Below are 70,358 nucleotides of genomic sequence, written 5' to 3'. Positions count from 1 at the left end.
ACGGTTTGCGAAAGGCTCTTGTTCAGCATGCAGTGCCAACTACGTGAAAACTAGCTGTTGCTAAAGCCTACAAACCATTCGATTATCGACTATTTGCATGAACCTCTGTTGTTTAAATGCTGTTAAAACGGCAGAGCACGCGTTGTTCCCTTGGTTATCAGCTGAGAAGCAGACTGCCGAGGCTTGTTTCACATCTCCATGATCACGTGACACCTGAAAAGGTGACGGACTTCATTGTAACGAGAAGTGAAATGCTCGTTTCCTGCCTGCTTCAAGGTGACACGATGGACAGTGACTCTCAGAATGAAGTATTGCTTTGGTGTTAAAGCCAGAATCAACTAGACGTCAATCATCACTAGAGTACCCTCGTGTTTTGACCACTAGATGTCACGAGGCTGTGAAGCAGGAAAAAGCCTCAAACGCTCAAAACACAAGGCTTCATCTCTAGTCATCAGTCAAAAAGAGAGCAGACGATGCCATTTTGCATCTTAAGGGTTCCGAAAATCATGTGAAAATTACATTTAATGATTTTCGTCAGTCCTCCAGTTGAAAAGACCAGTTTGTAGATCGTTCCCTAGATGATGGACCGATGTTGTGGTAGCTGGATTTCTTATGTAATAGGATTCATAAGTTCATTGCCTGATAAACAACTGACGATTGTTGGTTCTAAACAAGGCTGTGTCCTTCCACATATACTGCTGATTTAGTATAGTGTTTGTACAAGGCTTTAAGTGCAGTGCTGCAGACTCTAAAGCTCCTGTCTGAGTGTGGGCAGGGTCTGATGAGGAGAGAGGGGCAGGTTGTAGATATTTCTGCACTTTTTTTTTCCGTTTACATATTTTAAGCAGTTTTAGGAGCAGATGAAGCTATGAAGCTTATCCTACTGTTCCTACAGCGGTGTGAGATTGATTGATTGAAAGCGGAGGAATGAAGTGCAGTCAGATTTATGTTATGAATGAATGATGCACTTAATCTAATAACAGCCTAGGGATTACAGTGAGGCTACATTCACACATTTGAGTTTTTCCTTTTTAGTTTTTTTATGTAATGTATTAAAATACAAACACACACACACACACACACACACACACACACACACACACACACACACACACACACACACACTCTTTGGCCTTTACTTTCTGCCGTTTTAAATATTCAAAATAAAAACAAATTAATTCTGCATAATTTTTAAGTTTGTTTCCTCATGGGGACCTAAAAAGATGGCCCTATAACGTGATAAATATCAGGTACATACAGAGAGAGAGAGAGAGAGAGAGAGAGAGAGAGGATCCATATTTAGGAAACGTCGAAACATTATGGACTCTGACGTCACGTCACGTCACGGCATCTCAGGGAGCGCGCACAGACACAGATAAATATATGTATGTCATCGTGCAGTTATTATTCGTATGAAGCCTCGCATCATTTAGAAGAATAAAGCGGCACGCAGCGTGTGTATGTGGAGCGCAGTGCCCTAGGCAGCACAGGATGAACTCACCTAGTTAGGGTGCACAGACGATCAGCTGTCAACTCCTGCCGAGAGCCCAGCGCAGATGGTGACGCAGCCGGAAGTGCAACATCCTCACATAATAAAAGCATGGCGCAGCGTTTAACCTCCGGGAAAGATGTGGCATGAAATGTACATTTTAGCCTCAACTATGCTCTAATTGTTTGCAATGGATTGTGAACAATTCATCTGTGTATAATTAATTTTTTGCTTCTTTTTTTAAGTTGTATCATGTTCTGGTGAATCTTCTCTCTGCTGAAATGCTTAATCTAATATATGCCCACGCATTGGCTCAACTCTGCCACGCCCACATCCCAACATCCAATCAGCAGCCGAAACAGAACCAGAATCTTAATGATGTCCCGTTTGGTTTGTAAACAATGTAGATAAGTAAATAATAAGTTCCTACACTCCTTAGTCTTGTATCAAATGTTCTACTTAAAATTCGTCATTATTTGTTCCTGTCAACAGTAGAGGATCCGTTTGATAATACCTGGTAAGGCTTTAACTAAATTAAACAGCTTTCTAATTGTAATTGTACTAATTCAGTTACACTGAGTACACTGTAAAAATGTGTGAAAACAATTCACTGTAATAGTTCACAGTAAATAACAGTATTATCACTTTACAGGCTTGTACTGTGATATTCACAATATAATGCTGTGTTCGGGGATTTTACTGTGAAAATAATGTAGGCGAAGTCGTTATAGGAAACTACTGTTTCCCGCCTCCTTGTGCTGAATCATCTAACTGAGCTCTAAGTGTTGAAATGTCAAATTAAATGCCCTTTTTATATGATAGTGCAGGGTTCCTCAGATCTTACCCTGGAGGTCCAATGCACTGCAGAGTTTAGCTCCAACCCTGATTAAACTCCCCTACCTGTGATTTTCTAATGATCCTGAAGACACTGATTAGCACGCTCAGATGTATTTGATTAGGGTTAAAGCTAAACTCTGCAGGAAAGTGGATCTCGAGGTCAAGATTTGAGGATCACTGTGACAGTGTATGTCATTTAAAAGTATAAACCATGTAGATTTAGTTGTAGGTTTGGTTGTCACGTTGTTAGCGATTAGCTTACTCGTGTAAGCTTGTGTAGGTCTCAGCGCACCAGTTTTTTAAACCATTAAAAACCGTTGGTTGTAATAATTGTTTTGTATTATGTTATAGCTAACTGTGAGGCATTAGCTGTTTTTCTAGCCTCATTTTAAAAAAAAGGGTTAAATTGATCACCCTTTCCAGCTGATTTAGTTCACAAACAACTGACAGTTTTGACCTGAACATGATTTTCTGTTGCAAGAATTAATCCTGTAAGACGTCTGCCAGACGTTTGTAGACAGCAGATGCTTTCCAGATCAAGAGATCTTTAACAGACAGAAACCTTGTCAACTCCATTTGGGCTTGATTTTCATTTAATGCCAAATGCAACAGTCTACCAACGACACAAAGTTGTTTAATTACAACTTAATTAGATGTTTATTTTCATTATTCATTGCATTAGAAGAAAGTGCAATTAAAGACTTGGTGGCTAATGAAGTATTCTACTAGTTAAAATATAATTTAAGATATCAATAATTCTATTTTCTATTATTTGCAAGGGCAATTTCAGATATGAACAATTTAAGACTGGATATCAAGAATGTAAAAGTCATATCTTGAGAAGCAATAAAAGTGAAAACGGCAGAGTACAGGCTGGAATGATGAGCGACATGCTCAATCATCTCATCAGTGAAGAACATTCTGAAGTACTGGAAAGGGGGTTAACATGCTCTCAATGTCTTCATGCTCCAGATTCTTCTTGTGCCATTGTGTGGGCCTTCAACCAAGAATGTATTTTCCTTTTCTTCTTTTCTTACGTGATACTTTTGTTTGGATCTTCAACCAGGGACTCAAAAACGATAATCAGGATCCTCTGTTGCCAGGGTCATCAAACTTGATCCTGGTGGGAAGGTGTTCTGCAGAGTTTAACTCCTACTTGCCTGGAAGTTTAAGCATACCTAGTAAATCTAGTAATTACCTTCTGATTCTCAGCTTGTACAGATTTGTGAATATTCATATTGAATTTTCAGAGACACTCTCAGAGTCCAAAGTAATGATTTTTAAGCACATACTGATGAAAACAAACGACGATCACACTGATTTCTGCAGCTCTTCTGTTATTTTCACAGCTTATGTTGCTGTTGAGCCGAATGTGGTGTGTTTGCTCTCCTTGTGTGAAGGTAAATTAAACTTGTCCTACAGGTGCCATCTTGTGGCAAGAATATGTAATGAAGTGTATTTTTGTAATTGCTGGACCTAACTCTACATAACATGCAGGATTTGATCTCATCTTTTTCTCTTTGTTTGTGTTCTGCACATTTTTGGTTGTGTTCCAGCAATTCTCAGTGATTCCTGAGGAGAAATATCTTCTTCACCACCTTGACTTGTTCTACTGCCTGTGGTTGAGATTTGTGTTCTGCTCGGTTTCACAATTTGTGTGTGTGCGTCTTTGTGAGGGTCATTTTAAGTATTAGATCATCGGAGTGAGGACAATTTTGGCAGGTCATCATTTTCTGAAAGCTCTTTAAATGCCTGTTTGAGAGTCAAGAATTGATATTTAATATTTAATATTTTAAACCAGAAGGGCTGCTAAAAATGCAAATTCATTCGGAGTTTGAAATAAGCAGAGCTTGTACGATATTTATAACCTTATTTATTTTGACAGTTTATACACAATAAAAACTAAAGAGAGTGTAGTTTAGTTTTGAGCTCATATAGGTAGTGAAAAATCGTCAAGCAGACATATGCAACTTTTGCACAGTTTGGAAGCTGTTGAAATAAAAATCAAGTCAAGTAAATAATTTGTAGAGATCTACCCAAAGCAGCAGTCATGATGAACCATCTAATTACCAAACTAATCAGAATTTGCAAATGGAAAAATCAAGTAAGCCTGATTTGTGTTCACACTGCACGTTTTTAGTGAACCCTCAGCCGAAAGCGAATCGAACTCAGACCACCTCCTGAGATGGTCTTGACTTGGTTCACTTCTGAGGCGTCCGAGATCATTTGAAGTGTTCACACATGAGGTAAAAATCATGTAAACCGTGCTCAAACCCATGAAAAGGATCAAGTTTAAAAAACACACTTAGTGCCCATTTATGTCAAAACTAGGCGAAACTGTCATTTACATACAGCTGGTACAACCAGTCCCAGATTATAATTGGGTAAAGAGTAGGTTTAGGGTAAGGAGATTGCATTATGTCAGTGTATGTCGTCACAAGGATAGCTATACAGAGTTTTGTGTGTGTGAGTGTGAACTCAGACTGAGTGTGGCACATGTTGTAAATGTCATCCCAGCTAACAGGGAATGTTGGGAAGGAACGTCCAATCTGATCAGAGGTTGCCGTGCGAGTTGGTGACTTTCAGTTCCGGCTGAGCGAACGGCACGGGGTAGCCTACCACTTAGGTCTCAGCAGAGATGGACTGCATTTAACTTTGCTTTGATATATATGTTCAAGTTGTGTGTTAATGACCACGCGTGAGTTTAGTTATGATTAACCCTCTCCAAATGTGCCATTGAGTGCATAACTAGTAAGATATTTCCTAATTGTTTGTAAAGAGAAATGACGATGCCGAACCCAGCGTTTTGCCCAAGCCGTTTATCCCACCTATATTCACTATACTTGGATTCGCCTGACTCGCTGGAAGCAAGGAGCCTACATCCAGAGCCTTGGTATCTCATCAAAGGTCAGTGGAGTGAGAGAGAGGAGAATTCTTCACATTCTTTAATATTTTTTTTTCAGTCATTTTTATTTATATAGCACTTTTAATAACACAGGTTGTCTCAAAGCACTGAACAGTATAAAGTAGAAGAATACAATGATAGGGATGTTATAATGATGAGATTGAACAATTTGTTATTAAATGCAGAGATGGTCTCTGTAATCAATTTTACGGTAATTGCTAGAAGTTAAATGTACCCAACAAAGCAAGCCAGAATGGAAAAAAAAACCTTGGGAAAAACCAGACTCAGTTGGGGCCAGTTTTCCTCTGACCGGACGCCCAACACTTAACTTCCAGTTTAATTTTAAACACAGCTGTGTCAGATAGTGTAAATGACTTTTTTTTTTTTTTTTTGTGTGTGTGTGCATCAGGATCTGGTGATCTGTCCACGGGGGTCATCTAGGTGTTCTGGTGTCTGAACATAATCTCTGTGTGCTGATCCACCATCTAGTCTGGATACAAACTGAGAAACAGAATAAGAAAGAAAAGAGACTAATATTAGCGTAGATGCCATTCTTTTTACGATGTCACAAGTACACCGTGTTTTAGGAGTAGTGTTCCCAGTTCCAGCTGATCTAATTAATGCAGCCTAAAAATCATTTAACGGATTTGAATAATAAAAGGTGTGTTGGTGTGTTATGTGTAGGCTAGATTAAAAGATGTGTCTTTAATCTAGATTTAAACTGACAGAGTGTGTCTGCTTCCCGAACAGAGTTAGGGAGATTGTTCCAGAGTTTAGGTGCTAGATAGGAAAATGATCTGCCGCCCGCAGTTGATTTTGATATTCTAGGTATTATCAAATGGCCAGAGTTTTGAGAACGCAGCGGACGTGCAGGACTATAATGTGATAAGAGCTCGCTCAAGTATTGAGGAGCTAAACCATTCAGGGCTTTATAGGTAATTAATAAGATTTTAAAATCTATCTGATGTTTGATAGGGAGCCAGTGCAGTGTTGACAGAACCGGGTTAATATGATCATACTTCCTAGTTCTAGCTGCTGTGTTTTGGACTAGCTGAAGTTTGTTTATCAAGCGTGCAGAACAACCACCCAATAAAGCATTGCAATAATCTAACCTCGAGGTCATAAACACATGAATTAATATTTCTGCATTAGAAGTTGAAAGCATAGATCATAATTTGGATATATTTTCAAGATGGAAAAACGCAGTTTTACAGATGCTAGAAACATGATTTTTGAAAGAAAGATTGCTATCAAGCAGCACACCTAGGTTCCTAACTGATGATGAAGAATTAACAGAGCAGCCATCAAGTGATAGGCTGTGTTCTAGGTTAATACATGTGAGGTTTTTAGGTCCAATTATTGGCATCTCAGTTTTTTCAGAATTTAGTATTAAAAAGTTTCTCATCATCCAGTTTTTTATATCGACTATGCATTCTGTTAGATTCTCAATTTGGTGTGTATCACCAGGCTGCGCTGAAATATAGAGCTGAGTATCATCAGCATAGCAGTGAAAGCTAACACCATGTCTCCTGATAATATCTATAGGTTGATAACATGTATAGGTTGAAAAGTAACGGTCCTAGCACTGAGCCTTGAGGAACTCCATATTTCACTTTTGATCGATATGATACCTCCTCATTTAATGCTACAAACTGATAGCGGTCAGATGTATATGATTTGAACCATGCTAAGGCACTTCCACTAATGCCAACATAGATTTCTAGTCTCTTCAAGAAAATGTTGTGATCGATAGTATCAAATGCTGCGCTAAAATCTAATAGCACTAATAACGAGATAAAACCACAATCTGATGATAGAAGCAGGTCATTAGTAACTCTAATGAGAGCAGTCTCAGTACTATAGTACAGGCTAAATCTTGATTGGAAATCCTCGCAGATACCATTTTTCTCAAAGAATGAATACAGTTGTGAGTTGTAAGTCTTTGGGGTCAAGATGTAGTTAAGAGGCTTAACTACAGCCAGTTTGAAGGTTTTGGGAACATATCCTAATGACAATGAGGAATTAATAATGGTCAAAATAGGATCTGTGACTTCTGGAAGCCAATGTTTTAATTGTTTAGATGCAATAGGGTCTAACATACATGTTGCTGGTTTAGATGATTTAACAAGTTTGTAAAATTCTTCCTCTCCTATAATAGAGAATGAGTGTATTTTTTCCTCAGGGGATCTATAGCTCACTAACTGATGTGAAACTGTAGTTGACGGCTGCATAGTTAAAATTTTATCTCTGATAGTATCAATCTTAGAAGTAAATTAATTCATGAAGTCATTAATGCTGTACTCTTGGGGAATGTTAGCACCTGTTGACGTTTTATTTTTTTTATTAATTTAGTCATTGTATTACCCCTGTATTTACCTCGGGAATCCAGGGAAAGATTGCAAAACCTTGAAAGAGAGAGCAGACAGCTTCGAGAGTCACAGCAATCAATGAAGGATGACATTAGGCAACTGTTAAAATCCAGAAAGATATGCAAGAGATGCTGTTGGGAGACCGGCCCAGTCCAGTTCATCCATGCCCTGAGCCACCACCTATAGTGCCATTACCTCCACTACCCTCACCTGGAACTATAAACAGGCAGAGAGACCCGTTCCTCAACCAGCCCATCAAGTACATCCAGTACCAGCCCCACGTAAACTTTCTACCCCGCATAGTAGAGAACACGTTAATACTGCATATAGTGAAGCTTGCCTTATTCAGCCGCCCTACCCAGAGTCATTACCCTGAAAGTTTTGCAGCTCATGTTCCTTCATCAACACCTTTGAAACCTACTGTTTCCTCCCGTTCCTAACCTAACAGACAAGTGTAACCAGGCAAGAGATAACCTACAGAGGTCCTCAGCCAACCATACCATATATCTCACCCATTGAGATCCAGGTGAATTTACCCGCCTACAATTAGCATTGTGCAACTTGCAAGAAGATGCAGCTGAACTGTTCAAATACCAGGTGCTAATTGATCATCTAAAATTAATGGAAGCACGCCTCATAGCGGACTCATTCCTGAGCTCACCCACCCCATATACAGACACTATGGAGGTGTTAACCTTAAAGATATGGCTGCCCTCATCAACTGACACTGAACAAGATAGCTGCCGTAATGGATTCCCCAGATATCCAGCATGGGGATACAAGGAGCTTTGAGTCCTCTGCACTCCAAGTCCAAACACTGGTAGGTCTACTTAAGACTTTGGGCACAGAGGGAGAAGTGAAATTACGTTGTGGATCCCATGTAGCACGACCTCTTACTAAATTACCTTCTGAGCTACGTGCAGCCTTTAGGAGGAGTGTAAGTAGTGCACTGGGTGCTGTGTACTCATTGAATGATTTAGCAAACCCTTAAGCCTTGCAGAGAACCTGTAACAACTTTGCAGCAGAAATACTACCAATTGAAGTGCCTCCCACTCCAGCCGATCCATAAAGCATGTCTATTGCTCTTAATTGGAGTGGACCGTCCACACCTTATTACTCCTATAGAGCCAGTCTATCTTGGCCAGCCAGGGGGCCCAGCAGTGGTTAAGACATGATTGGGATGGGCCTGTAAGGCCCAGCACGACTGCTGGAGGTAACACTTCAAAATCAACAATGCCTACATATCAACTTTAGTAACTTACAGAGAGAGCTGTTCCGAAATGTTGAGAGGCTTTGGCAGATGTCATTCCTGTGAAATCAGAAAGAGAGACCACACGCTCAAAGCAAGACCAAGAGGCAATGGATGTTCTCCGATCTCAAATTACAAGAGTACTAGTGGACGGAGTGAGTCAATACGCCACCCCATTACTGCGCAAGAAGGACATGCCACTTCTACAAGCCCCTAAAGAGGCAGTTCTGTGGAATATAAGAAACACAAAGAGGAGTCTTGAAAGAGATCCCACCAAAGCTGCTGCCTACCAGGAAGAAATAAATAAGCTGGAAGTAACTGGGTATGCTGTGAAACTTTCTTCAGCAGAAATCAACAAAGAGGATGAGTCATGGTTCCTACCTCATCACCTTGTCCAGCATAATGACAAGAACTGAGTAGTCTTTAACTGTTCTTTCTAGTTTCATGGCCAAGTTCTGAACTTGGTGTTACTTGGTGTTACTTCTCATCATTACTTGGTGTTGCTTCCGCAAGCATATGGTTGCAGTGAGTGGTGATGTCAAAGGGATGTTTCTCCAGGTACGTCTACTACCTAAAGATAAACATTTCCATCATTTTCTGTGGCATAACCTGGACAGAAACCAGCCTCCAGACATATTCAAATGGCAGGTATTGCCCTTAAGAACAACATGTAGTTAGTGTTGTGCCATTTATGTGATACAGCGACATGTTATTGACCACACAGAACCTGAGGTTGAGATGAGATCCAAAACAGAGAGTAATTTATATCTGGATAACTGCCTGCTCAGTTTCCCTTCGCCTTAGGAAGCCAAACAGTTAGTAGACAAACTCTGTGAACTTCTTGCCACTGAAATAGGCTAGCAATGTGCCCATTGTGAATGAACACTTGCCATCTGAAGCATGTTCTGGCAGTACTGAGTTATGGTTGTCCCAAGAACGGAATGATCCCCAGGAATCCACTCTAGGATTGAGATGGCACTGTCAATTAGATACATTCAGTTACAATCCCTGCAAACTAAAGTCAGAACAATGTACTCTGCAATAAATTTATAGAGTACTGGCAACCCATGATCCCCTCCACTCAAGCTAAAATGTTAGTCCACAGACTATGGAATAAACAACAGGAATGGGATGATCCCAATTTTCCAGAGGACCTCCTGGAATTCTGGAGACAGTGGGAAGAGGAACTTCCTAACTTGGCCACCATCACCCTGCCTCGCAATCTTGTAACTTCAGTAACAGACCAGAATAACGTCACCAGACACATCCACATATTCTGTGACACTTCTCAGTTGGCGTATAGTATAGTTCTGTTGCCTATTTGTGCACAGAAGAGCATCAAGGCCAAACCCAGCTTACCTTTATCATTGCGAAGTCCAGAGTCACTCCTAAGTAATGACAGACTATTCCCAGACTGGAGTTGTGTGCCACTCTGAATGGCGCTCAGCTGGCCAAACTGCTTGAAAAAGAACAATCAGTCAATACAAAGTGTTTGTCAGAACAAGGATATTGGAGATCCATGAACTGACTGCTGGAGTGACTGATGGTGGTATGTGGATTCTTGCCGCAACCCAGTGGATGACCTTACTCAGGGTAAAACGCTCAAGAAGCTATCAGTACCCAATAAATGGAACCCATCATTTTTACTCAGACCAGAAATGGAATGGCCAGTTACTCCCCCTTTACAAGTCCCTATGAATAAAGATGAACAATGAAAAGGAATTTTCTGTGGCATTGTGACAGAAGATACCACTCCTAATATTCCTGAACCTACTAACTATCTGTGGAGGTATTCAAATACTTTTATTTTGAAATGTATTTTTGAGAAACGGAGACGGAAGTGAAGGGCGTGGCGGAAGCACGAAGAAGAAATCCGGAGGACTAGGTGCGCGAGTACGATCGACAGACAGAAGAAACCGAAACTAAAAGAAATAAAGCCCAACTCTCGCAGTTTTCGTTTATAAGTGGACAGCAGTGTGCGAGTTTCGAGGTGAGCTGACGAGGAGCTGGACCGAGCTTGTGCTGCTGCTGTGGACGTTGTTGAAGCTGAACTGTGAGTGTGATGCAATAGGGCGTCGACCATTACACTGCGGAGAAAGTGTACGTGAGTGTTTTTGACTTCGTCTGGAAAGAGCTTTATTTTCGTTTATCTTCAGTTTGCTTCCGGAAGAATCGACGGACAGTATTTTTGTGGTTTTTAAGTGAAGCTATTTTTTGAACGAGTAACTTCTTTTTTTCCTGGAAAGTTCTCCATTAGCCGTTTTGACACGTTACTGCGCTGCGTGGGACGCCGAATGGCATTGTAGATTTTTGTAATATAGTTTTTGGACTTTCTACAGTTTTGTTTCAGTACTTTTGGGAATAAGTTTTTGTTGGACATTTGAACTTGTCAACAGAACTGTATTCGTTCGTTTTTAAATCAACAGGAGATTTTTCTGCTTACTGGAAGCGTACATGGACAGTGATTTTTGCTAATTTTAGCTGAACTGTTCTTTCTTGTTTTTGAGAAGAAAAGACTTAAACAGGTTTTCAGTAATTGCAAAGATTACCCTGCCATATCTGGACACTCCAGTACCAGCCCAGTTCTGTGGTGAGGTAAAAGGTTGACGTTGAGTTGTGATTTATATATATTTTTCTTTTTTATATCTATTTGAATCTGAACGTACTGCTGTTAATTGTCACCACAAGTACGTTTATCATTGTGCATTCTTTATTGTTTTTTGGTATCTTCAAAACACTGAGAATAAATTTAACATTTTCGTTATCTTGGAGTAGGGGCATTCCTCCTGTCTTGTGGGCTGATAGAGGGAAAGAAAGGTTAGTATTTCTATATTAAGAGAGCCATCGTGTACATTAAACTTCAATCCTCGTCAGTCGTGGCCACAAAGGACATCTAACAAGGCAGGTAAAAGCATACTTACAAATTTAAGTACAGGAATTAAATGTACTAGTAGTTAAAGACCTAGATCTTGAAGCTCTAGTCGTCCAAGATACAGTTAACATCTTTGTACCCCCTACACTGTAGTGAAATTTCCCGCTACATATCCCTCCTGGAGCGAACTGATAGAGGCAACAGTTCAAATGCACAAATGTGGTGAACAACAGACAGCAGCATATTACAAGGCTGCAGAAATGCTCATCTTCCAGAAATCACAAATTGACAGTTTCCCATAGGACTACAAACTTCTCAAAACAAAAGGACCCATACCCTCAAACAGTTGGTTGTTAACCTTGGCACCAGAATATGATGAATCCTGTCAGTTTATACGGGTTGGTGGTCGACTGCGTTGTGCAGAAGGATTGGAGACATCAACCATCCACCCTATAGTGCTAGATCCTCATCACCCAGTCACTAAGCTATTAATAAAGGACCACGACAGCAAGCTCTGCCACCCAGTACCAGAAAGAGTATTTGCAGAAATGAAAAGACACTTCTGAGTACTGAGAGGTCGGGAAGCATTAATAGGCAGCAACACTTATGCAAAGAATGTAGGAAGTGGAAGGCCAAAGCAGTAAACCCAAAAATGGCAGATCTGCTACCTGCCAGACTGAGACATCAGAAACCACCATTATATAGCACTTGTATGGACTGTTTTGGGCCATTTCAAATAAAAATTGGCAGACAGCACGAGTAGAGTTTGGGGATAATCTTTAAGTGCCTTACCACAAGATGCGTTCACCTTGACCTACTCGCCTCCATGGACACTGACTGCTTGTATTACTGCACTTATATTATGGAAAAGATTAAGAACTTGGTAGAACTGTGTTCTGTGGAAAAGGGGGTGTGTCTTCCTTTTGGGTCTCTGAAAGTGTTCCAGCCAGGTGTGACGTTGTTAACATTCTTAGAACATCATTCTTGGAACATCTTTAGGATGTTATTTATACTTGATGAATGTTCTCATGATGTTGAGAGAAAACATTTTTAGAACAACATTCTTAGAACATTATTGTATTGTTATTAATATAATTTTTTAAATAAGAATTGTGAAATGTTTTTATGATGTTATCATAAAACATTCTGAGAATGGTATCCATGTGTAGGCTTTATAAAACATGAAAATAGAAAAATAAAATAAACACATATATATATATATATATATATATATATATATATATATATATATATATATATATATATATATATATATATATACATACATACATACATACACATAGACAGGGATTGGACACTGAAATTGAAACACTGGCCAATTTTGTGTTTCATGGATAAATTTGACCAGTCTGGTGGCCAATCTTCATTGAGGCACATTCCACCAGTAAGAGCAGAGTATGAAGGTTTATTGGCAGTGTAATAGCACAGTTTTGCTTAAAGTAGTGCAATGCACACAACATTATGGGGAGATATCAGAGTTTATAAGATTGTTGGTGCACTTCTTGCTAACGCATCTGTGACCCAGAAAGAAAATCTTCAGGTATCCAAGGTAATGTCAGCATACCACCAAGAAAGACAAACAACATTCAACAGGAGTAACTGTGGACACAAGAGAAAGCTGTCTGAAAGAGATGTCCAGTGCTAACCCAGATTGTATTCAAAAACATAAAACCACAGCTGCCCAACTTGCCCAACACCGCTGTGGACAATATGAAACATGTATTGTTCTCTGATGAGTCCTTTGGTGGAGAAGCCCCAAAGAATCATACCACCCAGACTGTTGCATGCCCAGAGTGAAGCATGGGGGTGGATCAGTGATTTGTGCTAGATGGGCGAGTCACTGCCAAGGACTACTGAACCATTCTGGACCATGTGCACCCCGTGGTTCAAACATTGTATCATACAGGCGGCGCGGCGTATCAGGATCATAATTCACCAATACACACAGCAAGACTGGTGACAGAGGGGTTTGATGAACATGAAAGTGAAGTTGAACATCTCCCATGACATGCACAGTCACCACATCTAAATATTATTGAGCCACTTTGGGGTGTTTTGGAGGAACGAGTCAGGAAATGCTTTCCTCCTCCAGCATCACGTAGTGACCTGACCACTATTCTACAAGAAGAATGGCTCAAAATTCCTCTGGCCACGGTGCAGGACTTGTATCTGTCATTCCTAAGATGAAGTGATGCTGTATTGGCTGCAAAAGGAGGCCCTACACCATACTAATGGATTATTGTGGTCTCAAACCAGGCGTTTCAGTTTCATTGTCCAACCCCAGAGAACATTATTGGACATTATGTTTTATTTAATGGGATTTTAATTATTTATTTATTTTACTTTAGTATCATATTGGACATTGTGATTTTTATGTGATTCCTAGATTCTGATTGGTCAGCAGCTGTGTTTTATTCACTATACAGTGTCTATGATTGCTTCACCCAACAGTTCCGTGGATCACTGAGCAACACCCTTAGCAACATAAACAATCAAAAAACAATATTCAGATTGTGCTGTGTATTATGTATTTCGGCAAAATGAAGCATGACTCAAGGCAGTGCTGTATCGCAAATAAATCACGACTGAAGGGGTTGCAGTGACTTTATGAAAACAGTATTTTGGAATGTTTTGTAAAATCCTCATAACATTGTCATGGGAACTTTTAATAAACAAATATCAAGTCAAACAATAACATTTGTTAAAACATGAATAGTAGAAACAGCAATTAGTCTAGGACTAGGCTTAAGTGTGTTCTGTGTGTTTTCTTCTCCAGAAGTCTCTGCTTCAGGCTGAAGTGGCACCTTAGAAAAAAAATGAAAGCTAAAATATTTACAAATCACATGAGCCAATATTCATTCAGAACATAGGGAACATACTGAAACGTTATAATTTAATCCAGCGAATGAGCTCATTTCAAATTTGATGCCAGGTGCATGACTCCATCTGGATGTGAATCACTGTCAAAGAGAGAAATATAGAGAATACTAACACACAGCGGATTCGTTTTCGAATTAAACTTGCAACTAACAGTCACAGAAAAGTATCGCGTTAAAATACCTGATTTTATTACATTGAAAGATGATGAAATTTACAGTCAAACGTCTGTAAGACATTAATGGTCTTCATATTTCAAAAGAACAAACAGGGAAAAAATGTTGACAGTTTAAAAACACTTTCAAAATAATGGCATTAAATTCACAAGACTGATATAAGATGATTAGTAATAATGTTAATGGTAATGATGTCAGAGCAACAAAGAGAACTCAGAAAAGTCAAAGGCTAGCAATAAGACGCCTTTAGCAGCAGATGAATCCATTTCTGGCAGAATCTCCACCGGAAGTAACTGTACACTCTCTGGTGTCTGCCAGTGACTTTTCGACTGGAAATTCATTTTTTGTTTGTCTGATGTTATAACAGTGTCAAACTCAAACCAGGCGAAGCCCCACAAGTGACACAAATAGTAGTTAACATAGGTCTACCAATTTATAAGTAAATCAATCAATCATTTTTATTTCTATAGCGCTTTTAACAACACAGGTTGTATCAAAGCTCTGAACAGAATAAAGCAGAAGAATACACTGACAGGGATGTGTAATGATGAGATTGAACAGTTTGTTATTAAAGCCAGAGACGGTCTCAATTCAATGATAATCGCTAGAAGTTAAGTGTCCCACGTCTTAACAAGTAGCTTATAACTGTCTCCAGTCATACAGATTTTTGCAAATATAATATAGTTGACTCACCTGCTAGAATGTCTATCGCTCTATTCTCTTATTAGATGCCGTTGAGTGCTTTAACAGAGAGCTCTTTCTGTCAGGACCACTATCCTCAAAGATGACTGACGATTAGCATACCGTTTGTTTTGGCGGTATGGTTCTGTTCTGGGCACGGTGTTCAAGAGTAACAGAACACAACCAACAAATGTATTGCAGATATTGTTAAAATTCATTATTTTTGTACGCGTTTGATTCCCAGAGAAGCAGAAGGCTGGTTCCTGACTGACCGAGGAGGTGGAGTTGGGGATGGAGGAGGGTAATTAGCTACTAAGCAATGCTAAAACTTCTCATAATACTGACGGACCTTACATATGGATGATTAAATAGGTATATTCCAATAGATAGAACCTGCCAAAACTTAAGCTATGCAAGAGATTGATTGATTTGGCCTCAGAATTCCTCTTTCCTCTTCTTTTTGTTCAATGTCTGTTCACTCATCTTGACGTTACAAGGGTGTTGTTATGAGAACAAGATTGTACGAACATCAGACAAGTAAAAAGTGCATCATAAAGAGGTTATAAGAAGGTTATGACAATGTTTTCTATCAATATAAGAACATTCATTAAGTACAAATGACATCCTAAAGTTGTCCGAGAACATTTTTTCTTAGAACGTTTTCTATTAACGTTACAAGAACATTAACAACCTTATAAGAACGTTCCAAAAACATTATTTTAATAAATAGGCAGAAACGCTGTCAGTTTAAATCTAGATTAAAGACACATCTTTTTAACCTAGCCTAGATGACCTAGAATTAAGACTTTAAAACTAAAAATATAATATAGCTATCATAAAATACATACACCACACAATACTATTATTGTTTGATTTTGCAACAATAGAAAAATACAACTGTAATAAATGTATACATTTAAATTAAAACATGATATACAACATATACAAAGCATGAAAAAACATATGCAACAGAAATATATTAAATTAATTCAACTATAAAAACTATATATATAAATTATAATAAACACACATTTTAAATGAATCATGATAATAATTGAATCAATGAATTCAAATGCCACGTCGGGACAGGACCACAGGAATCAAGCTTTTTTCTCCTTTAGGTCACAGATAGAGTTTCGGTTCCTTGGCTCTGGCTTGCAGGGATACTGTTTACTGAGGTGGACGATGACCTCTCTGAATTCAATGATGGAATCCTTCTAACTGAAAACTAGACTGTTTAATCCTGTCATCCATCACTGACTCTCTATTCGCCCGTTTGATACTTGTTCAGTGCTTTGACACGATCTGTACTGTTAAAATATAAATACAGGTGTGTTTGGTCATAGCCATGCTGTATTGTAAATAAACACACATCTATTGACCAATCAGCATCAAGGACTGCAAAATTATATGTGCGTAATAATTAATTTTTTTGTACACACACACACACACTGTATGTATTTCGATGTATTATTGTAGGCGTGTGTTCCTGTAGGCTACGACGCACGTCTCCAGCCGAGTCCGTGTCACGCTTTGTGTTTCCGCGGATGGTCCTCCCTCGTCCCTCCCCTCGGCTGTCTCTGCCCACTCCTCCGCCATGCACTGACCCAGACTCCGCTGCGCTTCATCATCACCGCCATCATCCTCATCGTCATCGCGAACAATAGAGCGAGCGCTGCAGGCCCGATCACACGCGCGGATATAACGATGATCAGCGGCGTCTGAAGCGCACGGAATAAACGCGGCATCGCTTCAGACTCGAGCAATCGGCGAAGATGGCGAACGACTCTCCGGCGAAGAGCCTGGTGGACATCGACCTCGCCTCTCTGCGGGTGAGCGGCTCTCTCCGTGCGTCTCCGCGGAGCTCGGGGCTCGCTGCGGCGGGCTGGGTCCGGCTCCCCTCCGCTGCCCCGCGCTCATGTTCGCGGGGATCGCGTCTCTTATTAACCAGTGCGATGCTCTTTGTGTGATTGCAGGACCCTGCTGGTATTTTTGAGCTGGTGGAAGTGGTCGGCAATGGCACCTACGGACAAGTGTACAAGGTCGGTGTCGATGGACTCTCACTACATTCACAGTCAGCTTTAACTGCGTCTTCCGCACTACTCCCTTATAGTTTTACAGCAGAATAGTCTTTTCTATTGAAGTCGAGCGGTTTATCAGACATTGAGCTCTGCTGATGGGTGTGATCTGCCGCGCATGCGCAGATACACTCAATGCGACAAAAAAACCACATTGATTTTAAACCGGCTCTGAAGCAGCGTTTCACACAGATATAAACGAGTTCAGCTCTGGATCCGTACATTACTACAGTGACATTCGGCCTCGACTCTTAACAGCTCCTTTTTTTGCTCAGACTGCCTGAGATTTCGTTTTCTTAATAATACTGAATAAAAAAAAGCCAGATAGCTGTTCTGGTGTAGAACAGACCGGCACGGGCCTGCTCTGAAGAAGGCAGAGATCTTCCTCACAGTCTGAGGTCATGCTTCTGTTTCTGAATCGTTCACTTCTTTCCTTAAATCAGTGTCTTAGATGAGCCAGAAACGATCCGTTTCCACAGTGGGGCCAGAAGCGGGCGGGCGGGCTAGTGCTAGGGCTAGTGTGCTAGGCTGCACGATAACAATCGTGATGATATAAACACTTTATATCTGCGATTATAACCACGTGTTGGTTTCATCTTTGTTCTGTCTGATCAGTGTGTCTTTGTTAATACCAGACCTCTGCACCTGCATATGTCATGAATTGCGTGTGTTTTCAGTCGGTGAGCTCCCTCTGCTGCTCTGGCTGACAGGATAACAGTACGCCAAACTACAAGTTCTTTCGAAGGAATAGCTAACTTTTTTTGCAATGTAGGTTTCGACAGTTTTCCCCTCACTGCTGAAATGCTGGGGTTGTGTGATGTTTTCTTCAGAGAGGTGTGTTAGGGGCGTGTTTTACATCAGTAGCTTTTCTTGGCCTGTAGAGATTGATCGTCTCTCACACACACACACACACACACACTCATCAGATCCTCTGGAGCAGGGCTCTCACTGAAGCCAGTGTCTTTAGTAATTAGCTGATTCGCTCGCTCTACTGTACTGTAAACGTACACTACTGTATGTTTTTACGGTAGCCTAGTGTGCAGTAATACACGTTTTAAGCTGTAGTATGTAGCGACGTCGTCCCAGGATTTCATCGGGTTGCGTGTTTCATTCGGCACCAACGACTGCGGCTGTCAAAAAGCAATATATCACTTTGCATTAAAAACATACGCGTGCGTTACAGCAGTGTGTTCACTCTCAGCCATCGAGGAAGAGATGGCAGTAATTGTGCTTCACCGACGTCTCAGCAGAAAGACACATGACGGCCCACAATGCACCACGCTCACTACAGAGGCACACACACACACACACACACACACACACACTGAGCTGCAGAAGCGGATACACTGGTGTGATGATGGTGTTCTGGTGAAGTAGAAATGACTGACTCTAGAACGCGGTTTACAGGCTTTATGTGACACACAGCAGTCACTGCAGAAGACGGCCGTATGGAGCGGAGCACAAATGAGGCCACGTCAAACTTTAAATCACACATTATCAAAAAATTCACTTTGGGTGCAGTCTAGAGGCCTGTTTCAGAATTGAGGAAAGTGACTGAATGGGTTACTGAGTCATTGAATTTTAAAAAATCGTTCCTGTACTCTGTACTGGTATCACTCTGATACTGGCCTCTTCTGCTGGACCAGGTTGGGGTCAGCCGAGGCCGATCCTGAAATCCACTCTGTTTTCATGGTTGTGAAGCTGTCCTATTTTTCAATGTGAGGTAGAGATAGCTTTAGGACTGGCTGATATATGCTCATGCTCATCAGGAACGCCGGTTCTTTGATTAGCGGTAAACCTCTATCCCCTGTTTTCGAATGAAGCTGCAGTTAATACACAGATACACACATATGAGGTATGCAATATCATTTTATGTATGGTAAAAGGATCGCCTATGAAACTGAACGTGATACAGTGCAGCTTGCCAGCGATCTACGGCTCTGTGTAGTAACCGGTGCTCTTTTTGAACAGCCGATGGAGATTTACCTCTAATCAAATGAACATGAATATATCGCCCAGCCGTAGATGGGTTCACATAAACCATTCTCTCTGCTGCTCTGACCGTCGTGCTCCATTCGTGTTTGTTACGTCGAAACTCTCTTCAGGAGCACTCAAGAACCGTTGAAAGAAAAGGCTCAAACTATCACACAGATATAACGCACTACTCACGAACCTCTCTGAACTCTTCTGTGTGGAGCTCAGAAGTGCTTTGTGCCTCTCTGTAATGAGCTATTCATGTTCTTATACTTTTGCTCAATTAAAGATCATTACTCCATCCTAAAGAAAATCATTAATTACTTACCCCAGTGCCAGATGTTTAAGATATTTTGGAGGCTTGTGACTGTCCCATCGACTGTCAACTTTGCTGCAGAAGAGCATGAAAGTGCTTCAGCTCCCATCAGAGTGTTATGAAGCTACAGGAATACTTTTTGAAAAAAGACCCTAGCAACATTTTGAAGAGTATCCTCTTCTGGGCGATCATTGAATAATGTTGTTATTTTAGTTTTAGCTTTCTCTTCATGACATTCAGGTTGAATCACTGATGGACTGTTTTGATTTTGGACAATTGAAAATATTCCTGGTTGTCATCAAAAATATCTTAAACCCTTGGAGCTAAGTGATTCTTGCTGGGATGGAGTAATCGTCTCTAATGGAATACCATTTTATCTGATTCAGTCCTCGTTTATTAACTTCTATTTGTTCCCCACTAAATAATGTTATTTCACTGAATACCTAACATTACTAATAGTTCTAACGTTGTAAATCTTTAAAAATGTAAAAAAAAAGCAGCCTGTGAGCATGTGTTTAGGCGACTGGAGTGTTAGCATGGTTAGTTGAATGAGCTGTAGATCTGAGCGTGACCGTCACATGCAGCAGCCGTCTCAAATGTGGATGTCAGAGTGATGACTGTGTGTCCTCCAGCACGGATGCGGTTGTGTTTGGACAGATGAGGAGCTCAGAGCAGTGTTTAGGACTCTTTCAGCGATGGCTGCTCTTCCTCTGTGTGTCCATTGTTTTCTTTGTTCCGGCCAATGAGGCGTGAGCTTCAGGTCACATGTCCAGAGCCGTCGGAGCCCTAGGTGGCGCTGAAACACTGTGCAGCACACACACACACACACACACACACACACACACGTTGACTGACTGCCTTTATCTCTTTATCAGTTCTCCGTGTTACTGGACTGCTGTATCTGAGCCACACTAATCATCACACACACAGTGCATTTGTGACGTCTCGTACGAACATATCACATACAAACAGATATGAGCTCATTCCTGTATGATCATGTGATTCACAGCCCCAGAGAGCTGGTGGTCATGTGACCTGAGAGAGAGGCTGTGATTGGCTGAGAGTGTGTAACCAGGCAGACTCACACAGCTCTCTCAGACTCTCTGTGATTAGCTCTGATCTTCAGTGATGCTCAGTCCTGATGAAGTACTGTGTGTGTTCAGAAATACAGACGTGGAACCACAGAGGAATAATGTTTATCTCGCTCCTATAAGGAGTGACAGACGACATTAAAACCGTACTTGATTACCGCTATTTGAAAAGCTGAGGATAAATAAATACTGTTCAGTTTTGATCTAAGGTGCACACAGCAGCATCTGAGTTAGGAACACGGTGGAAAAGCTGCGGAGTTTGCACATAAATATATGAATGAATGAAAATTCCGACTGTCTTTGGAAAAGACTCTAATAAAGTAGCGTTGTTTTGTAGAAACAGCTATAATTCTGCTGTCAGAGAGTGGATCTACAGAGAATTACACTCACTTCCTTTTCTTTATTTAAAGGCCTAAATATTATGTTTGCTTTTTTATGAAGCTTTTCAGTTTTATTTGAAGATTTTGTACATGTTATAGATAAACTGTGGTCAGTCGTGTTGTCATTTAAAATCCGGGTATCCCTGGTAATGTTGCATAGTGTTTATGCAAAAAAAAGTACATTTGTTTGTTGATTTTGGTGAAACGATTCATGCATCAGTACATTTTGAGCATTTCCAGCACATTTGAACAATAATACTGGTAACCAGGTTAATTTGGTCACTGGTCATTTGGTAATCATGGTAAGAACATTTCATACCATTACATTCTATAGCAGTGAATGGGAGACCACATCAAATATTTATTCTGCGTTCCATCAAATAGCAAAAGAAGACAAATGATCGTAACAGTGTGTGAAAAAGCCCTGTATTTGTGCTAGCAGAGCTCTTGTTCATGAACACTCTCAGGAGAAATAGACGTCATGGTTAGCTGAGCAGATGCGCTAACTGTCATGTACACGCTGTAATTGGTTTACCATTCACAATGCACTGGACCAACTAACAAATCACATTTCGAGGAGGGGCTTCATCCAAACAGGAAGTAACCCTAACGTTCGAGACAAACTGAGAAGGAGATGCTGCACTAATGTAAATTCTTAAGTCTAATGTAAAACATGCGAAAAACTATTAAACAATAAAACCTTTTCTTGTACACACCAAAAACCAAACCAAGAGCCTAATCTAAATGGCGTATAAAAATAATTTAGGCATTCTTTGAGCAGCACAAACAGTGCTCAACCATGACCCGTGAGAACCTGTGAGGATTATTCTTTCAGTGTATGATGATCCATTTCAGGTTTGTGTGAAATGAATATTTAAGACACTAGGAAACACTAGGAAAGGGTGGCTTTCTCCAGAAAGGCTGAGAAAGAAAGAGTAAACAGTGTTTTGTCGTGTTCTGTTTTAATTGTAAAGGTTTGATAGAACTGTCTGGAAGACCTGTCAAGAGAGCATTACAATAGTCCAGACTGGACAGAACAAGAGCTTGAACAAAGAGCTGTGAATCATGTTCTGAAAGAAAGGGCCTGATCTTCTTAATGTTGAATAAAGCAAACGGGCAGGAGCAGACAACTTTATCAATGCTCAGATAAAGTCAGCTGATCATCAATCATAACATATGGTTGGTTATGGTTCATGTGCCTGTCTGGAAGATGAAATTGTGATGAAACAGTGGACAACCACAAGCAGTTCTGTCTTGGTAAGGTGAGTTGAAGGTGAAGAAATGTCTTTTGGTCAAGAAGAGAAGCAAGCAGCTAGTGCAGGATGATAACGATGGAATCAGAGGTAGTGTTGAGTGTCTATCAGCATAGCAGTGAAATGAAAAGCCATGTTTCTGAATGACAGAACCTAGTGATGTCATGTAGACAGAGAAGAGAAGTTTCTCTTGAGACAAGACTCAAATCACTGGAGTGTGGTTCCTGAGATATGTGACTGACAAAAAGTTGACAAAGAGTCAACAAGACTGACAAATAGTTATGCAAAATTGAAATAAGACAATTTGTTTCTGGCCAGCAGTAAGGCTGAAGTTATGTGTTAAAATGCAGCCGGTGTATTTGTTGTGGCAGAGGATAATAAGTCGACTTGATTTTGTCTATAGTTTGTCGAGCAGAGCAGAGTCTTCTGAAGAAATCGGCATGTTTTGAGTCCATGCTAGTTTAGCAGTTAACACACCCCATCATTTTCAGGACAAGTCATATACATTTCTAGAGTACAGACCCTTTTTAAAGCACCAAAGAGAAAAATAGGATGCTGGGTTGTTGAGTTGTTGGTAGCGTCCTGTAAATTTGTGATTGTCCTTCCATTAGCATCTGTGAGTTGTTTTGTGCCACTGCTGTTTGTCTTCCTCCGTCTCATGGACTCAGATGTGAGAGATTCTTATCACTGCTGGCTGAAGCTGCTGATTTGGTGTAAGCAGAGCTGTGTTGCCAGATTGGGCAGTTTTGAATTTGATTTTGTGGGTATTGTCTTGGGTGGGTCGTCAAAATTTGGGCTGGTTTTGGGTCAGTTTGGCCGTTTACAAACGTAATTGTTAAAAATGTTATTAACTGGTTATACAAACCCAAGTGTGCGTCTACTGCATTCAATCAGTCATCTAAACACACACTGAAAAGAGGTACTGATGTTGGTACTGCCAGTATGGATCAGCAGACAGACGCCATGATGAGTGATGGTTTTTTAGCACGATAATTTATGTGATTTGCTTGTATAACTCTATAAGTAAGAATTGGAAGTGTTTTAACTCTCAAAAAGTGAATTACACCTGTTGAAGGAGAGATGACACGACGTCTCTATAACTGCAACTCCAACATCAAAGCACAGTAAAATTATTTGATATCTGAATCTATTAATATCTACACAGTCCTTTCTATTATCTTTTAAACAGTCCATATTGTTATATCTTTGAAGCTGTCTGGTTTGTTAGTTTTGACTTTCTATATTATGTTCAATATGAACTTCACGAAAGACTTCCTCTAGTTCTGCGTGAAATGATAGAGTGACCTGAAGGCAAGAGAATTTTTGTTGTTATTTTATTATTGTTGGATTATTATACATTATGCATCAATGAATGACAGTTTTTTTATGGTGTTTGCATGAACGAGTGTAAAATAGTCTACAGTTTCTGATCAATTTTTTCGAGGGTATTGGTTCATTTCTTGATGGTCGTTTTGACTGCATATTTGAATCATATTTGGTAATTCAATTTAATGTGTTTTCCATTATTTGATATGGGAAATAGAGGCCTGTCTATAATTATATTTCTAGTATTTTGTTGACTTTTTATTTTAAGGAGATTAAAAAATATTTTTAATCGACATTGTTTTACTTTGTAAAATGTTAATTAGACAGTTAAAGTTTTGGGTGGGTTTTTGTGAACTTTTGGGCTGGAAAATTGTCCATCCTGAGCCAGCCGTTAAACTATAACCCACCGAAGCGGACTGGTGTTTGAGTTTCTCTGGGTCTGAAGCATGGAGATGCTCCCTCAGCTGTCAGGATCAGTGCTGCTCATCCAGCCTCGTGAACCCTCACGTAGCAGCACACATATCGTGGGCTTCCCTCTGACTGATGTGCTCTGTGTTTCTGATCAGGGTCGACATGTCAAAACCGGGCAGCTGGCGGCCATCAAAGTCATGGACGTGACTGAAGTAAGTGACACGCTTCTCCAGGCAGGCAAACAGTGTTTTGAAACGCTGAAAAATGGGAGCATGTGAATCCATAAACGACTGCACATGTGTACTCAGACAAACTACTGCTCTGTGTGTGTGTTCAGGATGAAGAAGAGGAGATTAAGCTGGAGATTAACATGCTGAAGAAATACTCTCATCACAGAAACATCGCCACGTATTACGGCGCCTTCATCAAGAAGAGTCCTCCAGGACACGACGACCAGCTGTGGGTCAGTCTCACACACACACACACACACACACACACTCACATCTGTGTGTGTGTGTGTGTGTGTGTTAGTGTTGTCAAAAGACTGGTACTTTGGTATTAAGTCAGTACAAAAAATTAAAACATCACGGTACTAGTGTTTTTTAAGTACCGGTGGTACCAAGTACCCGGTTCTTGACGCATACATCCTCATGATTTCTTCGATGAGGAAATGTGGACAGAATTTTATAATCCAGTTTAAAAATGTTATGTAGCAGTTTGCTATATGCACTTGTATTTGTAAATATTAAGCCGTAAAAGTGAGAACATACATCTGTGTGTGTGTCCAGTAAAGTGGTGTTTCTCTTGCAGCTGGTGATGGAGTTCTGTGGAGCCGGTTCAATCACAGATCTGGTGAAGAACACTAAAGGGAATTCACTGAAGGAAGACTGGATAGCATACATCTCCAGAGAAATCCTCAGGGTATGGAGCAGTGCTCACACACACACACACACACACACTGTGATGCTGCAGTCTCACACACATGTGTGTTTTCTCTGGGCAGGGTCTGGCTCACTTGCACGCTCATCACGTCATCCACAGAGACATCAAGGGCCAGAACGTGCTTCTGACGGAGAACGCTGAGGTCAAGCTAGGTGAGGTCTCTGCTGCTGGAGATCCAATGTGTTTGTGTGTGTGTGTGTGTCAAACACGAGCAGGATAGTCCTCCTTCTACAGAATCGTCAGGAAAACACTTTGATTATTCTCTGTTCTCAGTCAGGGAAATCTACTGCAGCTGAGCAGTCTTTGGTCTGAGTAGAGTAATAATCAGGGTTCATAAGGGCATGAAAAATCTGGAAAAGTCATAGAAATTAATTTCCAGGCCTGAAAAAGTTTTGGAAAAATAAATTAACCTAGAGAGTTTTTATAGGTATCTTAATAAGGTATCTTTTCTCGTTGACTTCCTCTTAACGGCTTCACATCAGCACATCTAATCTATGTGCTGTGATACTAGTTTTTCACTGATGTTTTGCTATAGTTTACAGAATTGTCATACATATAATACATAAAAGTGTATTATTTATTTGCACGTCTTTATAAACCATTCAGTTCTCAGTTACATCTATAGTACACATCTATAAAGTCACCTTTCAAGTAATAGACAGAGTTTGGTTCCAAACAAGTTCAGTAGAACCCTGTCCAGGCCTTGAATATATGTCAATCAATCACTTTTATTTATGAAGTGCTTTTAACAATTCAGATTGTATCAAAGAACTGAACAGTATAAAATAGTAGAATACAACGAAAGCGATGTATAATGACAAGATTTAACAATTTCCCCAACAAAGCAAGCCAAAGGAACCAAAAACCCATCCATGACGGAATAGAAAAAATAACCTTGGGAAAAACCAGACTCAGTTGGGGCCAGTTTTCCTCTGACCGGACGCCTAGCACTTAACTTCCAGTTTAATTTTAAACACAGCTGTGTCAGATAGTGTAAATGACTTTTTTTTTTTTTTTGTGTGTGTGTGTATCAGGATCTGGTGATCTGTCCACGGGGGTCATCTAGGTGTTCTGGTGTCTGATGAACATAATCTCTGTGTGCTGATCCACCATCTAGTCTGGATACAAACTGAGAAACAGAATAAGAAAGAAACAGGACTAATATTAGCGTAGATGCCATTCTTTTTACGATGTCACAAGTACACCGTGTTTTAGGAGTAGTGTTCCCAGTTCCAGCTGATCTAAGTAATGCAGCCTAAAAATCATTTAACGGATTTGAATAATAAAAGTGTATTAGTGTGTTATGTGTAAACTAGATTAAAAAGATGTGTCTTTAATCTAGATTTAAACTGGCAGAGTGTGTCTGCTTCCCGAACAGAGTTAGGGAGATTGTTCCAGAGTTTAGGTGCTAGATAGGAAAATGATCTGCCGCCCGCAGTTGATTTAGATATTCTAGGTATTATCAAATGGCCAGAGTTTTGAGAACGCAGCGGACGTGCAGGACTATAATGTGATAAGAGCTCGCTCAAGTATTGAGGAGCTAAACCATTCAGGGCTTTATAGGTAATTAATAAGATTTTAAAATCTATTCGATGTTTGATAGGGAGCCAGTGCAGTGTTGACAGAACTGGGCTAATATGATCATACTTCCTAGTTCTAGCTGCTGTGTTTTGGACTAGCTGAAGTTTGTTTATCAAGCGTGCAGAACAACCACCCAATAAAGCATTACAATAATCTAACCTCGAGGTCATAAACACATTAATTAATATTTCTGCATTAGAGGTCGAAAGCATAGGTCGTAATTTAGATGGAAGATGGAAAAACGCAGTTTTACAGATGCTAGAAACATGATTTTCAAAGGAAAGATTGCTGTCAAACAGCACACCTAGGTTCCTAACTGATGATGAAGAATTAACAGAGCAGCCATCAAGTGATAGGCTGTGTTCTAGATTATTATATGTGGGGTTTTTAGGTCCAATTATTAGCACCTCTGTTTTTTCAGAATTTAACATTAAGAAGTTACTCATCATCCAGCTTTTTATATCGACTATGCATTCTGTTAGATTCTCAATTTGGTGTGTATCACCAGGCTGCGCTGAAATACTGAGTAAAGTGTGCGTGTGTGTGTGTGTGCTGACGGGGCAGGTGTTCATGAGTTTCTCTTGTTTCAGTGGACTTTGGTGTCAGTGCTCAGCTGGACAGAACTGTGGGCCGCAGGAACACCTTCATTGGGACGCCCTACTGGATGGCCCCTGAGGTCATCGCCTGCGATGAGAACCCAGACGCCACGTACGACTACAGGGTAATGACCCAGAGCTCAGTGTGTGTGTGAGAGAGAGAGAGTGTGTGTGTCAGGGTCAGAGGTGAGGGACTCACTGACCGCTGTGCTGTGTTTCAGAGTGACCTGTGGTCCTGTGGTATCACAGCGATAGAGATGGCGGAGGGCGCTCCTCGTGAGTACTGTCCTCTCACACCTTCACTGCTGTTCTCTTACACGTCCAGAGCTTCACGACACAAGAAAATCTGTACATTTAAAGATGAAAACTGAAAACGCAAAGAAAGCCACACTCATCTTTATTATCTTTATTATCATAAAATTTAAATAACTACCTTTAGGTACCCCTCATTCTGACCACCAGTGTGTGGGGTATCACACGACCTCTTCTCTCAAACATGAAGGGCCATGACCTCTAAACACTGTAGAAGTGTAATAAGTCTTGAGTATATCAGAGATTACTGTAGCTTGTGCTCAGTCGACAGCTGTGTTTGAGGAGTGTGTGTTTATTGGTGTTTTGCAGCGTTGTGTGATATGCATCCCATGCGAGCGCTCTTTCTCATACCCAGAAATCCTCCGCCCAGACTCAAGTCCAAGAAATGGTCAGTAGCTTCATCTGCTGCGATGCAGTTAGTGTGGAGGTGAAAGGTCAGGGCTGAGGCCTTGCTGTGCTGTGCTTCACAGGTCTAAGAAGTTCTTCAGCTTCATCGAGGGCTGTCTGGTGAAGAACTACACTCAGCGGCCACCCACCGACCAGCTGCTGAAGCACCCCTTCATCAGAGACCAGCCCAACGAGAGGCAGGTGCGCATCCAGCTGAAGGACCACCTGGACCGCTGCCGCAAGAAGCGCGGAGAGAAAGGTACTGACCGCACTTCACGTGTGAGTGTGTGTGTGTGCTCATGAGTGACTGACCACCTGTGCTCCACTGTAGACGAGACTGAGTATGAGTACAGCGGGAGTGAGGAGGAGGAGGAGGAGGCTCAGGAGCAGGAGGGTGAGCCCAGGTAATACACATGCACACACACACACTCGTACACACACATGATCCCTCGAGAGGTGAACAGTATGTGTGTGTGTGTGTGGCAGCTCTATTGTGAACGTGCCGGGCGAGTCGACTCTGCGGCGGGACTTCATCCGTCTGCAGCAGGAGAACAAGGAACGCTCGGAGGCCCTGAGACGCCAGCAGCTCCTTCAGGAGCAGCAGCTCCGAGAGCAGGAGGAGTACAAGAGACAGCTGCTGGCCGAGCGACAGAAGCGCATCGAGCAGCAGAAGGAGCAGAGGAGGCGTCTGGAGGAGGTCAGTGACTGTTACAGGGCTTTTGACTGAATCAAGGAGAGACAGAATACGTCTTATCCTCCACCAGCACGTTCTCAGTAAGCCATAGTAAAGGGTAGGTTAGACTGAAATCTCACGTGCTTGATTCAAAGGTAAACATGTCTAATGTGAGATGACCTTAAAAAGATCTGCAAACCAGAGCGTATTCAATAACGAATATACATCAATCAATCACTATGTACAGGTGCATCTCAATAAATTACAGTGCTGTAGAAAAGTTCATCTGTTTCAGTAGTTCAACTCAATTCACTACAAATGCTTTTTTATTTGTCTTTGAAGTGTTCTGGTTTTTTGAGATCGTGAATTGGTGGTTTTTGTTAAATTAAAAGAACCAAAGACTTAAAATACTTGTCTGTGTGCCCTGAATTTCTCACAATTCACAATTCGAGTTGAATTACTGAAATGAAGCTTTTCCATGACGTTCTAATTTATTGCGATGCATCTGTACATTTAATGACGTTGGGCACAGGTCACGATGTGGTGGTCTTTAACAATCTGAACCTACTGATCCGACCGGAACATGCCATACTTTCAGCTCCCTGCCAAATGTTTGCTTCTGAAAAGCTAAAATCCATGCCATTCTTCTGTTAAGTTAAGGTTGAATAACAGGGTTCTGTGCGTGACCTCTGCTGAGCTGGACAGGTGTTCAGCCTGAGATGAGCGAGAAGGAAACCGCAGTAACGCTTGTGTCTGGTGTGGTGCGCTTCAGCAACAGAGACGCGAGCGAGAGATGAGGAGGCAGCAGGAGCGAGAGCAGAGGAGGAGAGAGCAGGAGGAGAAGAGACGCCTGGAGGAGATGGAGAGGAGGCGCAAAGAGGAGGAGGAGCGCCGAAGAGCAGAGGAGGAGAAGAGAAGGGCTGACCGCGAGCAGGTGAGAGACTGAGTGCTCGGTCTGTTCTAGAGAGAGCTGCTCTCCGTCACTTCAGGGACATGTCAGATCTCTGCACTAAAGCAGAAGTTACCAGCAGGTTCTGAATCCAGCTTCCTTTGCCCCTGAACAACGTTTTGGAACAATCATTTGTCCTGAAATTGCTAATTGATTAGTGCATGTACTGGGTATATAGAAGCGTGCTTCTCTACAGGGTCTAAGCACTGGAGTGTGTGTGTGTGTGTGTGTGTGTGTGTGTGGCAGGAGTACATACGCCGGCAGCTGGAGGAGGAGCAGAGGCACCTGGAGATCCTGCAGCAGCAGCTGCTTCACGAGCAGGCCATGCTCCTGGTGAGAGACGTCTGCACTTCACTCACACACTGACCTCCGCTCGGGTCAGAGAGGTCAAGAGTAATGCAGCAGATGTCAGCTAATATAAGCACACAGATTTGTTGTCCCTTTGCTAAGATTAATAGAGAACTTACTGTAATATACTACAGTAAAAAGTGAGCTGTTTTCATTTCCTCATCCTCAAGCCATTCAAGAGGCAGCTACTATACTAGTTGTAAATAATACAAAGTTTCCTTATTACTTCCTTGTTTTTTTGTTTTTTTTTATTGTTGACAAAAGACCATCCCTCTTTATTAGAAACCACTTCTCAGAACACCCTGTAGCTGCTGTTACTACTGGCTCTGGTTGTGGATGTGTAAAGCGTTAAGTGTGTGTGTGTGTGTGTGTGCGCGCGCAGGTGGATGAGCGTCACCGCAGAAGTGCTCAGGGATCTCCTCAGGCCGCGGTCCTACAGAAGCAGCCTCCAGCTGTACCCCCGCGGTCATCTGAGCCCTTCTCCAACGGCAGCAGCAGCAGTGACCCGCAGGTGAGCACACACACACACGCACACACTCCACACACACACACACACACACTCCTCTGATCCCCTCTCCAGCGGCAGCAGCAGTGAGCTGCGGGTGAATCTCTGTGCTGTTGGCAGGATCTGACGGCGCTGGCTAAGGAGCTGCGAGCGGTGGAGGACGTCCGGCCCCAGCACAAAGCCACGGACTACTCCTCCTCCAGCGAGGACTCGGGCACCACTGACGACGAGGACGACGAGGAGGTGGACCAGGACCAGGGAGAGGAGTCGACCTCCGGCCCCGAGGACTCCCGCGCTGGGTACGAACCCGCACGCAGCACAGTTCCGAATATTTTCTAAAATATAAATCCATATCCCAATGCAAAAACTACGCGTTCTGATGCTAGCTGTGCACAAGAAGAAACGGCGATGTAGGTGTCATTGCATTTCAGTTGAAGCCACTGCATGCGGCACCGCTGTCTTGTTTGTTCAGTATATAGAAGAAAAAGAGAACATGCGTGCAGAGAAGATGTTGTTTATGTCAAAGCCGAAACCAAGCCTTTCACACAGAAATGGTATTTCTATCTAGAGGGACATCTGCCACTCTCACAAGAGTTTAGAGATGTTTAGAGAGCCGTGTTAAATTAATGCAAGTTAAACGAAAAAAAGGCTCCCATCCCACTGCATCTCATGTTTTATATTAAGCTATGCATACACAATGCTGTTTTGTTTAGAATTTTTAGGTAGTTTTTATCAAATTTATTATCTAGTTTTTCTGAACATTATGACAGCCGTGTTATTCATTGCTCAAAGAAATATGCATTAGTAATGTTTATTGCTCGATGCGCCCTCTTGTGGCAGCAAGACTTAAATTAGGCCTATGCTTCTTATATTGGAACGTAATTCATCTAGTTAGTGATGTGCTGCAGCTGCATGACATTCGTTAGTTCACGATAACATGCAAAGGGTAAAAAAAACATTGCGTGTATTAGGTGCAGTTAACCTTTACAGAGAGCAGGCTTTGAGAGTTTGTGTAATGAGCTCAGATCATTCTGTGATCCACAGCTCATCCAGACTCAGTAACGGAGAGACGGAAGCAGCCAAGACCATGGTTGTCCAAGACAACGACGCGTCTTCTACGCCATGCAAAGACAGCACGCTGGTCATGAGACAGGTGTCACACACACACACACACCAGCCTCCTGCTGGACACATTTCTACACTTTTAGTAGGTGTCTTTACCTGCTGTACCAGCCCTGATCAAGCACCTGAACAAGCTTGTCAGTGTCTTCAGATTTACTCTCTAGGGCCGGACCTCTGCTATACACTTACTGTGAAAGTGCACAGTACACATTAGATGCTTACTTTATGTGACTGCATCTGTCGAGCCGTACATCACCAAAAGGACTGCTGTAGGTAAAGACACCTAATATAAAAGGGCGTGATTACTGATCGTGGGAAGGATGGACTCGCACCGATTTGACTGTTTCTCATCTCATCCCATCTCATGTAACAGCAGAATTATATTGTAGTGCTTTAGCGTTGACATGAAGGATAAAAACACGACTTCTACATTTATGTTATTCTTTCCATTCTGTTACCATACCTTCATAGTCCTTGTTTTCTGTGAATGTCTTTATTTCTTTATGTTCAGCTCATTTTAGAATGATTATTGTTTACCATTCAAATAAAAAACCTTTTGATAATTACAAGTTTGCCTCAGCGACGGAAAAAGCTTTGCCCATGCGTGGACCCAGACGTTTGCCTTTCTCAGTTCCAGAGAGCGGGGCCCATGGCAGTGCTGGGCTCCGGCTGGAGTCCCAGTCCTGTAGAGTTTGGGCAGAGGAACTGCATGAGGGGCCGAAACCCCCTGCTGCCCGACCTGCTCCAGCAGAGTCCACGCTCTCCCCCGTCCTCGTCTGTCCCCAGCAGCCCTGCCCTGTCCCCCCTCAGTCCCTCGGACAGGGTCCCTTGCCTATCCGAGGTATGCAGCGCAGTAGAGCCGCAGACTAGACCTTCTCTGCTGTTCTGATGGTGGGAGGTTCGCTGTCTCTTCACCGCTCTACTAATTCTCTTAGCAAGCTTCTAACAGCTTCTTCGGGTTAACCAGCATTAACAAGTAACCTATGAGCCAGATCAGATATGATAACACATGCTCAAGCAGATGTGCAAAAGACTTCCTCCCCCCAATAATTGCATACTGGCTGAAATAAAACCGGCTCATGTGAGTAATGCACATTTATAGAATTAATTTTATGTTGGAAGCTTGTATGGCTGATGAACATGTAAGCAGTAGTATACTACTGGTAGCCTGTTTCAGTTCAGGGATACTGTTGTCAGGAGTAGCTGGAATAGTATGCTGTCGTATCCGTTATAATGGATCTGGTGTAGACTCACAACACAAGAGTCTAACAGTCTTCCCCAGCATCTGAATCTTTGTGCAGCTGCAGTTTAGATGGCCGTAAACCTGAGAAAGCTCTCTACCCTTCACCGATGAGGTAAAGCAGACGTTAAATTGAGAAGCGGATAGAAAATCACTTTACTGAGATGATGATATGACGTTTTATGCACACACACACACACATCGCTGCTTTTGAAATTGAACTGGAAATTAAGTGCTGGTCGTCCGGTCGGAGGAGAACTAGCCCCAACTGAGCCTGTTAACTTCTAAACATGATTCCTAAGACGCCATATTTGCTTGGAGAATTGTTTTGGGAATGGATTGTGATATCTTCTGAACTCATCATGATTCTCTCTAAAATGTATTCGGAGCTTAGATTTTAACAGCAGATGGCGCTCTAATCTAGTTTTTAACTACACACTCAAATGCTGATGAAGAAGAGCATTTGTGTGTTCAGCCGAGTCATGTAGTTTCACTTCAGAATGATGCCAGATCACAGCCCCTTTTCTGATTTGAAAATCAAACTTAAAACAACCCTACATAATATCAGGTGTTTCTCTACACGACTCGTGAGAAGGAACTGATTCTTCACTGCGTCCTGTCAGATTACAGTAAAGATTCAAAAGTCATGTAACCCAGCCCCAGAAACCTAGAAAAGACATGCTTTTCTCAGAAGGTTTGTCCTTCAGCTTGCTTGCATCTATTTCACCCACTCTTAACTCTCTTTCTGTCTCTTTGTAAAGATTGTTGTTTTCAGTAAATTCATATTTTTTTTCACCAACCACCATCAAGTCATTCAGCATGTTTTGTCATCTGTGTGTTTGGTTGTAGCTGTTAGACTGTTAGTGCTAAGCTTTTTACGAAAATGATTAGAATCAGTAAACTACAGAGCATTTAACATTGAGGTGTAACGATTGGTTTACGCTATTTTCTCACTCTTTGTTCACTGTGTGATCGCAGACTCCCACCGTGCCGAAGCACAAGTCTTCCTCGTCTTTCACGCCCTTCATTGACCCACGTCTCCTCCAGGTCTCTCCCTCCACCGGCAGCGCTCTCAATAATGCTGGTAAGTGAGGCCATCAGAGGACAGGCCCGGTCCAGCCTCAGCCTAACACTACCAGACACCAGAACACCAGCTGGAAGCATGCTTTTTATTTTATTTTGATTTAGGTGTTGTAATAATAAACAGGATAGGATTTTCATGTCAGTCATTTGAGCTTCAGTCTTTGCTGTACATTTTCATTAGTGAATCTAATAAAACATAAGAAAAAACTGATTAGAAATGTGTTCAAAAACTTGCTCAATCTACTCGCTACATCTCTTTGCAGTGAGGATGAGATTAAATGAAAGCATGAGTGTGAATTTCAGTAGCATTGTCTAAAGTACTGATCATTGTAGCCAATCAATCATTTTTATTTATATAGCGCTTTTAACAACACAGGTTGCCATCAAAGCACTGAACAGAATAAAATAGAAGAATACAATGATAGGGATGTATAATGACAAGATTGAACAATTTGTTATTAAAGCCAGAGGCGACAGCGGCAAGGAAACAAAACCCCATCCATACAGAATGGAGAAAAACAACCTTGGGAGAAACAAGACTCAGTTGGGGTCAGTTCTCCTCTGACCGGACGCCCAGCACTTAACTTCCAGTTCAATTTTAAACGCAGCTGTGTCAGGACTTATTTTTTTTTGTGTGTGTGTGTGTGTATCAGGATCTGGTGATCTGTCCACGGGGGTCATCTAGGTGTTCTGGTCTCTGATGAACATAATCTCTGTGTGCTGATCCACCATCTAGTCTGGATACAAACTGAGAAACAGAATAAGAAAGAAACAAGACTAATATTAGCGTAGATGCCATTCTTTTTACGATGTCACAAGTACACCGTGTTTTAGGAGTAGTGTTCCCAGTTCCAGCTGATCTAATTAATGCAGCCTAAAAATCATTTAACGGATTTGAATAATAAAAGGTGTGTTGGTGTGTTATGTGTAGGCTAAGTTAAAAAGATGTGTCTTTTAATCTAGATTTAAACTGGCAGAGTGTGTCTGCTTCCCGAACAGAGTTAGGGAGATGGTTCCAGAGTTTAGGTGCTAGATAGGAAAAGAATCTGCCGCCCGCAGTTGATTTTGATATTCTAGGTATTATAAAATGGCCAGAGTTTTGAGAACGCAGCGGACGTGCAGGACTATAATGTGATAAGAGCTCGCTCAAGTATTGAGGAGCTAAACCATTCAGGGCTTTATAGGTAATTAATAAGATTTTAAAATCTATTCGATGTTTGATAGGGAGCCAGTGCAGTGTTGACAGAACCAGGCTAATGTGATCATACTTCCTAGTTCTAGTAAGGACTCTAGCTGCTGTGTTTTGGACTAGCTGAAGTTTGTTTATCAAGCGTGCAGAACAACCACCCAATAAAGCATTACAATCAATTACAGTCTTGAGCCGTGAGTCTGCTTAACAGTGCTCAAATGCTAGTGGGAAATGCTGGTATTGTTTCATTTTTTAAATTTGTGTTTTGACAGCCCTTGTATGAAGAAGTGTGAGATGGGTATGTTGTAGTTTGCATCAGTTTTAAGGTTTAAGAACTTAATTATGAATGGAATTGGGTAGATCTCTGTAGTCTATCTTAAGATCCTAAGGAATTATCATGATGCTCACAACCCAAAACATGATTGAATAGACTCTAGGTGCGTGAAGGGCAGGAACTATATTTGGACCAATGGGTAGTCCTTTCCATCCTAGGCTTCATACCAGAGGTGGTCTTCTTGTCATTGCATATTCATCTGATAGAGTTGGACAGTTTAGTAATGTCTAGTCCACCTAGATCCAGAGAAAATATATAAAACTTTTGTCCATTGCTGCAGTCAGAGACTGGATCCTGGTGAGCTCCAGCGAATGCTGCTCTCTACAGTTTGTCGAACAGTATTTAATTTAGAGACTTCAATACATAAAAAAGTAAAATAATGGGGACTCTAAAAAGTACATTACAAAATCAGAAACAGTGAGTAAATGTTTTTTTTCTCTTTGAGATTACAGACTTATCTGCATACATGCAGTAAACACTATAGACTATAGAGAATACCTCAGCTGCCTGATGGCTTGTGTCGTCCAGCGCTACTCTGCTAAATGTGATTTTAAAGATATTATCATCAAATTGAACTTGATGTTGTTTACAGGGAAGCTGCTTTGAAACGTTGTGTGTTGTGAAAAGTCCTGACTGGATATTGTGTCTTGGTCAGGTTACAGTAATGATGCCCGGCTGCAGGAGGCTCTGAGGCAGGACGCGTCACGTAAAGGATCGGTGGTCAACGTCAATCCCGTCAACACAAGGCCCCAAAACGACACGCCAGAGATTCGCAAGTACAAGAAGAGGTTTAATTCAGAGATCCTGTGCGCTGCCCTCTGGGGTGAGTGATTCCTGAGCAGAAATCAAAGAAGCAAAGGCTTCTATGTCTTACATGTGCAAAGCATTATTTTAATGAGTTGTTCACTAGTCATTGAGAGTGAAAGAAGTCAATTACAGCAGTACTCCAGAATGTGGCCGTGTTCACATGATCTCTTAAATAGTGTGTTCTCAGATGACTCACATTAACAACAATCGTGTGTATTAATGATTTACTAGCAATTTATGTACAGTCTAATTTCTAATTGTCATACCACTCGAATTTCGTATTAAGAAATTAAGTCAATTATTCTTCCTTCGAACTAGTTGTCTTGAAAATACCAGTCTATCTGTAATAAGAAGCACATTTAAAACTGTCCTCTCTACAATTTGCCATCAAAATGGTCATTCATTATTTAAGGCACTGTAAGAAAAGGTTATAAATCCAAGGTCCTCAGGAGAATGATGCGGGGCGTAATGACACTTTATTCTTTAACTAGAGCTATGAATTGAGTGCAGAAAGACAAATATTCATTTTTTGTGAGGATTATCAGATGTTCCTGGTGTTATTGTGAATGAATAACTAGTTGATATGTTTCCAAAGAAAATGAAAGTTTGATCTTTCATCCAAATAACTCTCTCTGCCTCAGAAACATCTTTCTACCTCAGCTCTCACTTCTCTCCACACAGTGCAGTGTGTGTGTATCAGTTCTGTTTTTAAAAGAGAAGTAGTCTTTGAGCGGTGATCTTGAGTGTGTGTGTGTGTGTGTGTGTGTGACGTGTTTTCTCTGCAGGAGTGAATTTGCTGGTGGGCACCGAGAGCGGCCTCATGCTGCTGGACCGCAGTGGTCAGGGCAAGGTCTACCCGCTCATCAGCCGCAGACGCTTCCAGCAGATGGACGTTTTGGAGGGACTCAATGTGCTGGTGACCATATCAGGTACCGCTGGCCTCGGCGGGCATAGAGCGTGTTTGCTACATCCTCTGTGTGGTCTGGCACACACACACACATACACACACTCACTCACACACACACACACACACACTCACTCACTCTCTCTCACACACACACACTGACTCAATCACTCACACATGTGAACAAATACTCAATCATTCAATCACACACACACTCTCACTCACTCTCACACACACACACACAGACCCATTCACTCAATCACACACACACACTTTGCACTTCCTCTGTTTCTGCGTGTCTGTGGTGGTGTGATGTGGAAACTGTGATCAGTTCAAAACAGAGAAATTGTGCAAATGCTGTTTTATTATTACGCATTAGTTGATTATGTTTAGACATGGTGAAATATTCCATTACACTCAGAGATGCTTTTGAAAGAGCTGTGGCATCCTGATCTGTCTGGCTTTAGAAATACAAGACATGTAGAGAAGTCATTCATTACAAAATCTTCTAATCTTCTAATTCTTAGAAAATTAAGTTTAAGTTTTTTTAAGTCATTTAAGTTTTCATAATCCATTTGTAAAATATTACACTTGAGTGAATGAATTGGTATGTAAAACTGTTTTATTTACAATTGTGACGTTTGATGCTCACTGGTGTAAGCTATAGTAAGTGTTGGCATTCTTTAATGAATTACAACGACCCACAACACAAAACATTTACATTTTAATCCTTTATCAGCCAATTTCAATAATTCTCCAGTAATATTGAGCATCATAGTTTGTACCGAACTGGCAAGAATCACCAAACACTTCCAAACGCACTGTTGTGGCTTGACTGTACTGTACCAAACTCAGATCAAATATCTCTCCTGTACGTCCCATAAGCTCTCCAGCGAGAGCAGACCATCCATTCAGAGACACGCTCTGAGACAACTTAAGCACTTTTCTCTTTCTTTGTAGGAAAGAAGAATAAATTGCGGGTGTACTATCTCTCCTGGCTGAGGAACAAGATCCTCCATAATGACCCTGAGGTGGAGAAGAAGCAGGGCTGGACCACAGTAGGAGACCTCGAGGGCTGCGTGCACTACAAAGTCGGTACGTCTTCATATTTCTTCATATCACAGCTGTCTCATTTCTGCTCCTTACTTGGCCCTTGATCTGATGCTTTGTTTGGGCTGTAGTGAAGTACGAGAGGATCAAGTTCTTGGTTCTGGCTCTGAAGAATTCGGTGGAGGTGTATGCCTGGGCTCCCAAACCCTACCATAAATTCATGGCTTTCAAGGTGAGTGATGTTCTGAACTGGTCTGGTCTTCTGCCTGCTGAATAACACACTTCAACGGACACTTCTGAGGACAAAGAGCTGCTTTTTACACCAGTCTTCTCTGGTCTTCATTAAAACATATAAATTAATTCAGACGAGTCTGTTTGTAGGGTTGTGTAGAGTCCTGAAGTTTCTCTTACAATGACAGGAGAGAGCTTCACCACATTCCTGCCAAACTATTACTTCATCTGGAATTAGTTCAGCATAAAACACACTGCTTTTCTTGTTCTTAGCAGTTTGTCCTCTACTTCAGAATGTGTGGCAATAACATGTTTGTTATTTTGGTGTAAATTTGGCAACCTAAATATGCAGCTACTATACTACATTCTCAAACTACATTCGCTCTACTACAACTACATTTGCAAGAGAGCCTGTGTTAGCATTTGTTGTTTTAATTGATCAGAATAGTTTATTTAGGGGTGTTAGGGGCTTCGTTTTACAGGTACATCTCAAAAAAATAGAATAGGTTTTTTCTCAACACTGAATATTACATATACATATTTATATTTGAGTTTCATTAAATGATCATCCCTACAATATAAAATCCATAGGTATCTCTTGTTCTTTGATGCCCCAATAACAAGAAAGACTGCTGACTTGGCAATGGTCCAGAAGATGATCACTGACCCCGTCCATAAAGAGGTTGAGTCACAGAAGGTCCTTACTGAAAGAGCTGGCTGTATCAAAGCTTTACTGGAAGAACGAAATGGGGTAGAAAAAGGTGTTCGAGCAACAGGGATGACCGCAAACTTGAGAATTCCGACAAATAAAGCTGATTTAAACACTTGAGAGAGCTTCAGAAGGAGGTACTGGAGCTGGAGTCTCAACGCTCAGACATCTTCAGAAAAAGAGCTGTCAAGACGCTTTGAAACAGAAACATCTTAACTGGGCTAAGGAGAAAAATATCTGGACTCTTTCTCTTTTCAAATAAAAGCAAATTTTACATTTCATCTGTAAATCAAGGTCTTGATTCCAGAGGAAGACTAAGGACCCTAGCACCTTCAAACTATGCCAAAACCACTTCCAAGTGTTTTGACTAATTAAGCACAGATATATCATAGCAGTCAACATGACTGACCTGAACCCCATGTGAAATATATGGTATATTTTCAAGAGAGAGACGAGAAACACAGAAGAGCTGAAGCTCAAGTGTCTCAGCAGAGCCACAGATTGGTCTCTTCATTCACTCCTCACAGATGCTGGAGTTTGTTCTGAAGGAGCCCATACCAAGTATTGAGTGCAAATAAGTTAATTTTTGAAATAAGTTAAAAGAAAAATTCATGTTTTTCACGATTGTATGATTGTATCTACACGATTGTAGATTTATATTTTTCAGATGTATGTATATTAGTGTCCACTCAACAACGTTAACAGCAGCTACACAGAGGCACGATATTACTGTAATAAATGATAGAAACTCTAACTGCTGGTCAGATTCTAGCCCAAGCATTTAAAGTGACCGCTTTGAACGAGCGACTGTTTTCTCTCTGTGTGGCAGTCCTTCGGCGATCTGGTGCACAAGCCGCTGCTGGTGGACCTCACAGTTGAAGAAGGCCAAAGGTTAAAGGTCATCTACGGCTCCTGCTCTGGCTTTCATGCTGTGGATGTGGACTCGGGAGCTGTCTACGACATTTACCTGCCCACACACGTATGTAGTGACACAGAGGAGCATTGATCTTCTTCATCCAAGGTGGCACATTCTCATTGTACTGAGTTCGACGTGTTCCTGGAACAACCTTTTAATCCAAAAATGTAGTCTTGACCATATCTCTACACCTGAACCAAACCTTACCCACGAGTAATGTCCAGATTTAATGATAGATGAATGACACTGATGTACAAACACCAAACACTGATAGGAAACCTAAACTTCACAAAAACTATAAACTGTTTCTTCAAATCCAATTGGTTAATCACAGTGTTGTTTCAGGGTCAACAAAGATGTTCAACCAGGAACACATAGAACTCTGCAAAATCAAGTTCTTGGTCCTCTGTGTGCTCCTGACCCTTCCTCTCTCTCCTCTAGATTCAAACCAGCATCCAGTCGCACGCCATCATCATCCTGCCCAACACGGACGGGATAGAACTGCTGGTGTGCTACGAGGACGAGGGCGTGTACGTCAACACCTACGGCCGAATCACCAAAGACGTGGTGCTGCAGTGGGGCGAGATGCCTACGTCCGTCGGTGCGTGCCTTGCTCGTCAGATGAGTGTTAAAACAATATGAGGATTCATCTAAATGAGCTGGGACTAGCAGAGCCACAGCTAATGCTTTTAATGATCTTGAGATTTAAACATTTTGAATATCTTGAGATGGATTGGCACAGGAGTTCAGAATCAGGTTGTTCATTAAACCATTTCAGTTAAAACATAAAACAACACAAATAGTATAATGCACAGGAAGCAAAAGCAGTCCTTGCGTGTGATTTAAAAATACAGTCCTTGAACAGCTGTAAAGGTAAACATCAGAAATATAGAGTAGTTCCTGACATCTTTTTCTCTTCTGACTGTCATATTCCTTCGATCTCTAAAGTATAATTTTTCTCTTTTTCTATTTTGTCATGGAATCTGTTTTTTTTTTAAAGCAAATTGCATTTGTTATGGACTCCCATCTCCACATAGAAACTTAAACTATTTTAGTTTGTTGTTTTTGAATCGCTTTATTTTACTGTGGATATACGTTTATTTATTTGCTAATTTATTGATCTCTCTAAATGGCCCATTGTGTAAATTTATGGGATCAATGGTCTCAGGCTCCTCATTCGTTGAGACAATTTTGTTAAAATGGTTTCAGAGACTTGGTTCAGTGTGTCTCGCTGCTGACAGAATGACTGAAAAACACGAATTATTTCATAATCGTAGATGACTCAACTGTGATAAGCGTGATATTGTGTGATCTACGGCTCTCCATCTGAAAGCAGGAGATGGAGATTTACTAATGATCACAGAACAAGCTTTACATTTGAATGAAGTTTCACTATAATTTGTTATATCAGTAAGTCTCAATAGATTTGAAAAAATTATTTCAAAATACTGTTGATTTTTCAGTAAGGTAAACTTCAACATATGCCATAGCATTGTTTTAACAGCTGACAACGGTCAAAACACTCTGTGTAATAACTCGTGAAGAAGCTTCTTAATCTTCCTGAACGCACTTAAAGAATTTGTCTGAATTTGCAGTAATGGTTTTAGAACCGACTCAATTGACTGTCTGAGAGTCACTAGTGGTTCGTTCAGTCTTATTTCACATGCTCTCAGATGTTCCTGGCCTGTTCTGCATCAGGTGTGATCATGAACAAAGCTGGACGCAGTCAGACTGCTGCTTTTTCCTCGACGCCCTTGTGTTTTTATGTTGGAATATCCATTAAGGCAATCGATCAGTGAGTAGTTCCAGATGACGACAAGACTCACCTGTATTCTGTGTGTCTTGCAGCATATATTCGCTCTAACCAGATCATGGGCTGGGGAGAGAAGGCTATAGAGATCCGCTCTGTGGAAACGGGACACTTGGATGGAGTTTTCATGCACAAAAGAGCTCAACGACTCAAGTTTCTGTGCGAGAGAAATGACAAGGTGCGTTTTTGCATCCTCTTTTGACTGTTTCTGCTGTGAAATCAGTCGGTTGAAAATATGTGATGATTTAAAGCCGGACTGATTCAGTTAGGAGTTCATATTTCTTAAGGAAAATGTTCAGATGCTCTTTTTTTCTTTTCATCTCGTCTCTGTATAATGCCTATTAAAGTGCTTTGTTTACTGCAGTAACCAAGGAAACGCTTTAAGCTGAGAGTGAATCTGCGTCTCATTCAGATTACGTCTGCTGTTTCTAATCCATGCAGACATATTTTCTGTATAGTTTTACGAAATTGAGGTCAGACCATTGTGTTTTTGGTTCATATTTTAAAATGATATAATCTATTAATAGAATTATATGTTGAACAATGTTGCATTGGATCATGATTAAGATATGGTGGTTGCCTCTCATTTGAAATGGAAAGATCGCCTTATTTTGTTCATAGGAAGAGATTTCTTCCTATGTGTTACTCATTTATTTGATTCAGGCTTGTTTTACATTTTTTTTTATTTAGTTATTTATATTTACATGTTGCTATTTAGTTACTTATAAATGAAGACACTAAATGCAACCAAAGCCAACAAAAGAGCAGCAATATGTTTTTATGTCACAAAGAAATGTGTAGCATTCTGAATCGAAATTAAATGTATTAATTAATTAATTAATTACCACAGTTTTGCTTTAAGAATGATGTAGATGTATGAATTGCATGTTTAACAGTAGTGAGAGTCTAACAGGAAGCATCACTGAGAGCATGTGATCTGTTATCTGTGTGTGTGTGTGTGTGTGTTGTGCAGGTGTTCTTCGCCTCGGTGCGCTCCGGGGGCTCGAGTCAGGTGTACTTCATGACGCTGGGACGCACCTCTCTTCTCAGCTGGTGAAGAAGCGCCTGACGCTCTGAGGACTGACACACACACACACTGAGGAGCGGCTCGAGTATCTACAGTATTATTGCTAGTCTGTGTAAATGTCTTTCTCTAGAGTTTAATAAAATCTGACTCCGCTGAGGGGAACGCTGCTGTCGTGTCTCTCGCTCACAATGGTGAAACACTAAATGGCTTTTTTTTTTGTCATGCATTTTTTATTTATGGCTTGTATTTATTTCTAGGTTTGTTTTGTTAAATGGGTTCTTTCTGAGCAGAGTAGTTCCAGTAATGTGCAGGATTCCTCAGAGCAGATGCAGACCGCTCAAACACTCTGTTAGTGACGACTGTCCTGTGGCTCTCCTTTTCATCATCTTGTCTGTCTCTTCTGCTTTCTTTTTTTCGTTTTGTTTTTATAGCTCTTACCCTCTTTTTCTTCTGCCACGTGTCGGATGACCGTGGTCTTGATCATTTTAAATCGGGCATCTCCACTGCATCCAAACCTCAAGTGTTGACCCTGACCGTCGTCATCTTTTAAGGAGCGTCTTTGAGAAACCGTGAAGGAAAACTAGTTCTGCCATTTCATGCATTGGACCTGGAAACATCTGGTCTGTCCACATCCAGACCATAAACCTGGCCTTTGAATCTTTTGTATGTTTCTTTGTTTGTTTTTTGTGTGCTTGACCAATACATTTTGTAGATACTTGGATGTCATCACCATCACAAATGGAGGACTGATGAAACGCTACCTTCAGTCGGATGTGAAAGACCATCTTGGTCGTGGACTGTGATTATTATGAGTTGAAGCTCAACTGTGTTTATTTAATGAAAGGCAGGACTACGAATGAAAGTTCAGAGACGCTGCTTCCGGTGCTTTTGTTCTGTCTTCTCTCTCACACACATACACACACATTTGTGGTTTATGGGGACTAGTGTAATGGTTTTTATACTGTACAAACCGTATGTGTTATTGTCCTACACCTAAACCTACCCCTTACAGGACACTACTGATATTATTAGATTTTCAAAACGTCAGTACGTTTTTTTTAAGCCTTTTGAATTATGAGGACATTGGCAGTGTCCTCATTAACCACCTCCAAATTGTAATACTACACATTTGCGTCCCTATAAACCACACACACACACACTTCTGCTGACTGCAGTGAATCTGCTGGATGATGTCTGTTATGATTACTGGAGGTATTTTCTCTGTTTAGTTAATCTCTCCCCACACACATTATAGATTATATGTTCTATAAGTTCTATATTTATGTTTCTTGTGTTATTTAGCATTAGATCATTTTAAGATTTCAGCAATGCTGTTGAATTTCAGTGAGATTTGTCAGAAGAAGGAAGCTGAATCGTGCCAGTGGCAAACACTAAGAGTGAAGCAAACGTGTTTAGAAAAGCCACGAAAGAAAACTGCTTTGTTTTTAAGCTTTAACTTTGAGAGTTTCTCAGTTCTTCATAGAGTTAAACACAATTAGCGATTGTGATGTTTCAGTTCTTGCCCTGATATAGTGACCTGAAGTAAATTCACCTGGAAAAAAGAAAAGAGGTTTAAATGAGCAAAGTTTTGTAAATCTGATGTTGATTACTGTGTTTTATTTGAAATTTTTTTTTTTTCTTCCAGCCATAATTCTTGTTAATTAATGGGTGATAATAATCCGGATGGTGTTTCCTCAGCGCTGCTTTGACTTTCTGGAGCTGTTCTTGGCTGACTGGTTGTCTGTTTTCAGTCGTGGCACTGTAACGTATGTCCTCTCTCTATATGACAGGAAGTCCTGTATTTTCCTGATGGTCCTTTGTTTTTCTTTGGAAATAAATTGGGTTTACTTTAAGAAGTGATGCCTTTGTTATTTGTTGTGTTTCTGGTGTTTCTGCACTCATGTCTGTTGTTAGGTGCAGAAATGTAATAAGTGTAAAACGACACAAAATAGCTTATTGCATAAGTTAAATACAAATTAATCTTTGTTAAAGCTGCGGTGTTGTTTAGCAGACCAGACAGAAGTAGCTATTTCTAGGCTACTGTCTCTTTAAGACTAAATGCATGGACTGGGTGTGTCTCACACTCTTTGATCGCCCTCTGGTGGCTGGCTGCAGTACAGGTCATAAACCCCACCCTTTTTGTGATAAGTTTGTAGTAATTTGGTGCTATACAAATGGGGTGTGTCGTGGCTTACTGGGTCTGCCTGAGTTTGATACCGAGGCTCCACCTTTTGACCAGTCTGTGCAGACTCTGGCTCCAAATGACGTAATTTATTCAAGATGGCAGATTATTTGAGAACTTTGTGATGCAGACATTAGCAGTGTTTATTAATTAATCATAGAGTATCAACAACAGCATTAAGGTAAATCATAAACAGTACCAGGCAATGGTCAGGACAAGCAGTGATCAGGTAAAGTCTATATATCCAAGCAGTAAAACAATCAACAGAGAGGAATTGTCCAAGATCAAACACAGGGAGGTAAGTAGTAAACGCTGGGAATTGTTGGCTGGGGCAAAACAAGACTTCGCGTCTGTTGAGGGCACAGTTTCTCTCTGAGAACTATATGTTTTTCAATTTTTTTGGTGTATTGTTTACTGACTGCTTGATAGTGTATATAATTTTGATCCCTTTGTTCATGATTTGAAAGCAGTGCTTGATTTTGAACACAGGTAAAACAGTATTGAGGCAAAAGTTTCATTATGTAAGAGCAGTATAACAAATAAAATCTAAACTCTGGAACAATCTCCCTAACTCTGTTCGGGAGGCAGACACACTCTGCCAGTTTAAATCTAGATTAAAGACACATCTTTTTAACATAGCCTACACATAACAAACTAATACACTTTTATTATTCAAATCCGTTAAAGGATTTTTAGGCTGCATTAATTAGATCAGCTGGAACCGGGAACACTACTCCTAAAACACGGTGTACTTGTGACATCGTAAAAAGAATGGCGTCTACGCTAATATTAATCTTGTTTCTTTCTTAATCTGTTTCTCAGTTTGTATCCAGACTAGATGGTGGATCAGCACACAGAGATTATGTTCATCAGACACCAGAACACCTAGATGCGCTCTTTGGACAGATATCACACACACACACACTCACATTCACACTCACTCACTCACACTATTACTATTACTATTTTAAAGACTTACAGTGAATCTAATGATTTTATTGAATAATTTCCATCATAATTGTTACATTTGCTACTTGTTACACTTATCTAGTAATGCAGCAACAAAAGTGATTCATGACCACAAGGCATGAGAAACACAGCACTGCATTTCATCTGCTCATACCTCTTGCATTATATACAGGATATGCTGCATGGGAACGTTCAACATTTTCAATAGGGACTGCATGAATATCTGAACATGAAATCAGCATTTGAATGTGGGTAAGCTTATGTAAAATTACTATTAAGGTAAGATTATGTCCTGATCAGATTCAGAATTCAGATGGATGATTCAATCACTGCTGTGTGTAGATCTTTGCACGCACACACACACACACACACACTGATGTTTATCTGTGAACTATTCCCAAAGAGCAACATAGTGTTGGCCCAGATCTGGCCCACTTCTGGACCTTGTGTAATCCATGTGCCGAAACTTCTTGCTGTCTTTGTTAGCAGTAGTTCATTAGGAGTTGTTAAATAATATAACAATGGTTCTTCAAATGTCACAGAGGCACAGTGTGGCACAATAAAGGAGCAGATGTTGTGTTTCATAACTGTAGTCCTACACAGTGACACTTCACTATGACTAATGTGAGTAAATATGAGTGTTTGGTGGTCAAAACTAACCACAGAGATGGGGCAAGAAGACTGTGACCTTTCGTTTGGAAGAAGTCCCAGCACATGCAATCTTGTCTCTGTCGGAACTGAGAAATAATGGCTCAAGTACCCAAGAATATATTATACTCGTGAGATTTCAACATCAGAAAATAACTGATGACAGGACAAGTGTCTAATGCCATATGTGTTCATGAATAATCTGTATTAGGGAGCGCTGTTGTTAAAAATGACTGAACATCACTGATTTATGTAACTATTACTCATAGAGAACGTGGGAAATACCACCATCATACTAGAGTGTGTATGTGTGTGTGTGTGTAGTGTATATGTATATTTTATACATATAAAATCATGGGTAACATTTCTGTCCACAGAACATTAAATATTGAAAATGTTATTTTTTCATTTTAAAAAATACACATACTTCATAAATCACTAACATTTTTTTAGTATCCTGTGTGGTTATCATATATATTGCATACTCTGGTGCATTGATTTAATAGTGAGAATATTAGTTTATGTAATATGATTTACTTGATCTTTTTATGTTTGACAGTTACCACAGTTACTTATATTGTAAATGTATCAATTGTATTTACAATACTTGCAGAAGTCTTATTAGAAAGAGTCAGTATGTTTCTATGAATAGAGTTCTAGCACACTGTTAGATGTGCTTTTTGCAACTAAACATTTTTTGTTTGACCTCAGGAGCCAGAAGCACTCACCATGGCATGCTGACAGAAAGGACATATGTAGTTCCACCACATTCTCAATCTCTGTACTCTGTTTCCACTCTTTTTCCATCTTGTTGGTGATGAACTACATGGACATAACACATTCCTTCAAAAATCATATAGTGTTTGGATAGGTATTCCTGTTATTAGGTGTTCATTCCTGTTATTAATACATTTTGTTCTATGAAATGAGATTAAACAGCTGTTTTTTTTTCTTTGTTTCTTTCATTGTTTATCCAAAAGTTTACTTAAATATATGAACTAAAAAAATATAATCTTGTACTCTGGGTCTCCTGTAAAATAAAAAATGGCTCTGGCCATTCAATGCCTGGCCTCATGTGGAGAGAGTATGCAGGCGCTGATACCAGGGTTAGGAGGTTTTGGTCCAGAAGCTCAGTGATGTCCAGATCTGGGAGGAATTATCCCAGCACACCATTAGGAGCATGCATGCAAGCACAAATTACTGAGTACCATTCTCAATTGCTGCAAAGAAATTTCAGTAAGATGGGATTTTTCTCTTTGATTTTTGGGGGTGTCTTTGAATTCAGCCTTCTGTGGGTTAATCATTTTGTTTTCCATCAAATGATGTGGCATCTTTATGTTCCTAACGCATATCCCAATCCATATCAGTATAGATATCCAGAATATTACTTTTTTGAGCATTTGTGTATTTATATATACGTAATTATATATAGTGCACACACATTATAAAATCTATGTGTTTATATATATATATATATATAAAACCATAGGTCTGTAGAGGAACTACCAATGTGTCATCAGTTTCCTCTTTTTTTTTCCAAAATGTACAAACGCAGGCATTTGTTTTAGAACATCATGATTGCATCAGGAAGATCACGCAACGCATGCAAACACATGAATAATAGCCACACTGTGTGCTCAATCCACCCCAGACTCAGTGTAATGTTCATCAGTCCAAATACACAATGTGTTACGTGTTGAACAGCTTTGGTGTGTTTTCTTGCACATCTCGTTGTGTGTCCTCATATAGCAGGTCAGCGCAGTTTCGGATTTTCTCCAACAGGCCCAGTAAACCTCTGAATGTCTCTGCATGTTTAGAGGTGCGCTGATGTGGAAATGTGGAGTTTCCATGTATTGATGAGGAAGCTTGGCATGAAGGGAACCTGTCCATAAGAGACACAGAAACACAGAGCACTGCTGAGCGCCTGCTTCTTTCACTTCATCATCATGATCATCAACAGCCAGGTGAGAGCCAGATCATTCAAATCCATCCGGTTTAATGTTAATGTACTATAAATAAAGAATACTTTATTAAAGTCATATATTTTCTTTAAATTGATCTGACTGACTGTGTTAATGATGTGTTCTGCTAGGGTCTCTTTGATGGCAGCACATGTATTGTCATGTTTTCTCTAAGATTATTCCTGACCTCGGCTTTGCCTCTAAAGGGTAAGGATGAGTTTATACAACACTTGTACTGTATCGATGGATGAAGTTTGTGCACAGGACAGCTTCCACACATCCTCTCTTCTCATACAACATATCATTTTTCAGAATTTAGCATTAAGAAGTTACTCATCATCCAGTTTTTGTATCGACTATGCATTCTGGTAGTTTCTGAATTTGGTGTGTATCACCAGGCTGCAAAGAACTAGCTGAGTATCACCAGCATAGCAGGGAAAGCTAACACCATGTCTTCTGATAATGTCTCCCAGAGGTATCATGTAAAGTGTCCTCTAAAAGTAATGGTCCTAGTACTGAGCCTTGATGTAATCTATAGTTCACTTGCGAGCAATATGATACCTCCTCATTTACTGCTACAAACTGATGGTGGTCAGATAATGCCAACATATTTTTCTAGTCTCTTCAAGAGAATGTTGTGACCGATCGTGTTGAATGCAAATCTGAGATCTAAAAGCACTAATAAGGAGAGACATCCATGATCAGATGATAGTAGCAGTCTCAGTAATATGGTACGGTCTAAATCCTGATTGGAAATCGTCACAGATACCATTTTTCTCTAAGAATGAACATGGTTGTGAGGATACAATTTTATTATTTTATTTTAATATTTTTATTTTAACACAACATTCTTTTATTTGTTCAGCTGTATTTTTGTTCTGTTTCTTGGAATTATTTGCAATTTTTTTCTCTTTTTAGTTTAGGCTAGTATTAGTTTTTTTAATGATATTGACACTGATGACTAGAATCAGTACAGTGATTTTGTGGTTGTTGTTTCAGACAGTTGTGTGCTCGTGGGCCCAGAGATGCCAGACTATCGAGTTCAAGGCGAAGCGGTCATCATTGGATTTCCTTTTCTTGAAGATGCTGTGAATTACAGGGGATTGCGAGTGGACAACAGCTCAACCTTCCACATTCGTCACAGCGGCATGAGGAGCAAGAGCCTTGAGAGGGCAGTGAGCGGCCGAGATGGGGTGATGCTGACTGAGCGCAGGATCCTGCTCCTCCCGTCTCACCCGTCAGACTCCGGAACCTACACCTACACCTTCAGGTCAGATCTCACAGACAACACACTTCACCTTCATCTACAAACACACAGCAGCAGTCACCAGCAGCACAGCTATATTTGTAGCAGTGTACAACAATACGTTGAATGGATCAAAATCAATAGGATATTAAGTAAAGATTGTGTTCTATGAAGATATTTTGAAAAAGCATTTTCAAGTATTTGGGCCAAAATCTGTAAAAAAAAATACACACATCAATGGAAAGCTTACAAAATCTGATGCTACAATCACTAGTCACTAGAAATAGTCGTGAGGACCGCTTATGTTTTTAATAAATAGTAAATAACAAATTCAAAGTGTGCACATCTGCACATCTTGCTTTACGTTCTGACAACACTGTATTATCATGCTTAGGAATCAAAGATCTGTACACTGAAGAAAACTGCTGCTGTGCTGCACAGGTTAGCAATCACTATTTGATATTTTATTAGAGGCAGCATCTAAAATATACTTTAGAACTGATAACAATTGTAGGACTTGGCTTGGTCTAAGGGAGTTGGGGGGTAGTCTTGGCCTAATGGATAGAGAGTCGGACCTGTAAGTCAAAGGTCCCATGTTTGGCGGGGATAGTTGGTGGAGGGAGTAAAAAACCAACACTCTACCCTTGAGCAAGGCACTAAAACCCCAACTACTCCCCGGCTGCCCACTGCTCTGGGTGTGTGTTCATGGTGTGTGTGTTTGTGCGCACTTTGGTCACCATACCTGGTCACATGTCTCTCTCTCAGGAGTGACACGTTCTGCCTTACTGGGAGTATCACAGTAATGATCTTTGAGACAGAGGTGCCAAACATGACTGTAATGCCCTACACAGCACACGCGGGAGAAGACACCGAGATCATCTGTCCCCATCTGAGATACTTCCAGAGGTCAGAAAACCCAAAGTGGTACAAGGTAATGGAAAACGTGTAAATAATTATTTGAACTAAAAGGACCGAAATGTTTGAAAAATGTGTTTATTTTCAGGATTTTCAGAGCACAGCTCTCCCTATTGGCAAAGGGCGATATACAATTGAAAGAGGCATAATTCTGTCCATCAGAAACATGTCTGTGAAAGATGAGGGCTTCTACACCTGTAGGCTGAGTGTGATTTTCAACAATACCCAGTATAATGTGAGCAGGACCTGGAGAGTTCAAGTGTCAGGTAAATAAATCCTCTTGTTGTGTTGTCCATGCCACATGGATGGTTCTTTCTTCCTAAAGCTGTCAGATGGTTGAGCAAACAATGACACCACCTGACATCTGTTCTGTTTCAGTCCCTGGATCAGATGGTGCGGTCACCTCTAATAGTCTCAGTGCTTTCACATGCAAGTATCATGTAAAATTATAAGTATTTAACCAACACATTGATCTAAAATCCATTACAATAACCAATTTGACATTTTCTTACAGCACCAAGTCATTCATTGCCTTACATTGTCTTTCCTGCAAACGGATCCTTCACTGAAAGTCATTTAGGTGAGTCAGCACTACTTAATTTACTTTCCATGATGGGTTTTTTGGCACAACCTCATCTCTCAACTATGTGGACCAATTTGTTAAATGAAAATGGCATATGATTTTAAGCATTGAACCATTAATACTCTGTATGAACCTTTCCACAGTGAGTAAATGAGGCCAGTGCTTTTAAATGTACTTTAATGTAGTGATTCTTAGACAGTTAATATTGCAGTGAACTTGCAGGCGCACGTTTGGTGATCCAGTGCATGGTGTCTGTTGGAAACCAATTGACTCAGTCCACAGATGTGACATGGATGGTTAATGAACAGCCACTTGAAAACTCTTACCTGGGTCAACGTGCATTTCAGACTGAAAAGAGGTAACCTCGATCCTACATTGATCCTTCTGAAAACTGTTGAGAGAGAGCTGTGCATGAGATACATCTGAAGAATGGTTTATAGTTTTACACAGTAGCCTGCACACAGTGGTCTTTGGGAGGCTTCCTCATCTGAGAAATCAGTAAAGAAAATATCCAGAAATATCATTGTAAACTAATATAGTAATATATTTATCTGAGTCATTGAGTCAGGAGTTTCTGATCTCCTGGTGTGGAGTTAATGTGAGTTTCCTCTGGGTGCTCCAGTTTCTCCTTCTGAAGCACTGAAAACTAGTGCTTAGGTGTGAGCAAAGAGCACAGTCATTTCAACATGAACTTTGTAAAAGAAAATCAGAAAGCACAAAAAAAAAAACGACAATAGGTTACAGAATATCCAGACAGAGGAGGTTGAAGGCAAGGTAAACACACACAGATGAGAGAAATCAAAGACAACATGGCAAGAGTTCGGACCAAAGAGAAATGAGCAAAAAGCTCTGTGAAACAACACAAGAAGAGGAACTGCAGAGACCAGAGTCCTGACAAAATGGAGAATACCTTTATCCTATACTTCAGCATCACATGACCTCATGTGTTTTCAGTATCTCAGGCGAGCATCTGGAGGTGCAGCTGATTATCCTTGAGCTCCTAGAAGAGGACCACGGGACAGAACTGAAGTGCATATGTCAAAACAAAGACCAGAAACAGGAGGTTGTCACTCAAATCAAGTTGGAAGGTATGTACCCACCGACTAGAATAATGAAAAGATCATGTCAGTAGCGAAATAAATGCTGTTTAGTGAGTGTTTATAAAAAAAGAAAACTTTGGATGGGTTTTGGCTGTTCATTTACAGGACAACAGTGTTTTGGTCGCCAGTAAACCCAGCATTTTGTGGCAATGTTTTTTTGGGGTCAACCATGAAAGCTAATGTTAATAATATTAATACTAATACTACCAAGTAATATTAATTGCTATGTGAATGTAAAGAGAATTTCAATCAGTATAAATAAAGTGTTACTAGAAAAAAAAATGTCAGTTTAGGTGTTTAAATGTGTGTTATTGGATTTCTCCCTCCTCTCTTTAGACTCGGAGTCTGTGTGGCTGGTGATAGCAGCTGCTTCCTCCTGTTTTACTCTACTGCTGTGTGTTTTTGCATATCATTTGTGCAAGAGGCCACAGAAACGAAGGAACTATGTTCTGGCTCGACAGAACAGCGCCATTTGAAGATGGCTTCCACTTCTTCAACAATGCAGCTATCCTCATCCTGTTTCCATAACTTTAATCTTTTTTTTACTTTGTAACTTTTTTATCCCTTTTTAATTTTTATTTTGAACCACAGCATTGCATGAAATACACTGTCACAATTTATCATGTAAGTCCATATAATTCCAACAACATTAACATTAAGTTGGTCTTAATTATATCCTACATGTTATACAAAAATGAAAATATTAAAAACACCTAGTAATACCAAAATTGAACAGAAAGAAATAAAAATAAATGAATGGGATAAAACAAATAAGATTAATAGAAAAGGGTGACCATGCTCTTTATTATATAGCTCATTATTGTAAAATCAACCCACCTCTTTAATCTTTTTTTGAAGTCGTAATGCATATGTGATTTGTTCCATTTCATACAGTTCCCACACTTTTTGAATCCAGGCATCATATGATGGAAGGTCAGGTGTTTGAGCATCCACATGTAATACACTTACTGGTTGCGGCAAGTAGAATTTGTAGTAAGAATATTTTAGATCTACCCTCAAGGCCGTCTGGGCATACACCCAGAAGCACAACTAAGGGATCTTCAGGGATTTCATTATGAAAGATTTTTTTAAGAGCCTCAAATACCTCTTTCCAATAGGTTCTTAATTTTGGATGTGACTACAAAATATACATACTGACAAACTCTGACAGATTCTCCAACCCTTGTATGAGCAGAATGAATTCCATTTTGCAATTATCTGTGAGGTTCAAAGACTATAGTTATAATTTTCCTTTTGATTAAAGTTGGTCACAAGATGTATTTCACTGCAGACTTCCTCCTGTTGCAAAACGTCAGACTGAGAGGAATCCATTTGCAGCAGTTTATTGGTTACAAACCAAAATACAGAGTTGAAAACCAGCGAACAGGAATATCAATGGCAGAGACAGAGTCAAACAACAGGCAGAGATAGGGGCAGGCGGCAAACAGTTAGAGTCAGAATAGTTCAAGGTCAGTGCAGGAAGAGAACAACTGAGAAACTCTAAGACAACAGAGATACTAAATGATGTTTGTATAGTTCTCCAAATTTTTACCATTACTTTAGCCCATTCTTCCATACAAAGGCTTTTTTCAGTGTTGACTCAGTATGTATGTGTGAGTTCTCTGATCCATGAGATCGGGGACTCAGTTGGGTGGCAGAAGTAAAAAAAATTGAAATTTGGAAGTCCTAGTCCACCATTTGTCTTGGATGATTGTATTATTTTAAGTTTAATACTTGTTTTCCCTAACAATTTTATTCTAATAATTTTATTCAGCAAATCAAATGTAGATTTTGGAACGTCTATGCTAACATCTGGAACAAATATAAATTTAATTTTGGCAAATCTACTAATCATACTAATAGATTCAATGTGGCCAATTAGAGAAAGAACCAACTAATAATCTAGATCTTCACTAATATGTTTAATTACTTTTTTATAATTTGTACTGTATAATTGGTCCAATGAGGAATGAATAAATATACCCAAGATCTTATACTTGCTTCTAATTTGAATTTGCTTTGTAATTTGGCCATTTACATCTATGGCCACAGTTTTATCCATTTTCACTATATATATTCACTTTAACCGTTTCAATCCAATACAGAATTTTTTTATTTTATTTTATTTTTTGTATCTGCCGACACCGATCCTTAGATTTACCATTTTGTTATGACTATGATGTGGGAACGTGGCCAAAATATTGTTTTGTCAAGGTAATGATTACGCGGCCTTGAGATGCTATGTTGCGGGAATGACATCCATTTCTCCTGGATATGACTTAACTTCATATTTCAACTTTTATATTTTTCTTGTAGCCACGAGTGTGACTATAGCAACCCAGTATTATCAGAGATGGATAAAACATTGTATAATGTGTATATTATTATTATTATTATTATTATATTAACTTGTCTGGGCTATATAGTTCCCCTTTCAATATGGCAGTTGTTGTTAATACATTTATAGTAATTATTATTAACATCTATGAATACAACTCTGTTGGGAAAAAACAGTACTTTCTTGACCATGCTACACCAAAAACTTTCATCCGTTTTAAGTATCCCACTGCTTTTCTGAATTTAGGAGATGATTTTAACGTAACAATGAGTAACATGCTTGATCGACACAAGGAAAGCAGCTTCTCCAAACTTGAGTCTTACAGCATTTATGGATAAATTCGACTTAATATAGTACACTTGGTATAACAAAGACAGGTCAAAACAATCTAGAATCGACTACTGGTTAATCTCTAAAACATTGAGAAATAATAATCTCTATTAGTATTAGCAACAGTCCATTGACTGACCATAATGCTATTTATAATTGTTGTGACAATTTTAAAAAACAGCTCTCAAAGGTAAGAGGCAAACTTTAAGGATTTTATTCTTGCAAGAAGGTGTTGGAAACTTTTTTTTTGCTTCTTTTTAAGAAGAGACCAGGAGATTCTTGGTAAAGCAGGAGTTCATTTTTTATTTCGTTGCTGTAGTCATCTGCAAGAAGTCTTCAAGAAATCTCCAAGCAAAAAATCGAACTGAAACATGCTAGTGTGAAGTTTATATGTTTCAGAAGGGGAGGAGTACACAGAGGTGGAGACCAGTAAAACAAAAGTATGCAAATGCAATCAGGAACTTAGCCCAGAACAGGAACTTTCCCGATCCTTGATCTATTTAGCATCTAAGTGTCATTCAAATGCATAGGTGTTGTAGAGACTAAAACAAAAGGCACAGTTGTACCTCAGGATTAGCATTCACACTTGACTTGGGACACCTACCAGATGTTCAAGAACAAAAGACAAAAGATAACTGTCTCGGGGCTTGGGCTTCCTGCTCTTAGAATGTAAATTGCAATACACATTCAGCTTATACTAATACATTGGAATCTGTGTTTAAGCTTTTATGAATTTGTAATACAACAATGGTCAGACAGTCGTACAGAAACACACAGTTTGCTGCTGAGTGCGACAAAGACAACAGGGCGGTCCTGCCTTGTATACCTTGTCTCACCCCTCAAGGTTACCATTCTTAACAACTGTACTTTTCCACACATTGGTAGGATATAGAAAAAATACCATGAACTGCCTTTTTTAAAGATACCTTCCCAGTATAGCTGACCCCCCGGGTCACCATCCTTCTCCTTATGGTATAGCAGACCCTTAAAGGTTGTATCTTGTTATATCTAAGGCCCCCCTGCTGTTACCTTCAGTCCAAACCTCTCTTGCAGGCTCATTCATTTCTTATATTGAGAGTAAAAAAAACTTCAGTTAATTTATTACAAAATACTACCATTCGTACTACTAAAGTGTTACTTTGGAAATGTCACGCTGAAAGAAACAAAAGAATTCAAGTGCAATTCAATCACTGATTTATTGACTGGTCGTCAAACACACAATGAATGTCCAATAAGAGGTCATTGGCCGTGTAGTGCAGGGACACAATGGACAGCATCGATGGAGCTCGATGGAGATCCTCTGTGAATCCGTCCAGAGAGAGTGGAGAGTGAAACTTGGCAGAGGAGCCAGAAGACCAGGATCCTGGAAATAAATGCCATTCGAAATCAGGGACAACAACAGAGGAAGTGACGAAGACAAGACAGGTTAGCACTCTTTAAATAGTATTTGGATATCGAGCCACAGCTTGCCCATGCCCACTCATTTATGCACACAACAAGTATGAATGAGATTGTGAACCCATGAAACGTGACTTGAAATTAAATAATTACCTTCTTAAATATAAAAGGATGAGCAAACAGATTAATAAATTAATCTGACTTTACTGGAAAAGGGCTGAATTAGAATAAGCTTATGGATGGAATTGGGAGTTTCTAAAATATGAATTAAGGAAATCTTTATAGTGATGGTCTAAATGCAGAGCTGTTTAAAATGTTTGACGAAAATAACGAGCAGAGCGTGAGAGTGAGAATAATATTTGTTGCACTACAAGAGGGCAGAACTGTCCATCTTGACTGTTCATTTCACTCCTCTCCTCACTGCAGCCGTCTATTCTTGTCCACATTTCAGGTGAGACTAGACGCATCTCAAACAAGCCTATAGATCAGTGCCTAAAACAGGGCTCTGCCGTCTACCTCAGACTTACACAAAGGAGTAAAAACTGAAAAAATGTATATACAATACAGCAAAGACAATGATTAATAACATTATTTGACTGAAAACGTTGGCAGTTTCACAAGTGAAAGACGGCAAATCAGTTTTAAAATTCAATTGTTTTCACTCGACACTCTAGTCTTGTGCAAGCTAAGCTCCACCCCCTTGTATGCAACAAAGCATTCCGTCAACAACTGATCTCATGAACTTTATGTCATTAGTACTTTTTTATTTGTTTGTTTAACAATGGTGCTTAGAAATAAGCAGAAATATAAGTTATACCTGGAACCTCACTGTAAAGCAAAGTTACCTCACCTGTTGATGTTAAGGAACAGAACCAAACAGCCAATGAGACAGGCTTTGACAGCCAATAAGGCTCTCAAGCTTACATCCACTAGAACTGTCCTGTTTGCTTGAATTAATTTGATTAAAAAAAGAAAGAAATCTTTGGCCAGGAAAGTCTGACATATTTACTAAAGATCAACTTTTGGTTTTTAATTGGAAAATAAATGAACTAATCAGAAAAAAGTTGACTTGAATGAAAATAGCCTTAACTAAAAGAAGGCCTCATGCTGTGCTCTGTCTTTGGGTCGTCTGAAGAAGGAGTCCTATTGGGCCTGGTTGGCTTGTGGGACTCCTGAGGCAGCTGACAGGTACCAGTGGGCCAAGCGGACTGCAGCCTGGGTGGTTGTGGAGGCAAAAACTCTAGCCTGGGAGGAGTTTGGCAAGGCCATGGAGAAGGATTATCGGACGGCCTCGAAGAGGTTCTGGCAAACTGATGGAAGGAATACTTTGAGGAACTCCTCAACCCTGCCAATGAGGAAGCAGAAGCCGGGGACCTGGAGGGGGACTTGGACATCACCTTGGCTGAGGTCACCGAGGTAGTTAAAAGTTCCTCAGTTGGACAAGGGTGGCTTTCCCCCTTCAGGTTGGTGTTTAAATATTTTGGGCTCTTATTCACAAGTGAAGGAAGGACAGAATAAGAGATTCCACAATAATGCAGTCAATGTACCGGAAGAAGAAGCTGAGCTGTAGGGCCGAGCTCTTAATTTACAGGTCGATCTACGTTCATACTCTCACATATGGTCATGAGCTCTGGGTCATGACCAAAAGGATGAGATCCCGGATACAATGGGACGAAATGAGTTTCCTCCGTAGGGGGACTGGGCACTCCCTTCAAGTCAAGTCAAGTCAAGTGGCTCTTTTTTGGCATTTCAGCTACATATAGCTGTGCAGTACACAGTGAAATGAGTCTCCAGCACCTGGTGCTACATAAAGTCACAACACAATACAAAACAAAAAAAAACCTCACATATTGAGCTAAGACAGTGTCTTAGCCACATAAAGTGCAAAGTGCAAACAGCAAGGGAGTAAATTGCAAAACCCAGTGTGCAAACTAGTGCAAATAGTGCAAGGACAAAATCAGTGAAAAGAACACAAAATATAAGACAACAATAAATACGAAGTGCAAAGAATGCATCTGGAAGAGAGTCTGATGGCTTGTGGGAAGAAACTGTTCAGCAGTCTGGATGTGAGGGCCCGAATGCTCCGGTACCTCTTTCCAGATGGCAAGAGGGTGAATACTGTGTGTGAAGGATGTGTGGGGTCATGTGCTATATTGTGGGCTTTGCGGATGCAGAGTGTGGTGTAAATGTCCATGATAAAGGGCAGAGAGATGGCAATTGTCTTTACAGCTGTCCTCACTATCCTCTGGTGGGTCTTGCGTCAGTGGAGAATGGTCACTCTCCACTTGAAGTCAACAATCATCTCCTTGGTCTTGTCGATGTTCAGAGACATATTGTTGGCTCTATACCATGTTGAAAACTGCTGCGCCTCATTCTCTGTATGCTGACTCGTCGTTCGTGCTGATGAGACCCACAATGGTTGTGTCATCAGCAAACTTGATTATGTGATTGGAGCTGAGCATTGCTGCACAGTCGTGAGTCAGCAAAGTGAACAGCAGTGGACTGAGCACACAGCCCTGAGGAACTCCAGTGTTCAGTGTGGTGATGTTGGAGTTGCTGCTCCCGATCCAAACTGACTGAGGTCTGCCTGTCAGAAAATCCAGGATCCAGTTACAGAGAGAGGTGTTCAGGCCCAGCAGGCTCAGCTTCTCTATAAGTTGCTGAGGGATGATGATGTTGAATGCTGAACTGAAGTCAATGAACAGCATTCAGACGTAGTTTCCTTTTGAATGTGTAAGAGGGCGAGATGGTGTGAGAGTTAGGTGTGAGAGGGCGAGATGGAGGGATGTGGTGATAGCATCGTCCGTAGAGCGGTTTGGATGATACACAAACTGTAAGGGGTCAAGTGAAGGTGGTAACTGTGACTTAATGTGCCTTATGACAAGCCTCTCGAAAGCATTTCATTAAAATTGGTATGAGTGCGATGGGACGATAGTGTTTATGTAAACAAGAACCAGCGTGTTCGCTCCTCTTGTAGCAAAGTCCATATATTGATAGAATTTAGGCAGCACTGTTTTGAGATTTGCATGATTGAAATCTCCGGCGATGATAAATATTCCATCGGGGTGAGCATTCTGCAGATTGCTAATCACTCTGTACAACTCGCTCGGAGTCTCCTTAGCATTTGCACTGGGTGGAATGTAAACTCCAATAGTGTAAACGGTAGTGAATTCCCGAGGAAATAAAAGGGTCTGCATTTAACAATAACAAACTCCACTAGCGATAAGCAATAGTTAGATATAAGCGCAGAGTCCTTACACCATTCCTTGTTGATATAAACACACAAGCCACCACCGCATTTCTGTCGGTTAGCCCAGATAGCTGAATGGTGGTATTCGGAACTGAGCCACGTTTCCGTAAAGACAAAGATGCAGCAATCCCTATACTCATGTTGTGTAGTTCGTAGTTTTTGTACAGTGTTAGGTGCAAATCTAAAGTGTAAATAAGTCTGTATGTTAAATAAATAAGGTATTTATTATGAATTGATAGCTGAGCTGTACCAGACAGTTATAGAAGTGCAGAGGATGAATTCAATGATGGCGGAGAACTGTTTTAGCAGTTCCTGTGGCAGGTTGAACTTCCTCAGCAGAAAAAGGAAGTACAATCTCTGCTGGGTCTTTTTCACAATGGAGTCAATGTGAGTGTCCCAGGAACCTGAATGACTCCACTCTTACCACAGTGCTGTCCATGATGGTGAGTGCAGGGGGGCCTCCTGAAGTCCACTATCATCTCCACTGTTTTGAGCGTGTTGAGCACCAAGTTGTTTAGACTGCACCAGTCAGCTAGCTCTTTGACCTCTCCTGTCACCGTCCTGTATGAGGCTGATGACTGTGGTGTCATCCGAAAACTTCAGCGCATGATTTCCCTGTTAATTCTGTATTGCAAACCACTCTAAACAGCTGAAAGTCCGGCAGACTTAATGTGCTGTCTGGAATGGCGTCATTTAGCCAGGTTTCCGTGAAGCACAGAGCAGTAGAGTTTGAAAAATACCTGTTAGTCTGTGTTAGCAGAAGTTCATCCATTTTGTTGGGTAGAGAGCGGAGGTTCGCCAAGTGAATGTAGCGTTGTCTGAGTTTCACAAGCGTGAATGATGAATGGACCTAGGTTTTGAAAGCTTAAAATTGTGAGCTCCAGGCCTTATGGAAAACTGTCATCCATGGCCTTTATTGAATAAATTCTTGCCTAGTGTGGTGCTACTTTAACGGGGTGAGTCTTGCTCGCACAAGCAGTTTTATCCAGTAAAGCGAATGACAAGATGGCGGAAAGTACCTCAACCTATTCTCAAACTTTAAATAGGTGAGAAGCCCGACTCGCTGGCCTGGAGCCTGGGCATGGAATGCAAGACGCCAAGTGGGTCACTTTTGGTAAGCAGAACTGGCGCTGCGGGATGAACCAAACGCTGGGCTAAGGCACCCAATGTCGATGCTCATCAGACCCCAGAAAAGGTGTTGGTTGATATAGACAGCAGGACGGTGGCCATGGAAATCGGAATCCGCTAAGGAGTGTGTAACAACTGTTGATGGCCATACCCGCCATTGACAGCACAACCACATGTATTGGAGAGATATGCCTCGACGAGTAGGACGGCCCGCGTGGAGTCGCCATGGGTGCAAATCTTGGTGGTAGGAGCAAATATTCAAACAAGAGCTTTGAAAGCCGAAGTCGAGGAGGGTTCCATGTGAACAGCAATTGAACATGGGTCAGTCGGTTCTAAGGGATGGGCAAATGACATGCAGGGCCATTATTAAATAAATTCTTGCCTAGTGCAGTGCCACTTTAAGTCTGTGACACCAGGCCCTGTGTAAAATCCAGGGCCTTTATTGAATAAAATCATGCCCAAAAATTGTTACTGTGACGAGGTTAGTCTGTGACCCCAGGCCTTATGGAAAACTGTCGTCCAGGGTCTTTATTGAATAAAATCATGCCCAAAAAATTGTTACTGCGTTGCTACTTTAATGGGGTGAATCTGTGAGCCCAGGCCTTATAGAAAATTGTCATCCAGGGCCTTTATTGAATAAAATCATGCCCAAAAAAGAGTTACTGTGATGGGTTAGTCTGTGAGCCCAGGCCTTATAAAAGACTGTCATCCAGGACCTTTACTGAATAAAATCATGCCCAAAAAAGTGATATTGTGATGGGGTTAATCTGTGAGCCCTGGCCCTGTGTAAATCTGACATCCAGGGCATTTATTGAATAAAATCCCAATAAAGTGTTACTGCGATGGGCTTAGCCTGTGAACCCAGGCCTTATAGAAAACTGTAATTCAGTGCATTAATTGAATAAAATCATGCCCAAGAAAGTGTTACTGTTATGGGATGAGTCTGTCACCCCAGGCCCTGTGTAAAACTGTCATCCAGGGCCTTTATTGAATAAAATCATGCCCAAGAAAGTGTCACTGTCATGGGGTTAGTCTGTGAGCCTAGGCCTTATAGAAAACTGTCATCCAGGGCCTTTATTGAATAAAGTCATGCCCAATGAAGTGTTACTGTGATGGGGTTAGCCTGTTAACCCTGGCCCTGTGTAAAACATTCATCCAGGGTTTTTTTTGTTTTAATAAAATCATGCCCAAAAAAGAGTTACTGTGATGGGTTAGTGTGTGGCACCAGGCCCTGTGTAAAACATTCATCCAGGGTCTTTTTGAATAAAATCATGCCCAATAAAGTGTTACTGTGATGGGGTTAGTCTGTGAGCCCAGACCCTTTGGAAAATTGAAATCCAGACATGGGGGGTTCATAAATGTGTGTGTCCGAAAAGGAGCACCCATCCCGGCTGAGATTGCCCCGAAGAAGGGCCTGGATGGCTGGATTTAGGTTTTGAACGTTTAAAAATGAGCCCCTGGGTGGCGGGGGTCGAGTGGGAATGTGTCCGAGATGTTGCACCTATCCCGGCCTTGACAGGCTGTAAGAAGTGTCTGGATGTCTGGACTTAGGTTTTGAACATTTAAAAATTTTCTCCAGGGTGGGGGGAAAAGCATCCAAGAAGTCGCACCTATCACAGCCAAGATTGGCTGGAAGAAGCGCCTGGATGATTTTCGTAAGTCCCCAAATTGGGGAAATGTCGGACTTCTATACCCTCCGAAGCTCCGAGTCAGGCCGGCCGAGAGACATCTTCCCGAGCGTGATTCAAATTTTCACACGGCCCCGGAGGTAATCATTTACCCAAGAGCAACTTTTACGTCAACTTTAATTTTTTTTCTCTAAAAACTCTGAAATTCATGCCCTTTAATGGTGTGAGTCTGTCAGCACGAACCTTATAGAAAACTGTCATCCAGGGTATTTATTGAATAAAATCATGCCCAAAAAAGAGTTATTGCGATGGGGTTAGTCTGTGCCGCCAGGCCCTGTATAAAACTTTCATCCAGGGCCTTTATTGAATAAAATCATGCCCAATAAAGTGTTACTGTGATGGGGATAGTCTGTGAGCCCAGGCATTAAAGAAAACTGTAATCCAGGGCCTTTACTGAATAAAAGAGTAAGCCTGGAGAAAGTCTGTGAGCCTGGATGTCTGGATGTCTGGTTTTAAACGCTTGAAAATTTCCTCCAGGCTTACCAAAGTCGAGTGGGAAAGCATCCTAGAAGTCGCACCTATCCCAGGCTCGATCAGTTGGATGAAGTGTCTGGATGTTTGAACTTAGGTTTTGAACGTTTAAAAATGTCCTCCAGGATGGCAGGGGTTGAGTGGGAAAGCGTCCTAGAAGTAGCACCTGTCACTGAAATTTCTTGCAGGGTTACCATGGTCCAGTGGGAAAGCCTCTGAGAAGTCGCACTTACCTCGGCCAAGATCATGCCCATAAAAGTGTTATAGTATTGGGTTGAGTCTGTGGGCCCAGGCCTTAAAGAAAACTGTAATCCGGTGCCTTTAATAAACAAAATTATGCCCAGTGATGTGTTACTGTTATGGGATTAGTATGTGAGTCTGGATGTCTGGACTTAGGTTTTGAACACCTAAACATTTTCACCAGGGTTACCATGGTCAAGTGGGAAAGCATCCGAGAAATCGCATCTATCCCGGGTAAGATTGGCTGGATGAAGCGCCTGAATGTTAGGATTAATGTTTTGAACGTTTAAAAATTTCCTCCCGGGTGGCAAGGTTCGAGTGGGAAAGAGTCCAAGAAGTAGCACCTATCACGGCCAAGATCGGCTAGATGAAGCGCCTGGATGTCTGGACTTAGGTTTAAAACGCTTAAAAATTTCTTTCAGGGTTACCATGGTCGAGTGGAAAGTGTCCGAGAAGTCGCATTTAACACGGCCAATATCGTCTGGTTGAAGCACCTGGATGTCTGGACTTAGATTTTGAACGCTTAAAAATTTCTTCCAGGGTTACTATGGTCGAGTGGGAAACCGTCCAAGAAGTTGAACTTAACTCGGGCAAGATCGGCTGCATGAAGCGCCTAGATGTTTGGGCTTAGTTTTTGAACACTTAAAAATTTCATCCAGGGAGGCGGGGGTTGAGTGGGAAAGCATTTGAGAAGTTGCACCTATCCCGGCCAATATCGCCTTGATGAAGCGCCTGGATGTCTGGGCTTACGTTTTGAACGCTTAAAAATTTCTTCCAGGGTTACCATGGTCAAATGGGAAATCGTCCGAGAAAACGCAAGATCCAAGATCGGCTAGACGAAGCGCCTGAATGTCTGGACTTAGGTTTTGAATGCTTTAAATTTTTTTCCAGGATTACCATGGTGGAGTGGGAAAGCCTCTGAGAAGTTGCACTTAATTCGGCCAAGATCATACCAATGAAAGTATTATAGTAATGGGGTGAGTCCGTGGGCCCAGGCCTTAAAGATAACTGTAATGCTGGTTCTTTATTAAATAAAATCATGCCCAGTCATTTGTTACTGTTATAGGGTTAGTATGTGAGCCTTGATGTTTGGGCTTAGGTTTTGGATGTTTGGGGTTAGGCTTTGCATGCTTAAAAGTTTGTTACAGGGTTATCATGGTCGAGTGGTAAAGCGTCCTAGAAGTCGCACTTAACCCGGCCAAGATCATCTGGATGTCTGGACTTAGGTTTTGAACGCTTACAAATTTCTTCCAGGGTTACCATGGTCGAGTAGGAAAGCCTCCGAGAACTCGCACTTAACCCGGCCAAGATCATGCCCATAGAAGTGTTATAGTATTGGGTTGAGTTTGTGGGCCCAGGCCTTAAAGAAAACTGTAATTCAGGGCCCTTACAAATTCCTTACAGGGTTACCATGGTCAAGTGGGAAAGCGTCCGAGAAGTTGAACCTAACCCGGCCGAGTTTGCCTGGAAGAAGTGCCTGGATGTTTGGGGTTAGGTTTTGAATGATTAAAAATTTCTTCCAGGGTAGCGGAGGTCGAGTGAAAAAGTTATCCGAGAAGTTGAACCTAACTCGGCCAATGTTGGCTGGATGAAGCGCCTGGATGTCTAAAAAAAAGGTTTTGAACGATTAAAAATTTCTTCCAGGGTTACCATGGTTGAGTGGTAAAGTGTCAGAGAAAGTCGCACTTAACCCGGCCAATATCGCCTGGACGAAGCTCCTGGATGTCTGGACTTAGTTTTTAAACGCTTAAAAATTTCTTCCATGGTTACCATGGTCGAGTGGGAAAGTCCTAAAAATCGCACCTATCCCGGCCAAGATCGGCTGGATGAAACGCCTGAATGTTTGGGCTTAGTTTTTCAACGCTTAAAAATTTCCTCCAGGGTTACCATGGTCGAGTGGGAAAGTGTCCGAGAAGACCCACTTAATCCGGCCGATAGCATCTGGATGTAGCGCCTGGATGTGTGGACTTAAAAATTTTCTCCAGGCTTACCATGGTCGAGTGGGAAAGTGTCCGAGAAGACGCACTTAACCCAGCCAATATCGCCTGGATGTGTGGATTTAAATTTTTTTTCCAAGGTTACCATGGTCGAGTGGTAAAACGTCTAAGAAAGTCGCACTTAACCCGGCCAATATCGCCTGGATGAAGCGCATGGATATCTGGACTTACATTTTAAACGCTTAAAAATTTCCTCCAGGGATACCATGGTCGAGTGGGACAGAGTCCTAGAAGTCGCACTTAACCCCGGCCAATATCGGCTTAAAAATTTCCTCCAGGCTTATCATGGTCGAGTTGGAAAGTGTACAAGAAGTTGCACTTAACCCAGCCAATATCGCCTGGATGTGTGGACTTAGGTTTTGAACGTTTAAAAATTTCCTCCAGGGTGGCGGGGGTCGAGTGTTAAAATGTCCAAGAAGTAGCATCTATCATGGCCAAGATCGGCTAGAAAAAGCGCTGGGATGTTTGGGGTTAGGTTTTGAATGCTTAAAAATTTCATCCAGGGTGGCGGGGGTCGAGTGAAAAAGTCGTCCTAAAAGTCGCACCTAAATCTGCCAATATCGGCTAGAAGAAGCGCCTGGATGTCTGAACTTAGGTTTTAAACGCTTAAAAATTTCCTCCAGGGTTACCATGGTCGAATGGGAAAGTGTCCGAGAAGAACCACTTAACTCGGCCGATATCATCTGGATGTGTGGGGTTAGGTTTTGAATGCTTAAAAATTTCATCCAGGGTGGCGGGGGTCGAGTGAATAAGTCGTCTGAGAAGTCGTACCTAACTCGGCCAATATCAGCTGGATGAAGCACCTGGATGTCTGGACTTAGGTTTTGAATGCTTAAAAATCTCATCCAGGGTGGCGGGGGTTGTTGTACTAATTATTTTCTGCAATCCATGCGCATTCTTTTATCGAAGAGGAGACATAACCTAATATTCCAAATAATTTATTCGACAGATGCATATGATACAAACATCAGCTGCTGAGTTCATTCACACAAGCGAGTGTGTTCACACTCCAGCAGTTCTCAATATTTATCGTCGTCCCTCTTCAGTTCACACCCCCTCGCGTTATCTGACTCCATTGCCCATTCGGTGTTGTATCCTCTTTTCAAGAAAGCTGACCTCCTCATTCCATCTGTGACCTATAGAACCTGAAGAGAGACATACATGACCCCTGACCCTCTCAACTCCCAAGCATGCAATTTGCTTATCACTCCTCTGCACGCAGACATAGGCCAGGGACGTTAGCTGACAGTTCCCTGTTCAACTAACATTCTTTTGCACAATATATTGCTTGCACAAATACCATACTACTTAAAAGATATATTTGCTATTTTGTATTTAAATACCATAGCTGATTATAGTTGCTCAAAATAAACAGTGAATTAATACAAAACATTTGTATAAAAATATAAAAAATAAAACATCAGTAATATATATTCACAAAGGATAGAAAATATCCCACAAATCCCTCTCTTGACCTCGTAAGAGGTCACACCTCATTCTCGTTTTCTTCTTCTGACTCCAATTCACCATCTCCCTCCGGTAACAGCAATGGCATGCTGTATGGTGGAGGGCTATCTTTCTTCTCAATTGCAGTCACAATTAATCTGTTACACATAGATCTTATACATGGTACACAACAACATCCACAAGTAATTACTATTCCCAAAAATACTGCAACTGAGGAAAACAAAGAAATAAACATACTCTTCCAGCTACCGAACCATTTCGTAAACACATCATCCAATGGATTATTAATCCCTGAGTGTTCTTTCATCTCTGTTGATAATGTTCTCAACCCCTCTAGTGCTCTCGTCACTGAACCATCTGGTGCAGTGTTGTTAGGTATGTATGTGCAGCAAAAATCTCCAAACATCGAACAAACTCCTCCCTTTTCAGCTAACAGCATATCAAGGGCCATCCTGTTCTGCACTGTGTGGGATTTATGTTTTAAAGGATTTATGTTTTACAGGTTTTACTCATTAGAAGCACTGTGCCCAGGCCTCATAAAGGCTCTGTGTTTTTCCATTTGATATTATGTGTTTTTCCATTTTGATATTATGTGTGTATGTGCTGTACAAAATGTCTTATCTACAGAAACAAGATATGGAGACTGCTGAGCTCATCTTTTGGTCGAGAAGAAACAACTGCACCTGGTTCTGTGAAGGACACCCTGAATGGGAGGAAGACCCAAGCACAAGAATATAAATATTGTGTGAAATGTAGTGTGAGCATACAGGACTGCCCTGCATGCCTTGATGCTGTTGTTCTGTATCCTGAGCTCAGTCTCAATTATTCTGACTTTATTAAACTTAAGATTTTAAATTTAAGAGTAAGTCTCATCATTGACAGACCTGAACCTGGGAGGGAAACAACAAAGATTTTTCCCAACAATTTGGAGGGGGCACCCGGATCTGTCTGAGACGAGGTCTCTGCTGGGAATCCTCTGCTTCAACCATCAGCTGAACAACAAGACAGGTAAGCAGTCACCTTTTTCATAAAAGAACTGCAGGATTGATTACTCTAAATTATCTGGTTGAAGTGGTGGAGGCACCAGTGGTTTTTGTATATTGAAATCAGAATAATTGACGAATTCAAAGGATTTAAAGAAGTAAATGCAGTCAAAATGAATAGAAAAATGGTAATGTCCTTTTAGAAAGGTTGAACTGTATAAGTAATTTCCTGACAAGGTTGAACTGCAAAAAGTAATTTCCTGGCAAGGTTGAACTGTAGTATTAATTTCCTGGCATGGTTGAGCTGTAAAATTAATGTCCTGGCAAGGTTGAAATTCACTAAAAGGTGATTTCGTGAAACCCGGCGTGGTAACTTACAGTTCGTGAAACCCGGCGTGGTACTCTACAGTTTGTGAAACCCGGCGTGGTAAGTTGCAGTTTGTGAAACCCGGCGTGGTAAAATACAGTTTGTAAAACCCGGCGTGGTACAAAAAGGTATAAGAAATATTGTAAGTGTGGTGTTATATCGATCTGTGTGTGTACCTGAGTGTGTGTGTGAATGAGATAAGCTGATCTCGAGTATTTTGAGACCAAATTGTCGCGCACCCTCTCTGGACCGTCACTTAAGTGTGACCCGGTAGGAACGGACGCGAGGGTTTGGCCTCAAGTGCGGAGAAAGCTGAATGTATGAGCCCAAGAGATTGGGACACTGAATGACAAAAATAAAACAAGAGTGAAAGAAGCAGTACACACACAGTGGTTTCTGTATTAAGGACATTGATCCTGCGAAAATAGGTGGTGTTATTATATAATAAAAAGCCAATTAGTACCCATAGGGAAGCATAGAAAAGTTAGACATACAAACACCCCAATAACTGTTTGGTCATAATCCAAATTGTGAGAAGTGTTATTGGACTAGGGTAAAATATAAACTGATAAAATGACTACCTATAAGGAAGTATGGGATAAATTGAGTAGACAAATGTTGGCACAGGCTGAAATTAAAGAAAAACCAAGGGTGACAAGAGAATTAGAAAAGGCATGGAAGCAATTAGAGTGTATTAATGGGTGGGACAATTCCACTGAGAACAAAGGGGAACTATTAAGGGCCATAATGAGAGAAGAAGAAAGAGCAGACAAAGAGCATAAAATGGCAGTACAGAACAGGCAAGCTGCAACATTTTTTACTAAAGGGAAATTAGAAAAAGAGGTGAAAGAAAAGGCCTATCAGACTAGAATATGGAGCAGAATAAAAAGTGTCATGGTCTGCAGGGTAAAAATTGCAGCTATTAATGAGAAACAATCAGAAGAAGAAAAACCTAGGCCCCCCCCTTATGCAGAAAAGTCCCCTTCCGCTCCTTTAATGCTGCCTGTGGTGCATGTTGTGGCAGGGGAAGTGTCGACGACAACCAAACAGGCTAATAAAAATGGAAGGTTTGTCCTGACAGGAGGAACAGTTGAGGTAGAACAAAGTGAGGAGGCTAGGTTAGAAGAAGAAAAAAGAGTAAGAGAGCTAATAAATGAAGAACTGACAAAACAACCCATGAGTTCAATCATTAACAGTAGTTTAGACAGAGAAATACTTCAGAGAACTCAGGAAGTAGTGGAATTAGAGCGACACGTAGGGCAGCTGACTGGAGAAAGGAAGAGACTGACGGGTGTGGATAAGGAGGAGGCAGCATATGGAAGCAGAGTAGGTAGTCCGTATGGAGGAGAAAGTATACATGAGGAGGAAAATGTCAGAATGATGAGGACAGAACTGGAAAGAAGGGAAAGGGAAATCAGAGAAGAATGTAGGGAAGATTCAATGAAAGGGCTAAGCCTAGCTAAAGGGCAGGGTGAAGAAAAGGATAGTGTAACAATCACTGGATATGAGCTGGACATAGACTGGGGTTTTAAACAGGCGGCACAGGCCCAACAGAGGGCTGGTACAGCTACCAGCCCCACAAAGGAGAAGGAGGTGCATCAGGAGCAACCTTATTACAAGCCTTAAATTTAAAGAAAGACATGGGGGTTAGAACAAAATACCCAACCCAGTATCCACTGTACAGGATAGGAGGACAACAGAATCCAGAGTATAGATCATGGGGAAATGCAGACATGAATGCAGTACTGCAGAAATTGCCAGATCTAACTAAGGGAGGAATGAGATGGTTAAATAAACTCACCACATTAACCCATGGTAATGAACTAGCAATAGGGGACTTTAGGGCCCTAATGGGACATCTGCTTACCAGAACCCAGATGACTACTTTAGAGGATGAAGCTAGAATAGAAGACATGGCCAATGAGAAACCACTGTCCAAAGTAATTACCCAAATAAGCAGGGCTCTTACAAACCTATATCCAACACCAAAAATGACTTATCAATCTATAAAATTTAAGATAGGAGCAGAAGAATCTGCATCAGCATATCTGCATAGGACAGAAGCTGAATGGGAAGA

At 40.9% G+C, this 70,358-nt stretch overlaps 2 protein-coding genes across 5 annotated transcripts; both read left to right on the top strand.

Moving 5' to 3' along the window:
• The first annotated feature begins 16,204 nt into the window (after positions 1-16,204).
• Positions 16,205-44,873, top strand: map4k4 (mitogen-activated protein kinase kinase kinase kinase 4). Of its 4 annotated transcripts, XM_043248585.1 has the most exons (27): positions 16,233-17,308; positions 17,453-17,518; positions 24,461-24,517; positions 24,643-24,768; positions 25,116-25,226; positions 25,309-25,399; positions 27,419-27,549; positions 27,646-27,700; positions 28,046-28,124; positions 28,207-28,382; positions 28,455-28,527; positions 28,610-28,820; positions 29,569-29,730; positions 29,992-30,078; positions 30,476-30,604; positions 30,719-30,897; positions 31,643-31,751; positions 32,352-32,561; positions 33,939-34,044; positions 36,222-36,389; positions 37,159-37,302; positions 38,238-38,372; positions 38,459-38,559; positions 40,097-40,246; positions 40,625-40,784; positions 42,032-42,171; positions 42,967-44,873. In XM_043248585.1, exons 1-27 carry the CDS (start codon positions 17,252-17,254, stop codon positions 43,048-43,050), a joined length of 3,297 nt encoding a protein of 1,098 aa, XP_043104520.1. In that variant the 5' UTR covers positions 16,233-17,251; the 3' UTR covers positions 43,051-44,873. The 4 variants fall into 4 exon arrangements, with proteins under 4 accessions (XP_043104523.1, XP_043104522.1, XP_043104520.1 ...); XM_043248586.1 differs by lacking the exon at positions 32,352-32,561 and having other exon boundaries at positions 16,236-17,308; XM_043248587.1 differs by lacking the exons at positions 40,097-40,246; positions 40,625-40,784; positions 42,032-42,171; positions 42,967-44,873 and adding an exon at positions 39,150-40,048 and having other exon boundaries at positions 16,226-17,308.
• A 3,599-nt stretch (positions 44,874-48,472) lies between these two features.
• LOC122351262 (interleukin-1 receptor type 2) lies at positions 48,473-54,618 on the top strand. Its single transcript, XM_043248208.1, has 10 exons — positions 48,473-48,783; positions 48,912-48,987; positions 49,780-50,050; positions 50,792-50,957; positions 51,030-51,207; positions 51,320-51,370; positions 51,456-51,521; positions 51,747-51,882; positions 52,479-52,612; positions 52,961-54,618. Exons 1-10 carry the CDS (start codon positions 48,766-48,768, stop codon positions 53,098-53,100), a joined length of 1,236 nt encoding a protein of 411 aa, XP_043104143.1. The 5' UTR covers positions 48,473-48,765; the 3' UTR covers positions 53,101-54,618.
• Positions 54,619-70,358: the final 15,740 nt, after the last annotated feature.

This window comes from Puntigrus tetrazona, chromosome 9, assembly GCF_018831695.1.
Source record: "Puntigrus tetrazona isolate hp1 chromosome 9, ASM1883169v1, whole genome shotgun sequence".
Classification (NCBI taxonomy): Eukaryota; Metazoa; Chordata; class Actinopteri; order Cypriniformes; family Cyprinidae; genus Puntigrus; species Puntigrus tetrazona.
The sequence above is the reverse complement of the archived record's forward strand: the minus strand, read 5'-3'. Positions and strand labels throughout refer to the sequence as shown.

What these genes read in the sequence shown, in the direction of transcription:
- map4k4 (XM_043248585.1), top strand. Translation starts at nt 17,252, where the DNA reads ATGGCGAACGACTCTCCGGCGAAGAGCCTGGTGGACATCGACCTCGCC. An exon ending in CAAGAAGCGCGGAGAGAAAG is followed by an intron (nt 28,383 to 28,454) that starts GTACTGACCGCA and finishes GCTCCACTGTAG; the next exon opens with ACGAGACTGAGTATGAGTAC. An exon ending in CCCGAGGACTCCCGCGCTGG is followed by an intron (nt 30,898 to 31,642) that starts GTACGAACCCGC and finishes TGTGATCCACAG; the next exon opens with CTCATCCAGACTCAGTAACG.
- LOC122351262 (XM_043248208.1), top strand. An exon ending in ACCTACACCTACACCTTCAG is followed by an intron (nt 50,051 to 50,791) that starts GTCAGATCTCAC and finishes TCTCTCTCTCAG; the next exon opens with GAGTGACACGTTCTGCCTTA. An exon ending in CACTCAAATCAAGTTGGAAG is followed by an intron (nt 52,613 to 52,960) that starts GTATGTACCCAC and finishes TCCTCTCTTTAG; the next exon opens with ACTCGGAGTCTGTGTGGCTG.